Source organism: Dasypus novemcinctus, chromosome 3, assembly GCF_030445035.2.
Source record: "Dasypus novemcinctus isolate mDasNov1 chromosome 3, mDasNov1.1.hap2, whole genome shotgun sequence".
Lineage (NCBI taxonomy): Eukaryota > Metazoa > Chordata > Mammalia > Cingulata > Dasypodidae > Dasypus > Dasypus novemcinctus.
Window position 1 is genome coordinate 154,664,404 of NC_080675.1, and position 72,089 is coordinate 154,736,492.

Below are 72,089 nucleotides of genomic sequence, written 5' to 3' on the forward strand. Positions count from 1 at the left end.
TAATTGATGAATTCAAAAAAGAAATATTGGACTATGCTTGTAATCTCATCTGTACCTGGGCATGACTGAGTTATGATTAGGGCTTTGATTGGGTGACATCATTAGGGCATTGGGTCCCCACTCCTTGGTGGGTGGAGATTCACAGATAAAGGGCATGGCAAAGGACAGAGTTGGAGTTTTGATATGAGGGTGTCAGAGTCACGGACCTAAAGGGTATCGGGAATGAAAGACAAAGAGAGATTGGGATCAGGGGATCTGAGAGCATTGAAGACTCAAGCTCATCAGACAAGTTTATTAATCTCAGGGGCTTCTTTATATACCCCAAGCAATCATGAGAAACGGCAACTATCCTAAATAACTATTCCATTACCTCAACCTGTGTAACACAATGGATCAAATGTTATGATTATAATTCAAAGTACAAAATTTCAATGTTCTATTATATTGTTGAGAAAACATACCCATAAATCTTGTTGCCCAGGTTGTTCCATTCTACCTAGTCCTTGTTCCACCTGAATGTACACATCTCCTTGCTAGATTTATGACCTGCATGCATAGCTGTAGAGACAGCATGGCTCAGTGGTCAAGGAAGTAACTTGCTTCCATGGAAACAACATGCCTTTGTTTCCCACATTTCCCCCTTTTTGTTTTAGTCAGAATGGCTGTGCCTGTCTTAGGTTGCCCTCCTCTGAGAGGCTTACTCATCATTGACTACCAGCCAAGCACACTGACCATGGGGAACTCATTGCAAGGTTCTTCCCAGTACCAAATTATTGGCTTGTCCCATAGCATTCACATGGTGAAGTCTTCGGCAAACACCTCATCCCAGGCAGGCAACAACAATGAGCAACAAGATTAACACACAAAGTCCTATTCCTAATGCTGATAAAAAATGTTGAGACTTCCACCAATTTACTGGATTAAACTTACTGAAATGAGAAATCAAATCATTAAAGATATCCTTACATCAGCTACATAAATCTGATTATGAGATATTTCCAATATCTGTTTCTGTAATTCTTCTGTTTCTAATGACATATTACCCTTATGACCTATCAAATGATTTTTAATCTTTTCCCAGTCAAACATAAAATTATTATAAGCAAGTGGAGTAATACAAAAATTACTCTCATCCCAATCACATTTTAAACCTCTAAGTAAATTTAAGTTATATACTTGATCTCCAAGATGTAAAACTGCTGATTCTAGATCATTAACTCTATTGTTTGATTCTTCATCTATATGTTCTTGACTATGCCATAAGTCACTAGCATTCTTATGCCAATCATGCACATATTGCTGAGTCTGCACAGTTTCATGCAAGGCCATGGTAGCTGTAGCAGCAGCTGCAATAACACCAATCGGTCCCAATATGACAGCTATTAACAGTCCCACAAATCATATAAAACAGAGCATTCTTATAGTTTTCCAACCACAAACACATAAGGATCTCTTACACATGATTGAAAATGATGAGTTTGATCTAAATGCTAATATTGACCATTCTATTATTCCCAATCCATTCTATAGTAGGTGCTATTCCCAGAAAGCCTTTCCACAAATTCTTTTGACTATGCATAGATGTAATATTACACCATGGAGAAGGGATCCCTTTTCCTTTATATTTCCAAACACTATTATTTTTGGTAAAAATTATTTTTTCATCCAATTCAAGGGATTCATGAAAGGGATATTGCATATTACTAATTTGCTGTTCTTTACTATTTAGACCAAACCAAATAAATCTGCCATTATATTTGGTGGGACTCCCTATAGGGGCACTTTCCCACACTATTCCATAGGAATCATTAAAAATGACAGATCCTCTTCCTATATGACATTCTTGCCATCCTACTTTATCCCCAATATCACTTTGCAGACAGTTATAGGTAGGTTTTTTAGTCACCATATAATTATAAGAAGGAAATAACATCACTAAAGACTTAGTATTATTATTTCTGAAGATAATCATAGTCCAATTTTTAACATACATACATGGAGGATGGTTACCAATGCATAGGGGTCGAGAATCAAATGGTAATATGAGATTATAGATTCTTCATCCTTCCTCATGGGACTTAATTGGTAACCTATCATCAATTGGTCCAGGGAATATATGGGTCTTATTCAGATAAATAGGAAAGGATGGATCTTTCCAGGTTAACACTTTGAGTAATGGGGGGTTAGGTGTATAGGCCCAATAGATGTAATTATCCATGGCTTCCTCATTACTTATGATCACCATCATCAGAAGTTGTAGGAGACCCCATCTCTTCATTCCATGGTTTAATCCTCTTTGCAGGTAGCCAAATTTGCTCTCCATTTTATGAAATACAGGAGCATAGCCTCGCCCCCATACTTTAATCCTGCCTTTTTTCCCATTCATTGCTTAAAATATCTTTCCAGAATATTGGTTGATCTTCATTTCCAGTGTCCACTGTAGATGTTTGACATTTTCCAAAGTGACATTCTGCAGGTGTCAGTGAATTATAAACATTAAGAAAATTTAAAGTAAATAATGCTTTTGCCAATTGATCTTTTGATGTTATAATACCATCATCTCCCCCTTTTTGTTTTAAAAGCGTAGTTTTTAGAGTATGGTGGCTGTGTTCAACTATGGCTTGACCTGTAGGATTGTAAGGAATACTAGTAACATGTTCAACAGCATACATAGAACAAAAGGAAGCAAAAGGCTTACTCGTGTAAGAAGGGCCATTATCAGTTTTAATTTTCAAGGAGCATCCCATCACAGCAAAAGCAGACCACAAATGGGAATGAACGTGATGAAAACATTCACCACTTTGTGCAGTAGCCCAGAAAAAATGAGAGTAAGTGTCAATACAGACATGGGCATATTGTAATTTACCAAATGATGGTATGTGAGTAACATCCATCTGCCACAGTTGATTAGGAGCCAGGCCTCTGGGATTCGTTTCAGCCTGAAAAGGCACTGTGGCCAAGGGTCCACAGGTGGGATGGGTGTGAATAATCTCTTGACCTTGATGTTTAGTCAATTGAGGAAATTTATGTCTAAGTCCCTTAGTATTATTATTAATTAATGCATGATATTTAGTTGCATCCTGCAGACATCCCACTAACAGATCAGCTTGGGCAATTTGGGTAGCTAGAGGACCAGGAAGGGAAGAATGAGACCAGATATAAGTAATATATATGGGCTGACTTCTTTGTCAAATGAGGGCTTGAGGGTCAGCAAAAAGTTGAGACAATTCATCGGTAATAAAAATATGAGCTGTTTCAATATGAGCTACAGTTAAACACACATATTCAGAATCAGAGACAATATTCAGGGGCTCCTGAAACGTTTGTAAAACCTTAATGATGACTGAAAGCTCTGTGAGTTGAGCAGATGAATAAGGAGTTTGCCAAACCTGTACCTTTTGAGAGGTAACATATGCTGCTTTTCCATTACTACTATCATCAGTAAATACTGTACATGCATTTTCAATAGGAACAGTTTTCACATTTTTTGGCAAATCCAGGTGGTTCTTCATAAGAATGTTAACACCTTGGTAGTAGAATAATGATTATCAATAATGCCTTGAAAATTTCTAATAGCAGTTTGCCATTGAGGATTAGTTATATATAAGTGTTGAATTTCTTCATGAGAAAGATCACAAATAATCCTGTCTGGATCAGACCACTTTAATTGGAACAATCTAAAACAGCCTTTGGCTAGAATGGAAATAATTTTATTTGGATATGTCTGCAATCTCTTTTGTTTATTATTAGGTTAAAAAAAACCCAAAAATCCATTCCAGTATCCTTCTTGCCAAAATAAAGCTGTAGGAGGTTGAGGGGTTGAGAAAATAAATCAACAGATTTGTCAGGTTCTATTTGTGTTAATTGCCCTTGAGAGATTTGATCCTCTATCAATGCCAGTTCTTTTTCAGCCTCTACAGACAATGTTCTAGGGCTAGAAAGATCTACATTCTTTCTGATAGTGACTAGGCTTCCCACATTCAAACAATTCCCTTTCTTTCTCTCCTCCTCCAAGCTACCTTTAAAGGCTACGGCCAAGACCACCTTTTTACATTCACTGTTAGCCTGATCAAAAGCAAGTGTTAACAAAATTAACTCTCTTGCTTCTGGTATCTGAATTGTTTTAATCAAAATGTCAGTTAATCAGGCTACAAATACCACATATGGTTCATTAACTCCCTGGATCACTTTGGCAAAAGACTGAGTAGGTTTTCCAGGTACACAAATCCGTTTCCAAGCTGCCAAACATGAATTGTGCACTTGTGTTATGGCCTGATTATTGTATTGGAGCTGTCTTTGAATTCCAGACCAATCACCAATACCCAGTAATTGTTCAGCAGAAATAAGAACGGGAGGATTCTGTACTGCGTTACAGTGTGCAATCATATTGGCTTCATCTGTCCACCAGGTTTTAAATTGTAAAAACTCAGCCAAGCTTAAAACAGTTCTAGCCAGCACGTCCCAATCCCAGGGGATAAGTTGGTCAGCTTGAGCCAGCCCCTGCACTAAGCCAAAACTGTAAGGACTATTAGTTCCAAATTGTGCACAGGCTTGTTTAAGTTCTTTCAGAATTTTAAGTGGCAGGGGTTCATGATGAAAATTATATCCTCCTTGAGGGTTGTTCGCATCTGGGGAAACTTGTTGAATATTTACTGGGAAGGCTGTTAGTAATTGCACTCCTTCAGGATCCCCCTGTCGAGATCCTTGCAGCAAACAATGCATTAAGGGAGCGGTTGGAACCGGATTAGGTACAAATACGTTGTTAGTGTAGGGCCTGGTGTCAATGGCATCAGTAAATATTCCCGGGGCTGTCAGCATTGTTAACCGGTGGGACTGTAGGGGCTACATTACACAAATTAGGGTAAATGCTGGCTTTAGAAATATTCAATTTAGACATCTGCTTAGGCAGAAAGGGGTTAGTTTCTTTCTCATTGGGGGGCTCATCCTTGTCCTTGTCCTCTATTTCCTCCCTGTCCTCACTCTGATGGCCCATGTCATGGGACTCCCTGGAAAAGATGGTAATTTCTTCCTCCTCTGCTTCAGACTGCGGCGGATCTAAGGCTGCTGCAAGCTGTTGCCCTAAAGCCCACACCAACAGTGGTATAGTCTCTCCTTTTTGGTATGCTCTATGTAACACCTTCATTACCTGTTTCCACTGTTTAAGATTTAAAAGATTTTTTCCTCGTGGCTGAAACCAATAAGAGTGTTTTTGTATTAGAGCAAAAATTCAAGTAAATCAGCAGTTTTCACTGAGACTCCAACAGTATTTAAAAGAGTTTTTAGTATCTGTGAATATTGTTCCAGACATCCTGGTTGATTTCCCATACCCTGATGCTAGCAGAAAACAAAATTAATTTAAGATTCTCACCACTGTATTGTCAGACTCGAGTCACCTTTCAATGGATGCCTCAACCTTTCAGGAAGGTTTTCAGTTTCCATGTTCCCAATACTGCCATGGAAGACTCTCTGCTGCAGTCACTGCTTTGGGCTCCACGTTGGGTGCCAGATGTTGGAGTCACAGACCTGAAGGGTATTGGGAGTGAAAGACAGAGATTGGGATCAGGGGATCTAAGAGCATTGAAGCCTCAAGCTCATCAGACAAGTTTATTAATCTCAGGGGCTTCTTTATATACCCCAAGCAAACGTGAGAACCAGCAACTATTCTTGCTAACTATTCCCATTACCTCAACCTGTGTAACACAATGGATCAAATGCTATGATTATAATTCAAAGTACAAAATTTCAATGTTCTATTATATTGTTGAGAAAACATACCCATAAATCTTGTTGCCCAGGTTGTTCCATTCTACCTAGTCCTCCTTCCACCTGAATGTACACATCTCCTTGCTAGATTTATGACCTGCATGTATAGCTATGGAGACAGCATGACTCAGTGGTCAAGGAAGCAACTTGCTTCCATGGAAACAACATGCCTTTGTTTCCCTCGTGAGGGTTTTTAAGTTGGAGTTTGATGCTGAAGCCTTAAGCTGGAGCCCTGGGAAGTAAGCTCACAGAGGAAAGAGAAGCCAGCACAGGGAAGAGAGGAATGCTGAGCCCAGGAAGAAGCAAGTCCTTGGAAGAAAGGAACCTTGAACCCAGCGAGAAGCAAGACTCTGAAAGGGAGGAACCCAGGAAGCCTGAACCTTTGCAGCCATCAGCAGCTATCTTGCTCCAAATACACTTTGGTGATGGAATTAACTTATGCTTATGGCCTGGTATCTTCAAGCTCCTACCACAAATAAATACCTTTATAAGAGCCAACCAGTTTCTGGTATTTTGCATCAGTACCCCTTTGGCTGACTAATACACATGGTATGCAGGATATGGTTTTATAGAGACAAATAAAAGAATAGTTCTTTCTTAAAGCAAAATCATTGGCTATTGAAAATTTTTAAAAAGAGAAAAATACAGGATAAAACCTGAAAGAATAGGAAAGTTGCAAAGGATATGCAGAAAAAGAATTTTGTTTTTCATGGTTATTGCTGGATAAGACATAATGGGTTTTCCAATAAGATTTTTATAAACAGCATATACATGCAAATTTGAAATTTGTTTTTCCCATTAAAATGAAAGCATTTTCTGGGATTATTGTTCTGCTTTTAGTAGGTGATTGAAAGAAGGTTTATTTGCCTTATGAGTAATTGGCCTAGAAGGTATTTATTATGTTTCTTATCACAATTCACTGCCCTGCATGTAGTCTTTAATATAAATGCATTTTTTTAAAGAAAATCAAGTCATCTTCCTTTTTTAAAAAAATTTATTTATTTATTTAATCCTCTTCCTCTCCCACCACTCTGCTATTTTTGCTGTGTATGTCCATTTACTGTGTGATCTTCTGCATCTATTTCTCTTTTGGTTTTCTCTTCTCATTTTTTTCTCCCTAGGACTCAACAGTATTTGTTCCTGGGGACCACTGATGTGAAGAGAGGTTTGATGTCAATTGTGCCACCTCAGTTCCTGGTCTCCACTGCGCTTCACTTTGACTCTCCCCTTCATCATTCTTTTGTTGCATCATCATCTTGCTGTGGTACTCACTTCCATGGGCACTGGCTCACTCTACAGACACTGACTCACTGTGTCACTGGCTCATCATGTGGGGCACTTCCTCTTCTTCTTTTTCACCAAGAGGTCCCAGGGATCAAACCCAGGCCCTCCTATATGGTAGGTGAAAGCCCTATGACTTGAGGCACATCTGCTTCCCCTCATCTCCCTTTTAAAATATCTACTTTTGTAAAGGAGCATACTACCTCCAGAATATTGTTTTAATCTTTCATTTTCACTTTGGTTAAATAAGGAGCTGAGTCTTGTTCATGGTGACCTATGATCTTATTTCATATACATTACAAACCTCCTGGCAATTTTGACATCTTGCATTCCCTCAACCAAATCCTAAATATGTCTCCTTGATCGAAGATTTCTGCAGGGGTCCCAGAAAATAAAAAAATTGTGGGAAACAAAGGTATGTTGTTTCCATGGAAGCAAGTTACTTCCTTGACCACTGAGTCATGCTGTCTCTACAGCTATACATGCAGGTCATAAATCTAGCAAGGAGATGTGTACATTCAGGTGGAAGGAGGACTAGGTAGAATGGAACAACCTGGGCAACAAGATTTATGGGTATGTTTTCTCAACAATATAATAGAACATTGAAATTTTGTACTTTGATTTATAATCATAGCATTTGATCCATTGTGTTACACAGGTTGAGGTAATGGGAATAGTTAGGATAGTTGCTGGTTCTCACGATTTCTGAACACATTTCAGCAAGTGCTAAACTGCCCAGTGCTGCCCTAAGTTCATAGTACCTCAAAAATATTTAGACTTGGGCTGAGATTTGTGACAGATTACATACATTGCTATCATTACGGGGCAAAATAAATATTTTCTTTTAAAAAATGGTGCTTGAAAACAACCTTGTCTGATGTCTACATGATGCCTGTGGAATCAGTCCCTGACCCCCATGTTAGCACAAATCTGAAAAGAAGAACTTTCAGAGGGAAGTTCTTGACGAAGTTACATTGTTATAAATGATGACATATGCAGTCTATTATTTAGGTATCACATTGATAATGTATCATCTTATGTTGTGAACCTACATATATTGTGACTACCATGAGGGTCATATGAACAACTGAATGTACTCGATTTGGGAAAATTGTCAGTGTCACATAATTTAAACCCACAAGGTTGGTCAGCCAATTAGGGAAGTGGGCTGTTTTATCATGGACATGAGCTGGGAAGACACTGGTGTGCTGAGCCTGTACTGAGTCTGGCCATGGTATATTATACAGAACAGATGCAAGGCTGACTGAGCAAGAAAGAGAATTGTCATTTCAGCACAAAAACAAAACCCAAACAAAAAATACCATGCTAGAAAGGAAGAGAAAACTTTTGCTACATAGTAATAGTATTAAAAGAGCCACAAGATTCCTTTTTAGAATCTTTTAGAATGGAGAAGGGTGTTTCACATTGGTGCTGACCAGACAAGGACCTGGTGAAATATAAGTAGCACAGCCTTGGGCTGGGGAGGATGGCAGGGTGGAGGGCCACTGTCACCCTGAAGAGCTGGGTGGGAGCCCAGGGCTTCTCCAGGCTCTGGGCATTCATACAGGCCATATGCCAGCTTCAAGGGGACAGACACATCCTCTTACCAGTCTAACCACACAGTAGTAAAACTGAGAAGCATTTTATTATCTGTAAGTAACTGCTTCATTTCTGGCTACATACAGGAGAATAGACAAGATGTGTGTGTACATTTCCAAATGCTGCTTCTTTTGTTTAAAAAGATAAGAGCATCTAAGAGCTTAAGTAAAACAGAAGAGCTCTAATCTTCTTCCCTTTTAGTTAGCAGAGACAACAAGCATGTCTCTCAAGGCATCAAGGCAGAATGCTCTGATCCATATGGGCTCTCAGGAAGTTGGGGGGGCCTCCACATTTAGCTTCCCAGCCCCAGTGGCCTCCCGCTATCAAGAGGACAGATGGGAAGAGTGGGGAGCATGGCTATTAGCAACCTTTGTTCCTTTGGTTTGGGGCTTGCGTTGCCCTGTGTGACTGGAAGGGGGATGGAGCAAGAAGCTGAGCCTTTTTCTGGTCAGAACCTCTGACTCAGGTTCTCATGCTTTTGCCTCAAGGAATCTCCTACTCCCAACCTAATATGTTGGAATACAATAGTGGTGTGAAATTGACACGAAGGCTTCCATGTGCCCCATGAACAGAACTGGGGAGCCTCAAAAGATCCCACTGTAGGCATGAAAAAACCCTGCATGGCAAATGTGCAATACCAACAATTATCTATCTACTGATATGCTATGAGCACCTCACAGATTCCTGTTTCAGAACCAGAGACCCTGGTTAGAACAAAACAATCATTACTGAAGTTGCTAAAGTCTGCTGGTGCACAAAAACACACACAATGAAAGACATTATATTTTATCTTGGCCACTATATTATGACCAAATGATGAGAAACAACAATATATTGTATATTCAAATTATCTTCTAGGGGAGTTGTTTGTAGTGCCAAGCTCCTCTGTGAAAGAACATAGGAAAATGTCTACAGAAACTTGGTAGTAGTCAACCAGCAGGAACCATCAGATTCAGGTGCATCTCTACATGAAAACAGGTGTCACCTTCAAGATGGCAACCATCAGGAAGCAGACTTGGTCCAGTGGATAGGGTGTCCATCTACCACATGGGAGGTCTGCGGTTCAAACCCCGGGCCTCCTTAATTCATGTGGAGCTGGCCCATGTGCAGCACTGATGCGCACAAGGAGTGCTGCCCCCCGCATAGGGGAGCCCCATGTGCAAGGAGTGCACCCCATAAGGAGAGCCGCCCAGCATGAAAGAAAGTTCAGCCTGCCCAGTAATGGTGCCACATGCATGGAGAGCTGACACAACAAGATGATGCAACAAAAAAGAAACACAGATTCCCATGCTGCTGACAACAGCAGAAGCGGACCAAGAACACACAGCAAATGGACACAGAGAACAGACAACTGGGGTAGGGGAGGGGGAAGGGGAGAGAAATAAATAAAACAAATCTTAAAAAAAAAGACGGCAGCCATTAAAGGGACCCTGTGCAAGAGGTGTAGGAGGAGAAACCTTCATCCTCAATTTGATTTTTAGACCTTCATCTAAAAGGAGAGTAATTAGTGAGACAGAAAATTCAGAAGACTTAGCTGGTGGACAACAAAGAAAGCACCACAAATCTGCTAGCATTTACCTTTCCTCTGATGAAAGTCTTGCTCTATGTATAACAAGGAAGATACGGTGTGAAAGATTCTGTAGGAGTGAATCAATGGAGACTATCGAATCTGGATCTTGATACTGGTTTAAGTGAACATTCTGGTGATTGGTTGAATCAGGATTCAGTTTCAGATCAATTCAGTGTATAATATGAACTTGAATCTCTTGATTCAGAAGATTAGTGAAGAAGGACAAGAACTCTCATATGAAGATGAGCAGGTTTATCAAGTTACTGTATAGCAAGCAGGGGAGAGTGATACAGACTCATCTGAAGAAGATCCTGAAATTTCCTTAACTCTCTGTGAGAAATGTACTTCACGCAATGAAATGTAACCTCCCCTTGTGGAAATGCATTACAACAGATGTGAGAATTGGCTTCCTGAAGATAAAGGAAATGATAAGGGAAAATACCTGGGAAAGCCATACTAGAAAACTCAACACATGTAGAAGAGGGCTTTAATGTTCCTGATTTCAGAAAAAGGACATAGAGGAAAATAATAAAATCACAGAAGCCTCCCAATCCCAAGAAAATGAGGGCTATTGTCAGCCATCAACTTCTAGTAGGAACATTTATACCAGTCAAGAAGATGTCAGCCATCTGCCCATTGGGATTTAAGCCCCCTCTCAAGTAGTAGCAGAGTGGGATCACCATCCTGAAATCCTCAAGACTGGGGAGTGAACAGTGGACTAAAGTAGACTTAGTATTATTCTATTATAGACTTCATATTATTCTAGCAATGGAAGAACTTTTATCATTGATGTAAAGGTAGTGGCCACTAGAGGCTCTGAGGTGAGGGAGAGGGAAGAATAGATATAATATGGGGACATTTGGGGCATTGGAATTATCCTGCATGACACTGCAATGACAGGTATAGGCCATTACATTTGGTCATAACCTATAAAATTGGGTAAGGCAGAGTGTAAGCTATACTAGAAACTAGAGTACATTGTTAATAACAATGCTTCAATATGTGTTCAATTGTAGCAAATTTACCACATTAGTGAAAGATGTTGTGAATGTGGGAAAGTGTGGGAGGGTTAGGGTGAGGGGTTGGAGAATATGGGAATCCCCTATATTTTTTATTAAACATTTATATAATCTAAAGCTTCTTTAAAAATTAAAAAAATACATGGAATTTAGTTTCCATCTTTGTGCCATTGAACCTTGTAACCTAAAATTGAGTCTATCATCCATGACAAAAAAGGACCTCTTATGGCTTGTTTTACATGTTCAAAGAAGCTAAAAAAAACAAAACAAAAGAAAACAAAACAAAATAAGGTCTGCCCAATATGTAGGCAGCTAGTTCAAATGATTATGCTAACTTATTTCTCCTAGTTGACTTGTTTGTAAGAGTAGAATTATATATTTCTAACTATGTAACCCTAAAAACTCAGCCAGTTATTTTAGCAACATTAAATTTATTTCTATGTTTTTATACATATTGAAGTGTAAAAGTATCTCAGTCCATGTAGAATTCTTCTCCTTAATGTAATTTACCTACTTGGGGAGGGGATGTGGTTTAGTGAATATTCATTTCATTTTAGGAAAATTTCACTTCTGTTTATAGTTCATATTTGGGTTTTAATGTAATTTGAATTGGCTATATACCTAGTTATTTAATTCTATCCTTCATATTTTAATTCATTTCCACCTCCACTTAAATAAAAATATCTGATTTTTCAAAATATAAGTAGGGTATTCACATATATGCTATTTAGTACCTTTCTTTTAAGGAGATAAATTTTGTGAGAAAGATTTATTATTTAAATTTTAGATACTCTTAAATTTTTTCATCCTTAGTTACTCTGCTCTTTCAGAGTCTCTTAAAATATTCTTTACAGGGAAGCAGACTTGGCCCAGTGGTTAGGGTGTCTGTCTACCACATGGGAGGCCCACAGTTCAAACCCCAGACCTCCTTGACCTGTGTGGAGCTGGCCCATGTGCAGTGCTGATGTGCACAAGGAGTGCCATGCCACACAGGGGTGTCCCCTGTGTAGGGGAGCCCCACATGCAAGGAGTGTGCCCTGTAAGGAGAGCTGCCCAGCATGAAAGAAAATGCAGCCTGCCCAGGGATGGCACCACACACATGGAGAGCTGATGCAGCAAGATGATGCAACAAAAAGAGACACAGATTCCCATGCCGCTGACAACAGAAGCTGACAAAAACAAGACCACGCAGCAAATGGACACAGAGAACAAATGACTGGGGGCAGGGGGCAGAAAGGGGAGAGAAAAAAAATCTTTAAAAAATATTCTTTACAGATAAATAGAAACTGGTAGTTATATTCTCTGCTACTGAAGTAAAAAATGTACCACTTGTTCTCCAGGTATAGGTGGTGATGATGTCCATTGAGAGTCTTTCAGAAGAGCCAATACAACTTTTTTAAAGCCCTGTAGTAAAATGTGGAGTTGTCCTGGGAGGTCCAATGTGACATACATTTTCAGGGTTTGGTGGGAATTGTTTGTTTCTCTCAAGTGAAAAACAGTTTAATTCACTTTGAAGTGTCTTCTTAGACAGGGTTACACAGTCTCTATTAATTGCCTAGATATCAGACCTTTGCTTAAGACCAGTTTCAGAAACCAGTGAATTCAGAAAGATTAATTCATAAATTAGTTAAAAGGAAGAACTGTTCATTTTTTTAAAAATAGCTGGAAAGGTCAACATTTCTCTAAATTGTCCAGAAAATATACATCACTTCCTTCAAGAATTACAGAGTCATGGGATTCTAATACTGCTGTAAAACTGCACAGATTAACTTATTGATTTATATATACATATGAGTTCTTCAGCAAAATAGTATGAATAAACAAACCTTTAGATAAGTGGAGTTGACTTTTAATTTAAAGTTCCAGTGTTTTGCTTCTGGTTATGACAGGTTGAGGGCAATAAAATAAACTGGACTATGAGTTTAGAATAGAACTGAGGGGCAATTTTAAACAGCAACATAGTGTGTCTGTTACTAGCAGTAGATTGTTATAGATAGACTTCATAAAAACAATAAACACATCCACATATGACTTACCCATGTATACATATGCAAATATAAAACAAATGGCTGAAGGTATTGGTAATTAAGCCAAAGCTATTCTCAAAAACAGTAAAGCTTAATTAATTTTTAATTTATGATACCTCCAACTAGAGCTAAACAGAATACATCATTTCTAAGAAGAGTTAGTATAAATGAGATCATTTAATATACATTCAGAGTATATCCATGCAGTGATTATGCTGCTTACAATGCAAGACTCTGAGCAAGTGGAATCTCATTCTAAATGCCTATGGATTATTAATGTAGTCTTCATTATGTAAATTTTAAAGCATGGTGTAAAATATTATTGATTGATTTACAAAGAAACAACTTACTAAGTGATTTTAAAAATTTAAAAAGCAATGCTATTAATCACTGCTACTTCTCTAAGGTTAGATGTATCTCAACTCCAGTTATTTATAGGGTTTCTAGAATTACAAATTTAACTGATCACTGGGTTTGCCAATATCTAGATGATAAAGATGGACCTGGAATAATGTTCAATTCAGGCTAAAGTGATCATTGGTCAAAAAGAGAGGTAAATGTTTAATAAAAAGATTTGGTATCCTGTTAAAAATTAGTCAGCCCCTGTTACAGATCAATAAGTTAAATGTATTTGGCATTGGGACACTTTATTTGAAGCTTTAACTAGCTTTTCACAACTTATAATTTGGTGACTATAAACTCTTCTTTATGCAAGAAAACTGTAATAAGGCAGGGCCAAAACTGGATATATCCAAGACTGGTTGTATATATTGGTTGTATATTACCAATCAATCAGGTTAGATTCAGACAACAGAGATGGGACTCCCATCTTCAAAGACAGAGAGCTTAAAAGTGACTCCAATAATGATACTTCTACTGATGTAACAAAGAAAATCACTAAATTAGATATTAATTCAATGACAGTATCCCACTGGCATGTGTAATGCCTGCAATTATCTCTTTACCCAATACAATAAACTTACATAACATGATTTAGTCAATGTTCAGGTTATATTTAAAATGGAAACTCAACATACTTAATTGGGAGTAATATACATGAATTGTTATATCATTTAAATAGGAATGCTTTCTTCTTTCTCAGACTAATGGACTCTTGTAAAATGGCAATGTGCTGATGCTTATATGACCTCCTTAAAGGGTAAAAAAATACAAATAGAGAGACATTCAAGGTGGTTTTCTGGATCTAATCTTAACTTATCTTTAGATCATACTGGATTGCTTATTTTCCATGTGGGAAAATATATAAAACTTTTCTCCATGTTTGGCCAGGAAGATGTGTACTAGGTTATCTTATTCCATGTATACCAAAGATATTTACACTAGCAAGGGAATTGCCAGGAAGACAGCAGAGCAGGGAGATTCAGGACTCACTTCTCTTCCAAAAGAGCTAGTGAAGAGTCAGAAACGGTCTGTAACAACTGTTCTGGAGCTCAGGAGGCCAAAGGAGCATTAGACAGCATTCAGAGAATGGTGTATGGAAAAGGCTGAGAAATTGTGCTAAAAACTGTATGTACAACATTATGACTATAATAAAAGCCACTGTTATACACTTTGGATAGATCATAGTGTATGTGATTACATCTCAAAAAAACAACTTAATGAACTAGCCAGAAATAGCAACTATGTACAGTAGGGGAATCAGAGAGGTTGAGAGGTGAGAAATTTTCTTGTTTGTTTTTTATTATTACTGAAATAATAGAAATACTCCAATAATGATTGAAGTGATGAATGCACAACTATGTGATCATACTAAATTCCACTGTTTTTATACTTTGTGTGAATTGTAAGCTGTGTTAATATGTATAAATAAAATTGATTTGTTAAAAAAGAACACTACACAGTCTAATTACAATTTTTATCAAGTTTAAAAAATACTGAGTAGCTCACTCTGCAGTGACAGCTGGCACCCATCCCCCATTCATGATATGGGCTATCTTAGGATCTAGTCCCTGGCTGGTTGTTGTGGGTGGAGAGGAACATGGAAGTCTACCCCGAGAATGGTGGGGTTGAGCATATCTTTTGATCAGCAAGTTTTGATTACTGAGTTCCAGTTCTGAGCTGCTGTTTTCGCTAACCCAGACAAGGACAGCCATTGCCATTGACTCAACCCCACTGCTGACATGGAGGAAGGCAGTTAAAGCTTAAAGGCACAATGCCTCCTTAGGGTTGCAGGGAAGTTTTCGAAAGGGTGCCATATTTTTGGCAGGCCAGGAATTCAAGTTTCACCGAGTTGTGAAAAAGGCTTCTGTTGTCTTACCTGTACCTCTCTCCAGGGCTCATTGGGGCTGGTCTGAGCCCTTTTTGTGAGTCTCTGGTCCTCATTTGACTGGAAATACTGACTTCAGAAAGTCCTTTCTGAGGTGACCATCCTCCAAGGTTTTGCATATCATGTAAAACAGCTAGAGGCAATGAAAGGAGTGTGTAAAAACAGAAACAAAAACAAAAATAGAACAGGTCAATATTCTCAGAGAAGGAACTAGGAAAGAATCATTTTTTCTTAGGGTAAAACAATTACACAAATAGTACAATCTTAAAATTATACCAAATATCCAGGGCTAGAATGAGATGAAGAACTGGGAAAATTTGATCAAATAAATACAGCCAATTCTAAGTCTCAGAGAAGAGTTTTAATATAAAGCCAATCAACAATAAAATACTAGGCAAGAGAAAGAAAGTGACCTTCACTTTGGGGCACTTTGAAACTTTATGTGGAGCCCAGGAAAGATCACATATTCCTGGAGCTAATTCATTCCTGTGGGCTTAAGAACTTGAATTGGATTCGATTTGGGGTCTTTGATTGGATTGCTTCAGTGAGTCTAGGGTGGGTATTGGTCCTCATGCTGGAGTCCTTTATAAATGGAGGACTGAAAGCAGCAGATGTAATATAGCCGGTGCACAAATCCAAACTTATTTTATTTCCAAATATGCCTAGAAAGCCAATTGAGAAGTATAAATTCTGCAGGCTTTGGATATTCAGGGAGGATGTAAGCTGGAATGTGGGGGGTTAGTGCTAAACGCTGCCTTGGAATGTAGGGGCTATGCATTAATTCAAGCTTACCTGGGGGAAATAACCAATCCAATACTCAGATAAAACACTTGAAGAAACTAACAAAAATCTTTTTGCATACATACAAGCACAATTTTTCTTCCCACTCTTATTTCCTCTGTATAAAAGGGACCCAAAAAAAATTCTATTTGGGGCTTGGTTTTTATTAGGACAGGAGTTCACCAAGTCTGGCTGGTCAAAATAAATAAACTTCCAGGTGGTGGACTTGGCCCAGTGGTTAGGGTGTCTGCCTACCACATGGGAGGTCTGCGAATCAAACCCAGGGCCTCCTTGACCTGTGTGGAGCTGGCCCATGTGCAGTGCTGATGTGCACAAGGAGTGCCGTGCCATGCAGGGGTGGCCCCCGCATAGGGGAGCCCCACACAAAAGGAGTGTACCCTGTAAGGAGAGCCGCCTAGCACAAAAGGAAGTGCAGTCTGCCCAGGAATGGTGCTGCACAAACGGAGATCTGACACAACAAGATGACGCAATAAAAAGAAACACATATTCCCATGCCACTGACAACAACAGAAGCGGACAAAGAAGATGCAAGAAATAGACACAGAGAACAGACAACCGGGGTGGGGGAGAGGGGAGAGAAATAAATAAATAAATAAATAAATAAATAAATAAATAAATAAATAAATAAATCTTTAAAAAAATAATAAATCTACTTCCTTCTCAGAGTTCTCGTGTCCTGGCCTTCGACACCACATACACCTGACTTCTCTGCTACTACAACTCTGGGGGCTTGTCCAGGATTGCGCTGAGAAGGTCAGAGGTAGCAACAATTGTTTGCCCCTTTCGGATGTCTCTGAGGAGGCTGGGAGGGCCCAGGTGAAACCCAGCCCTGGGTGTCCCTGGACTCCCCTTTTAGTCCAGAAAGAGATTGTGGTCTTCACCAGAGCCCTCCTGGAAGAACCTGAGCACCAGTGGGTTTGAGAGACCCTGAGAATGAAGTAAGGAGCACCACACATCAGATGGGTAAGACCCCCAGGAGCATAGTGCAGGAAAAGCCTAATTCTAAAATAAGGAGGGAGACTGATCAGCTCTCTAAAAGGGGAGGCCCCAGTACTCCTGAGAATACAGGAGGAAGCTACCTCCTCTCCAGGTCCAAGAAAAGGAAAGGAGGGTGGTTGTGTGCATGTGATTGTGGCAACTGGGTGAGATGCAGAAAGTCACTTGTGTGTGGCAAGTGCAGAGTCCTGATCTGTGGTTCTGTGGTGACCTCATATGATCAAGGTCAGTCTGGTTGGTCCCTGCAAATGGACCCTCTTCCAAGCCAGGGGCTTATACAGACCCACTGAGGTTAAGAGGTGCTGAAAGTTCCCGTGAGGGTCGCAACTAGAGATGAACTAAGTGTATGGCTTGAGTGACTGTTGTGCACCATCAGCACAGGGTGGAAACATGGAAAACACACAAAGTAGGGCCCTGTTCAGTTGCATGCTGAAAAACTTCCCCCGTGCATTCCATGGAGATGTATAAAGCATAAGGTTCCATTCAGAAAAGCTTAGGATGCTTTGTGAATTAGAATGGCCAACTTTTGGCATGGGCTGGCCCCAGGATGGCATTTTAGATACCTGGATCATCCATAAAGTCCATGATGCAGTAACTGGAAACCCAGGACACTCAGATCAATTCCCCTACATTGATCCTTGGGAAAATGCTGTAAGCCAAAATCCACCTTGGTTAGGATAGCGCATGAATATGGAAGCTAGAATTTGCCTAATACAGAAACCAAGGAGTGCTGTCACAGGGACCAGACCAAACAATCACCATGCAAAGGGCCCAGAGAAAGTGTACCCCGAGTCCAGTGCCAATCTGCCCATTTTAGAAGGGCCATACAAACATGAATTTCTCCCGCCTTATGCGATGACTCCTGCCCCAGCAATACTAAGGAATGAAAATGAGCTAGTCTCCCTAAGCAGTGCCCCATTGTCATCATCCACACAGGGAAGTGTGACACTCATATCACCCCCACCACTGCTTTTATCACCATCTGAGAGGGCACCTATACCATCCCTGCAGTTGCCTTTATCGACATCTGCACCAGAGAGCCCTACGCCATCCCTGTAGCAGCTTTTACCATCTCCTCAGTGGCCTTTGATACCTTCTGCAATGGAAAATATAGATCTGCAGCTTTTACAGCCCATTGCCCCTGGCAATGCTGCTGCAGTGCTGCCAATCAGTCAGGGGGGAGATGCTGAGAGGTAGCAACTTAAACCACAGGAAGCCCTAGGGGCAGAGGAAGCAGACAGAAAGCCTGCCTACCAGCTACCTCAATGAAGGCTGAACCCCAATTTTTTACGATGCACATGGCTAGGTTTGGGGGGAAACTGGACATTCATCTATCAGCCCTTTACCACAATGGACCTTTTTAACTGGAAAAGCCACACCTCACCATTCTCAGAGAAGCCTCAAGCCATGATGGACATTTTCCAGTCCATCATACAGACCCACAAACCCACCTGGATTGATTGTAAACAATTTATGATGACTTTATTAAACTTTGAAGAAAGAATGCATGTCATGCAGGGAGCCCTAACCTGGCTTAGCACCCACCTGAGGAAAGTTTGGACAGTGACCAATATGCCCACTTGCAGTTCCCAGAGGAGGACCCCCTGTGGGATCCAAAGAGCACAACCAGGCTCAACTGACTAGAAACTTTCCATAGGGCCTTAGTTGAATGATTGAGGGTGGGGAGCCACAAGACAGTAAATATGGCAAAAACTACTCAAATTCTACAGGCTGAGAGTCCAGCTCAATTCTATGAGAGGCTGTGCAGTATGTTTTGTGTATGCACACCCTTCAAACCCAGGTGCTCCTGAGAGCCAAACAATGGTCAATGCAGCGTTCGTTTCCCAATCACAAGCTGACACCCAAAGAAAACTGCAGAAGTTGGATGGGTTTGCTGGAATGAATATCTCTCAGCTCATGGAAGTAGCTACTAAAGTCTATGTCAACCATGATGTAGAAACAAGGAGGGAAGAAAGTCAGAAGATGAAGAAGGCAGATCTTCTGACAATGGCAATCATGGAAAAATCCATTCCTGTGTCAAGGAGAGTAAACTGGGAATCCCCTGCCCCAAGGAGAGGGAAGGCCTATGCTAGGGAAAAATTAGTGTGTGTACTGCAAAGAGGATGGGCACTGGAAGCAAGAGTGTCCCAGCTGGTCACTCGACCCTGCCACTGCAGCCAAAACATTAGCCAGGAAAGCTAGTGGGGCATCACAAACGAAAACCTGGGTCCGAAAAAGTTCAGGAAAAAACCCTGCAAATCAGATCATTGGGCTGGCAGGAATAGAGGACTCTGATAGAGATTATTAGGACAGACTGGGCTCCTATTCTCCCAGCCCTGCAGAGCCTATGGTCAGAGTCCAAATTGGGGGCCGCACCATAAATATGATGGTTGACACTGGGGCTCAACATTCTGTAATGAACAAGCCAATTGGCCTCTCTAGAAAAGACAGGCCACTGTCATAGGTGCAACTGGCAAAAGTACCCAACGGCCCTTCCTGCAAGCCAGGACCTGCAATATTGGGAGAAAAGAGGCCACTCACAAATTCCTTTATCTTCCAGAGTACCCAGTCCCCCTCCTGGGTTGTGACCTGCTGTCTAAACTGCAGCTCAAATTACCTTTGATGTCATGGGGCAATCCACACTGACACTGGGGCCACAGGACCCTCTGAGAATGGTGCTAACCCTTCCTCTGCAGGAGGAATGGAGATTGTTTTGCCTCAGCGAAACTGGTCAGTCCATGCCCATGCAGCTCCCTTTTGAAGATGTGCCTGAAGTATGGGCAGAGGGTAACCCAATGGGGATGGCACATGACATTCCTCCAATTATTATTGAAATAAAGGACACAGCCAGTCCAATAAGCATAAAGCAATATCCAGTACCACGTGAAGCACAAGCAAATGTCCAGCTACTTATTCAGAGATTACTGAATGAAAGCATATTGAGGCCATGCCAGTCTCCGTGGAACACCCCACTCTTTCCAGTTAAAAAAGCTGACGGGGATTACCGCCCAGTCCAGGATTTACCAGCAGTTAATTCAGCAGTAATAACCCTTCATTCTGCAGTTTCTAATCCATATACTTTTCTCAGCTTAATACCCTCATTGGCAATCTACTTTTCATGCCTAGATCTTAAGGATGCCTTCTTCTGCATTTGGGTAGTGCCCCGCAGCCAGCCAATTTCCACCTTTAGGTGGGACAATCTGAACTCACATGAAAAGCAGAAGCTAACACGGACGCGATTGCCTCAGGGGTTTAAAAATGCCCCTACTATTTTTGGACAAGGTCTGGCTAGTGATCTCAAATCCTTTAAACCAGAAAGCCATAACTGTTTTCTCCTCTATTATGTAGATGACCTCATTCTCAGAAGTCCCACCTACCAAGACTGCGCTGGTGGAACCCATGCTCTTTTAAAGCATCTACAGCAAAAAGGCTATCGAGTGTCTAAGAAAAAAGCCCAAATGCGCTTACCTCAGGTCAAATATCTAGGTTATAAAAATAATGCAGGGGCACCGTGAATTGGGACTTGAAAGAAAGAAAGCAATCTGTAGTCTCCCTGAGCCCAACAGCCACCGGAAGCTGCCAGTTCCTCAGAGCGGCAGGATTCTGCCACAATTGGATCCCCAATTTTGGGGTCCTCACGTGCCCTCTATATGAAGCCACAAACAGGAAAGATCATGATTCCCTACTCTGGGAAAGCCCACAGAAAAATACTTTCATTGCTCTCAAACAAGCTCTAATGGAAGCACTGAGCCTCAGACTTCCAGATCTCAATAAGCCACTCTACCTCTATGTTCACAACCACCAAAGGATCGCAGTAGGGGCACTCACTCAATACCTCGGTTCCTGGCAAAGACCCATAGCCTATCTATTCAAACAACTGGACACTAGCCCAAAGACAGGCTCTCATGTCTGCAAACTGTAGCAGCTGCAGTCATTTTTACACTAGAAGCTATAAAATTAACTCTTGGGCAGCCTTTAATTGTCTGGGTTCTGCATGCAGTAATCACAGTCTTAGAAGCCAAAGGAACACACCGGCTAACTAACAGCTGCCTGGTTAAATATCAAACCCCATTATGTGAAAATCCATCCCTTCAACCGGAACTTGTAAAAACCCTAAATCCTGCTACTCTGCTACCTGTGGAGCTGGGGATTCTAGCCCATAACTGCCTGAAAACATCACAAGAAGTATATTCCAGCAGGCCAGACCTCCAAGACAAGCCACTGGCAAATTCTGACATGGAGTTCTTCACAGATCACAGATGGGAGTAGCTTTATGCAGGGCAGCAATCAGTGAGTGGGATATGCTGTGGTCTCAGGAGGCCCAGAGCCTCCTAGATAACACATCAGCACAGAAAGCCAAACTCATTGCCCTCATCCAAGCCCTACAACTTGCAGCTGGAGCAAAGGTTAACATCTACACAGACTCCAAATATGCCTTCTTTACCCTGCACATGCATTGAGCCTTATACAAACAAAAAGGACTCATTAACTCAGGAGGAAAGAGCATTAAGTATGGCACACAGATTCTGGAACTACTAGAAGCAGTTTGGGAACCTATCAAAGTGGCTGTAATGCACTGCAAGGGACACCAGACAAGCCACAGCCCTGTCACACAGGGAAATCAGAGGGCAGATGATGAAGCAAAAAGAGTGGCATGGGAAGGATCCCTATCTAAAAACCTGGCCACTGCTCTCATTCTTCAACCTTTTAATTATCAGAAACTCCAGTATACACTGCCTGCTCTTGTCTCACAGCCTCTGAATCACCAAGAGCTGCAATACACTCAAGCCAAGAGAGAGTGGATACTCTCTGAGGGTGGGATATAAGGAGAAAATGGATGGTGGACATTGCCCAATCACACAATAGTTGTGCCACAAATATTAGCCACAACTCTAGCTCAACACTACCAGGAGAAGACACACTTGGGAAAAACCCATCTTAAAGAAGTTTTATAAAGATTCTTCAGGTGGCAGGCTTGGCCCAGTGGTGAGGGCATCTGTCTACCACATGGAAGGTCCGCGGTTCAAACCCTGGGCCTCCTTGACCCGTGTACAACTGGCCGATGCGCAGTGCTGATGCACGCAAGGAGTGCCCTGCCATGCAGGGGTGTCCCCCACATAGGGGAGCCCCACACGCAAGGAATGCAACCAGTAAGGAGAGCTGCCCAGTGCGAAAGAAAGTGCAGCCTGCCTAAGAATGGTGCCACCCACACAGAGAGCTGACACAACAAGATGATGCAACCAAAAGAAACACAGATTCCTGTGCCACTGACAACAACAGAAGCGGACAAAGAAGATGCAGCAAATAGACACAGAGAACAGACAACCGGGTTGGGGAGGGGGAAATAAATAAATAATTAATCTTTTAAAGAAAGAAAGATTCTTCTACATCCCAAGTCTAGCTGCTATCACCCATGCCATCTGCCAGTGGTGCATCACAAGTGCAAAAATAAAACCTTTGGCAGGGGGCCTATGGGAGTCCCAGGAGTCCAAAGAATTGACAATATGCCTCTTGAAGATCTAGCAGTTGATTTCACTGAAATGCCACACTCTGGAAGTTATAAATATCTCCTAGTCCTTGTTTGCACCTTTTCTGGCAGAGTGGAAGCCTTTCCCACTTGAACAGAAAGAGCTGAAGAAGTAACCAAAGTTCTCCTCAGGGAAATCATTCCTAGATATGGGCTACCCCTCTCAATTGGCTCTGACAATGGACCCATCTTCGTCTCTGAAATCACTCAAAAATTGCCAAAGCACTGAGCATCTGATGGAAACTGCACACCTCTTCCCATCCTCAAAGCTCAGGAAAGTAGAGTGAATGAACCATACAATAAAGATGTATATTGCCAAGATTTGCCAAGAAACTGGGTCAAAATGGGTGCAAGTACTTCTGAGTCCTCTTCTCCAAGTTGGGGCAAGCCCAAGCTGAAAGTCAAGCCTAACCTCTTTTGAAATCCTCTTTCAGAAACCACCCCCTTAATCCAAAATATAGAAGGGGATCTCAGAGAAAGAGGAAACTTATCAATAGCTCAGCAAACGATCAGCTTATGAAAAACCTTACAAAACCTGCAACACTAGGTCCAAGAAAGGGCCCCCATTAGCTTAAGCAACTATATATGCCTGTACAAGCCAGGAGATGCAGTCTGTGTCAAAGACTGGAAATCAGCTCCACTAATCCCTCTATGGTGGGGATGCTATCTTGTCATTTTATCCACCCCCAGTGCAATTAAAGTAGCTGAAAGCACCCCATGGATACACCATAGCCAGGTCAAGTAAGCTGCCCCAGAGTCCTGGACCTGTATTGCAGATGCCCACAACTCAACCAAATTCATCTTGCAAAGGAACAAAACACCAAGCCCTGCTCCAGTCATACCCCAGAAGCTGTCTGGTCCATGCATGGCCGAAGGTTGAGGATGGGACACCGAGCTCTGCTCCAATCACACCCCAGAAACTGATAGGTCTATGTACAGCCAAAGAATATGAATCCAGTTTAATCCCAGTTACAATGCCCCTTTGGTTATTCTCCCTACTCCTAGCCCTGACCCTCCCCTGGTCCCAGGTTGGCATCACAGAGTGTGAGCCATTATCCAAAAGGTGCAAATGGGGGCCCATGTCAATACCACATTAATATATCATAACCATTATACCTGCAAGGACCATATAGCCACCTGCCAGTTTCAAGGACTCTCCTATAGTGTCTGTAACATACCTGGTCAAATAACCTGCTATGACCCCAAACCTCCAACAGTCTCCCATAAATGGGAAATAAGGGTGCTTAATCAAAATGGGGAGTTACTTAGCTCTACCCCAGTCACTAGCCAGAACCAATGAGTGTCCCTCCTATTTGATGCATGCCAAGTTATAGACTCTGGGATACCATGGAACACCAATTGTGGAGGGCTTAGCAGGGAGCAAAAATATACTCATAACAATAAGTATATGTGTGCTCCAGAAATGAAAAGTGCAGCCCAAGGGGGGCCTTCTGGTGCAAATACATAGGTGCATACTACTGCCCTAGTGGTCCTGTGTCACCTGGGCCACGTGGAACACAGATGCAACTAAACAGCCATCCTCACCAAAGGAATGGCCCTGGCTGTTTATGTTGTCATTGTAACCACTTAAATCTCACCATCCTTAAACCTGAATCCTGACAGACTCAGGGAGGCCAAACGAGTCTCTGCATTGATGGTAGAGGAATAGACCCAGGAGACTACATCTGGGTTGGGTATTGGGAATACCCACTCACAAGTAAAACCCATTCTGTGTTCCACTCCTTCTATGAAGAAATGGAAAAGCCCTTTACCATTCTACAAGGAGTGAGAAACTTCTTCATAAGCCTAGCTGAAGTAGTAGGGGCAGCTTAAATGTCTCCTTGTGCTATGTATGTGGAGGTACTAATATGGAAGACCGACGGCCCTGGGAAACTAGAGAACACAATTACAGCCAAACATACAATGAAACTGGCCTCTCAGCTGTCCCCTGAGATAGCACGTGGCCCTTGTAAACTTCTGTCATAGGAAAATATTGTGCTTCAAGGGCCTGCCTAAACTCTTCTATATCTGTTGGAAACCTAACATGTACAGGGGGAGAATTTCAAAATTATACCACCAATATAACAGAGCCTTGGGGAACATGGAATGAATCTGACCTCACTCTCATAAATTGTACTTTCCCCAAATTAATCACAGTGTGGAACTCCACTGCAAAAGGCCCTTTAATGCCCTAAATGGTCTGTACTGGATTTGTGGGAAAGTTGCATTCTGAGAACTTCCCCAAAACTGGTGTGGTACTTGTATGCTCAGTAGAATAAAACCCTCCTTCTTCCTCATTCGCTTAACAGAAGGGAAAGAGCTAAGCTAGCCAGTGTATCAAAATATAAGAAAGGGTTCTCGTTACCTGGAGAGGTGAAAAATGGCCCCCTGAATGTGTAATCCAGTACTATGTGGGCCAGCATCTCAGGCAGAGGATGACGTGTGAAGTTATCGAACCCTTATCTATATGCTAAACTGAATCATCCACTTGCAAGCCATGGTGGAGATAATAACTAATGAAACTGCCCATGCTCTAAACCTACTAGCCCAACAGCAAACTAAATTCAGAAATGCTATTTATCAAAACCATCTCACCCTAGACTATCTCCTGGCAGCTAAAGGGGGAGTTCGTGGAAAAGTCAACCTCCCTAACTACTACCTTGAACTAGACAGCACTGGAAAGGTTATTGATGAAATTACAAGCAAAATGGTAAAAATTGCTCATGTTCCAGTCCAGAGCTGGAATGGGTGGAATTTAAGTAATCCCATTGGAAGCTGGCAGCCAATAGTAAACAATTTCAAGTTTCTACTGGGAATAATTGCCTTCATCATAGGAGGATGCACCATACTTCCTTGCCTCCTCCTTTTCCTCATACACGGAATGTGCACCCTAATAAATTATATAGTAAAAAGGCAGACAGCTGCCCATCTCATGGCAGTATATACATACCAGTCAGTCCAGAGAGACTCTGACAATAGTGATGCCAAAGCTTAATAACCTTAAGCAGGCATCAAAGGAGAGAAATAATATTGCCTGTGCATAGATTGAAACTTATTTTATATATATAGAAAACCAATTGAGAAGTATAAACTCTATAAGCTTTGGATATTCAGAAAGGATGCAAGCCAAATGTGGCAAGCCTACCTGAATGTGGGGGATATGTGTTAAATCAAGATTACCTGGAGGAAATAATCTATCTAATACTCAGGTAAAACACTTGAAGAAACTAACAAAAAGTCCTTTTGCATACAACCACCATTAGACCCCCCACTCTTATTTCTTCTGTATAAAAGGGACCCAAAAATTCTATTAGGCACTCAGTTTTTATTAGCACAGGAGTCTGCCAAGTCCAGCTGGTTGAAATAAACCACCTTGCTTCCCAGAGTTCTCATGTCCTGGCCTTTGATACTGCATACACCTGACTTCTCTGCTACTACACCTTCTTGCTGAGGACCAGCTGAGCAGGTAAAACCACAGGTACTGGTACTCCTGAGTGCTAAGGAGACACACAGTCTACGTTCATATCTGATGACTCCAGATTTCAGTGCCCTGCCGGTGGGCCCTACTTTGGAATTTGTGCTCCTGAGTGTGATGGAGTTGGACTCAGATGTGACTTTCTACACATGCCTCTTCTGTCACTTTGACTGAAGCTGTGTTTGGCACTGGGGTTTGTGTATACTCAGGAGTCTTAAATCTCTGGACTGCCCATGTGCCAGCTGGGTCCTGAGCCTCAGCAGAGTTACAAAACCTACTCTCCAGTTCATTGGACTTACTCAGGTGAGCTAAGAGGAAGATGAAGGTGGTCACCCACCACACCAGGGAAGTGAGAGTATCTACACCTGCAAGCAGGAGAATGACATCCCCCAACCATGTGGGGTCAAAGCCCCCTCTTCACTGAGAGCTGGAGTGGACATAACCAACCCAGGGTCCACAGGATGGAGGAATAAATTATATGTCAGAGTGGACTTACTGGTATTCTACTATAGAACTACTGTGACTCTAGCAATGGAAGTTTCTGGTTTTCAGTTTTTGGTGTTTTAAAGGATGTTTACTGCTTTGTGCTTTTCATTGCTTTCCTTTTTTGTTTTTCATAAAGACATAGTTTATTTCCCCTTGAAATTCCAGATAAATTTTACTAAGTTGACACATGATATAGTAAAGGAACGATTCAGAATAGACTAAAGAAGAATTTTACAAGCTGGAGTGTCTAGAGCTTGCAACAGCCTTCATGATCAAATGACCATGGCGTACTCCCAGACCTGTATCTGCAGCACCGGCTCCTCCACGCACTCCAGCAGCTCACTGATGGAGTAGATGTTGGGCTGGGCCAACTCAAAGGGCAGGATCTTGGTTGGATGGGAGCCATGTTGGCCAGCTGCTGCTGGTCGTTCACAGCACCGGCGCCATGCCCAGACTCACTCTCGCAACCACCGCTGCCACAGCCCCATGCCCCGAGGCCTGCAGGCCTCTGAGCCTGGTGCTCTGCTGCCCCCAGGGAGTCAGCCCACTGGCAGTGGGCTTGAGAGGCGCCAGAAGAAAGGTGCAGACCAAGCAGGTGCAGGGCAGGTTCGCGGGCTCTGTTTATGGAGGTGCTGAGTGCCTGTCGAGGGAGCGGGCCTGGGCCAAAGAGAGCATGCCCCCATGGAGCATGGCTGTCCAGGAGGATCACGGGCTTCTTCCTCCACTGCCACCATACGGCCCTAGCACTGCCCTACAGAGCAGCCAGGACAGACTAGGAGGCCACCTGACCCCAGCATGGGGTCCGCGGCCCCAGGCACTGTGGCTACGCTCCCTCTGCTGCCTCTGTTCTGGGCGCCCAGCCAACACAGGAGTCCGCGTGGTGCATGCTGCTCCGCCCTAGCCCACCGTGAGACCCCGCGGAGCCGGGAACAAGCCGCCAGCGCCCAGCCAGCTGGGGATCCTGCACCCACCTCCTCCCTCACTTGCAGAGCCCCGCCCACGTCGGACCCACCCCAGATCCGCACCCTCCCGCCCTTGTCCCATGACATTGATGTGGGGAGACACTGGCCACAGGATTTGCTGAGGAGAGGGAGAAGAAATGTGTGATGTGGGGGCATTTTCTGGTCTTGGAGATGTCCTGAACCATATTGCTGGGATCGGTGGGGAACATTATATATCCTGCCCTAATCCACTGAAGGGACTGGGGTTGAGTCTAAACTACAATGGAAAATAATCCATGCAGGGTAGCAGGACTCTAAAATGTATTCACCAAGTGCAATGAATGTGCCACAGTGATGAAAGATGTCATTGATGTGGGAGGAGTATGTTGGGTGGGGGCTGGGGTAGAAGAGAACCTCTTATATTTTGTCATGTAAAATTTTTTGTGATCTATGTATCATGAAAATAAGACAGAAAAATAAAAAGGAAAAGGAAAGCAACTCCATTGCAGAAAGTAAGAGCAAAAAGCCACCACTAGGTGCAACTGTTGGATAAGAATTGTCCCTCACACTTCCTAGAGGGCAGGGGACTGGATTTGAAAGCAGGAGGAGGGGGCAGGGGCCCTTCAAATAGGGGCTGGTGGGCCCCTGGGCCTGATCTGTGACTGCTGTGAGAACCTCTCTCCAGCTGAGAGCTCACCTGGCTCAAGCCAAGAGTTTTGGTTCAGCCAGGCTGCCAGGTAACTCTTAAGAGAGGGAATCCTGGTAAACAAAATTTCCATGACTGCCACAACCTGGGCAGTTCAGTCACAGCCAAACATGTTCCATGCAGTCCTTACTAAGGGGAGGTGAGTGGGTCAAGAAATGAGACACAAAATAGCAAAGACCAGCTGGGCTTTGAGGAGACTGCAGTAGTGTGTCAGCTGCCTCAGGCACCCAGTTTAAGCAAGCATATTTTTTTTTTTTTTTTTTTTTATCTTTATTAGTCAGCTCTTTTTTTTTTTTTTTAATTTTTTTATTTTTTATTGACTTTGTAATAATATTACATTAAAAATATATATGTGAGGTCCCATTCAACCCCACCCCCCCACCCCCCCTCTCCCCCCCCCCCCAACAACTTATTTTATACCTTAAGTGACAACAGCACATTCAGCAGTTCTCAGGGGAAGCTCTTGTTTCTAGGTCACTACAAATACAATACTTATTCTTCTTTTCAATAGCCCTCTGATAACTGTTCTCCTGGAATTCTTATCCACACTTAGCATATTTTGTTCCACACATAACCTTGCCCAGGGGCACCTCCTTCTTTATCTACATTCTTCCTGTGAACTTTCAAGCCTGCTTTGCAGGTTTCTGCATGTATCCCCAATTCCTCTTATATAATGAGAAAAAGGCTGCCAGCTATGATTGTGCCTGTCTTAGACTGGCACCCTCTGAGGCTTTTACCCGTCACTGACTACCAGCCAGTGAGGACAGCATGTTTGTCCTAAGCAGCTCTTTTTCATGGGGGCTGTTCACATCTTATTATGCCACATGGCCTTTTGAGTTAAATGTATTTGGGTGCTTTCAGTTTGTATGCGGTTTATTTGATGTAGTAAATTTGCCCACGTTATGGGCAATAAGCACCAGAGAAGTAGCAAAAGGCAGGCCAGGGCTAAGAGATACCAAAAGCTGTGACAGAGGAGGGCCCAAGGATTGAAATTTTGCAAATTGCTTAACAGACTATTAGAAATAGCTTCAGGATTTAAGGTAGCAAGGTGAGTTAATTGGAGGGCCAGGCTCTCATCATGTAGGTTCCATAAATCTATACTAATATGTTCATGATTCCAAATCCCTTGTAAATGGAAATGGTCAGCAGTCCAATTCCATATTGTATCATTAAATAATATGGGGGTGACACAAACAAAAGCATATTGAGGATGACACTGTAGGTGCCTCCCATAATGTAAAGCATCAGGTGATTACCCAGGGAGATAACAGTTTCCTCTAAAGCATTTAGTCAAGGGTTGATTAAGTGTGCAGGAGCCATGACAAAAGTAGGCCTCCTTGACCCATGTGGAGCTGGCCCATGCGCAGTGCTGATGCGCGCAAGGAGTGCTGTGCCACACAGGGGTGTCCCCCGCGTAGGGGAGCCCCACGTGCAAGGAGTGCACCCATAAGGAGAACCGCCCAGCGCGGAGGGAGCAGCCTGCTGAGGAATGGCGCCACCCACACTTCCCAAGCCACTGACGACAACAGTAGCGGACAAAAGAAACAAGACGCAGCAAAAAGACACAGAAAACAGACAACCAGGGGAGGGGAGGGGAATTAAATAAAATAAAAATAAATCTTTAAAAAAAAAAAAAAGTAGGCTGATGAACTATCAAAAGATCATCATCCCAATTACCAGTAATAACACATTAGTTAAATTACAATGCAAACAGTATACATAAAAATACCCTTCTACCTTTGTAATTTTCAGGCCTCCCCTGCCCCAATACCAAACAGATAACAGATGACAACAAACACCCACTCCGTCCTTGATTTAACAGGAAATACTAGTACCTGTACAATCATAAATGAAACTTGTTGTTTTTACATTAACAGAACTGGTCAGGTAAAAGAAAACCTTAAAATCCTAAGAAAAATATAGAAATCATTCAGAAAACCTGAAATAAAAACTATGAAAATCAATCATGGCTATCCTCATTCCTTTTTTATTTTTCTTCACCCATAAAATCAACCCTTTTACCCATTATAACATCATTATTAACAGTATTGCTGCTGCTTCTTTTTGGTCCTTGTCTCTTACAGCTTCTTGTCCAATTCATACACCCAATCATACAGTCAATAACCCAGGAATATGTAAATGGTGTTTCTCTGCTATGTGAATAACAATACCAATGCCTACGGGACCTAAAACCACAGCCTACAATACAGGATGGATGAGAACTTCTTTTCTCTGCCCCTTGACAGCAGGAAGTAGCCAGACAGAAGCAACACCCCAAATCCCCTCATCCTCCGATCCTGCCCGGTACCATAAACCCCAATACCCAGTTCCCCTATATATATATATATATATATATATATATATATATATATATATATATAAACAAAGAATTAGGAATGTTAGAGATTTGCAATAATTAACAAGCTGTAGCTCAGTTTCCCCTGATATGCATTGGGAAAAGACAAACCCCCTCCCCTGGGTCTGAGGGCATAGCATGGCACTGTCCCACAGGTTAAAGAAACCTCATAGGGACAGGAATAAAGGGAGATAGAGATCTTCACCATCTGCATATCAGAGGTAGATGGAGATCTTTACTATCTCTACCTGCATATCAGAGGGAGAGGGAGATGGAAGCCTTCAATATTTACATATCTTTTAATCCCTACAGATGAAAACAAAAATCTGCTCCTGCAGCATTCCAAAAAGCCTTAAACTCCCTCAACCCCTTCCCACTACCTCACTCAGACCCTCAATCCCCCTCCCACTATCATTTCCCCTCCTAGGAAAGTTCGGTATAAATTCAAGCCCCCCCCTTTCCAGGAGTGCACTGAAGCCTCTCTTCAGACCCCCACCAACATGCTGAAGTCTGTTTTTCAGACCCCCTCCATTGGGAGAGCTTCTCAATAAATTATTTTTCTGCCTGTGGTCAATCAGACTCCATGTCCCAGTGAATGCCATTTTTCTCCAACAGCAATATTAACAGTTCCTTCTATAATAACATAAGGAGGCACACAGGCCTGAAGTCCATAAGTAGACTCAAACTGCTAGTTTGCAGTTCCAGGATCTGTAATGTGAATAATATGATGTGTGGCAGCTACCAATTGCCACAGTTCTCATTGAAGTATTTTAACCTCCAACCATATCTACATATTTCCCCCTCTTTGTTTTTGCAAAGTACTGAATATAGCTAGGGTGGTTTCTTGTTGTATTATTCCCCAGAAGGTTTGTAGCATGATTCTGAGGGCTCTTCCCTTTCAAGACCAGGAGGGAACGAATGTCATAGTCATTGAAGTGAGCATGAAGAACACTCATGGATGACGTTTATGAGTTGTTGGTAGGTAATAGGCAGCAGGAACTGCTGGGCTAGGCACCATAAGGTTTGGTACTCATGATGTTCACCTTTTTGGTGGAGCCACTTTGCCTCTTCTCAGGTTTTTGCCACCAGGCCAGGCCAGATGGTTGAGCTATGCACACAACCTTGGGGAGGCACTGCAAAAGTCCATTGTTGACTTTTCTACAGATAGGAGAATGTGGGCTGACTTGATTTCCCTAAGAAGATATTAGTAAGTTTTAAAAAAAAAGTGATAATAATATAACTGGATATTAATTTCTTGTAACAAACTAACACTATTTGGAGCTGTGGCATACAGCAGTGGTATTACTTTAATTTACAATAAGAGGTTTTTTGGTGACACATACTATTTTTAATAATTAAAATTATGATTAACCACATAATTTTATCTAATATGGTGAAACACTATTAACTTTTCAGGAATTTTATATACTCTTTAAATATTTACATGAACTTTTTGCTCATACTGATGTAGGGTATGGGTGGGGGGGTCTATTCATCTCTTCGTAGATAATCTGTGTTGTATGTGTTTTGAGCTGTGCATTTGGGACAGTGAGAACTGCAGCCCTGCCCTTGGTAACCATGAAAACTACAGTCCCAGAAAAACAATTTAGCAATGCAAACTCTACAAATTTTAAATATTCAGGGAAAATGCAAACCATATGTGCTAATGGCTTACCTAGAATGTATGAAGTCCATGCTAAAAGCTTACCTAAGATGTGGAAGATACATATTAATACAAGAGTATTGAGCACTGAAAGTAAGGACCATTTGGCCCTTCCTCTGTATAAAAAGAACTGAAAAATCTTTTTGGGGGCTCAGATTTTGAATGAGAAGCTCCAAGCCTGGCTGGTTGTAAATACATCTTTTTTCCTTCCCAAAATTATTCCTGAGTCCTGGCCTTTCTATATACAAATAACTGGACTTCTTGACTTCCACAACATTTTAGGGGGCTCTCCCAGGATTTGCAAATGAAGGCTAGAGGAGGTAGAATTTCACTACCCCTTCCAGATCCCTGAGGAAGCCAGGAGGACTCAGATGAACCCCAATCTGAGCAACCCTGGATTACATTTACTCTAGAAAAGATGTGGGCTCCACTGGAATCTTCCCAATGAAAATCAAGGGCAATGGAAGGTCTGAAAAAAAATTCTGAGAACAAAATGAGTGCAAACATGGAAGAAGGTAAGACCCCCAAGGAAGCATAGTCAGGAAAACCCTAGCTTTAATTGCTAGGGATGAGCATAATCACCTCCCAGGAGACCCCATTACCTCCAGAAATTCAGGGGGAAGCCATCTCCTCCAGGTCTGAAAGGAAAGAAAAAAGAGGTAAAAGTCTGGTGTTTTGGGTTTGTCTACAAGCATGTTAGGATCTGGTTTCTTGTTTTGTCTCCACTGAGATAGTGAACACTTGATTATAATAAGAAAGGACGTTTATAGGTTTGAGTCCTAATGTCCTGGAAATTGGTCTGAATTTGGAAAACCTTGGTTACAGGAAAATGAATTGGCTCTTAGTGAAGCTTGGTCTGGGTATAAAGTTAAACAGTGAAAAGGTCTAGCTGGAATCTTTTATTATGGCGCTGAATTGTGCAGGAATTTGCTTTATATCAGGTGTTAATGTTAAGTGTTCTCTCTTTCTAAAGTTTGTAATGGCTGTGGATTAAATCTAGCTGAAGAATATATACATAGAACTTCTAAGTAAGATTAATAAGTTTACCGGTTCTGTCAGTGTCAGCTCAGGATTAGTGTTAGAATTGTGTAATTATATAAAGTGGTAAAATTTGGTTAAGCTGGAACATTCTCTTGCCATTGCTAAAAGAGTGAACTGACTAGAGTTTATCTCAGCATTGTGAAGGCTAACCAAATGACAGAGTTGTGTGCTGTACTAGTCAGCCAAAGGGGTGCTGATGCACAATTCCACAAGCCTGCTAGTCTCCACAAGAGGTAGTGATTTCCGGTAGGAGCTTACAGATACCAGGCCGTAATGCCTAAGATACTTCCCTCGACAACGTCTATTTCCATGTGCTGGAGCAAGAGGACTGGCAACATCAGCCAGGGTGCAGGCTTACTGCCTTCCTCTCTTCCCAAGTCTTGCTTCTCTCTGGGCTAAGCTCCTCTGTTTGCTCCACAAGGGCAGCTGTAGGCTCTGAGGCGCTCTAGACATTGCCTCTCTGCACAAGGCCGGCTGGAGGCGATCATGAGAAGGGCTCTGTCAGCTGGAGACAATCAGGTGAAGGGCTCTGTCTCTCGCTCACTGTGGGGATTCTGCCACGTCGAAGGGGCTCTTTCTATTCCCCTGTGTTCTTCCCCTGCCTCAAGTCCTGTCTTCCTGAGGCTTGCTCCTCTTTCCTCTCTGAGCTTACTTCCCGGGATTCCAGCTAAGGCTTCAGCATCAAACTCCCACTTCAACTCTGTCCTTTACAATGCCTTTTCTCTGCCAGTCACCACTGCCCGCGGGATGGGGACTCCATGTCCTAGTCATGTGGCCCAATCAAAGCCCCCCTCATAGCGTAGACTTTCCCAGGTACAGATCAGATGACAAACACATCCCCATATCGATTTTTGGAATTCGTAGCAAACTTCTACGCATACTGAGAATTGGCTCAAATGGAGGGAAATGAAGGCAACGGATTATAAGGGGCGTGCTGCTGTTGAGGACAGACTGCTCAGTTGAGCTTATCAGAGAAGAGCTCGGGGCTTCCTGCCAAGGTCAAACTGGTGGAAAATCACCCTCTATGCATCGACTGCACAGAAGGTATTACAAAAGATTACTGCAAGGCAGGTAAGAATATATTGAAAGATATGGATAAAACACAAACTTGGGATAACCTTACGTGAAATCTGCTCACATGGCACACCACTGATGGTGGAAAAGTTTGTGACAGGCAGCAACAGGAGAGTCACATAATGCAGGTGGCTTTTGCAAATGTCAGTCATTTAACACCTACAGCTTTTTTAACCTTTTTTTCACAAGCCGGTATTGGAGCGAACTCTTTAAACCTCTCATGTATGAAAGAAGGATAGGGTCCCATGAACATTCCTCTGCTCTGAGTCTCACTGTCAGCATTAGGGGATGCACATTTGCAAGCAAATTGCAGATAAAGAACACTGACTTGGATCTCACTTAAAGGAACTGGGCCTATTAATTCCTCTCATTCCCACTATCCCTCCCTCTGGTGCCTGCCAAGGCTGGACCAAGCCACCAGTGCCCCGCCAGCTGTGGTGGCTGCACCCACCTCCTCCCTGGCCTGCAGGCACCCATCCACCTGCACACATCAGGGTTGCCCCGCCCCTATATCACCTCCTTGCTTTGGAGTTGGTGGCCACCGGAGTTGCCAAGACAGTTGCGATGTGGGGGCTTTTTCTCGACTTGGACTTGTCCCCAATGATAGTTCCGGGATAGATGTGGCCATTATACATCCTGCTGAAACCCACTGAATGGACTGGGGGAGCGTGTCGAGTGCCATGGAAACTAATGCATTGTGGGAGAGCAGTGTTCCAAAATGCACTCACCACATGCCACGAGTAGGCCCCACGGTGATGAAAGAGATCACTGACGTGGAAGGAGTCTGCTGAATGGGGCCTGGGGTTGAAGAGAACCTCTTCTATTGTGTCCTGTACAGTTGTCCTCTAATCTATGTATCATGGAAACAAAAGAGACAGAAGAAGAAACATGAACAAGAAAGCAACTCCATTGCGGAAAGCCAGAGCCAAATGCCACCACTAGGTGCCACGTTGGATAAGAACTGTTCCTTCCTCACACTTCCTGGAGGGCAGGGGGCTGGATTTGAAGGCAGGAGGAGGGGCAGGGACCCTTGCAGAAGGGGCACTAGGGGACCCCTGGGCCAGATCTGTGACTGATGTGAGAACCTCTCTCCATCCGATAGCTCACCTGGTCCAGGCCAAGAGTCTGGGTTGGGCCAGGCTGCCAGGTCACTCTTCAGAGGGGGATTCCTCACCAACCAAAGTTCCAAGGCCTGGTCAAATGGGCCTACCTAGGGCTGGCATTGCACTGCAGGTCTCTCCCATGGCAATGGTCACAGACATGCTGTCTCCAATTGCATCACCTCCATCTTTTTTAACTGAAAACCTGGCCTTTTCCACTGGTTGCCTGAGGGTTCCTGTCTTGGCTCCCTGCCAGCCAACCCCTCCTCATGCCCAGAGGCCTGTCTCCCAGAGAGGAGAGGCTCAGAGACTTTCCTGTTCCCTGTCAATTCCCTCTCTTTCTCAGTGTTTCTTTTCTGGGATGAGAGGGGCCCCTGAGGACCCATCTGACTCTTCTTAGAAATGAGCCTGCCCTTTCTCCTCTCACCCTGCTTTTTGGTACAGTATTAATGAACATTTTTCTTTTCTCCAGGTTTGGGGGACCCAAAACGAAGCTGCTTACATATCTGGTTGTGAGACTTTTCAGTGGAAATAATTTCTGCTCACTTGAGGCACTACGGTCAAGTGGGATTACAGGTCCTTCTGTTCCGTGTATGAGGTACATTATAAGAAGCCATCGTGACCGTCAAAAGTGGTTGTATGGGTTGTTTTGGCATTGGCTCAAGTAATAATGATCAATTTCTGAAAAAAATAAAAATAAAAACTGGAAGCACATTTTGCTCGCCCAGAGCACGCAATGCAACCAGGTGATTTTCCTACTGATTGTCATTCAAAGCCACCATAGCAGGTGACTCAACACGTATATTGACAAGATTTCCAAACTAAAGCAGACGACCTTCTCGCCGAGGAGCAGCTGAGTAGATAAAGCCCCGGTTACTGATGCTTCTGAGGGCTGCGGGGACACACAGGTCTACATTGATGGCAGGTGGTTCTGAGCTTCAGTGCCCTGCCAGTGGGCCCTACTTTGGAATATGTGCTCCTGAAGGTGCTGGAGTTGGATTCAGGTGGGACCTCCCTACACATGCCTCTTCTTGCACTTTGGGTGAAAATGAGTCTGCAGATTGCCACCTGAAGTGATGTAAGTCATAGAGGACTTCCCAAAAGGCCAGGCCTTCTGCCCAAAGGGTCCAGTGTTCCCAGGAGGGGAAGAGCTCTATGAGTGAGGGCACTTTGGGGGAGCACTTCATCCTGAGCAAGACATCCAAGCTCTCCCCAGCAACAGGACATGGACAAGTCTGCAATCCTGCTCTTCCCCAGCAGCCCTGCCACTCCTTCATTTTCACCTCCTCTCGCCACCTTGACCCTCTTAGGCAAGCTCGTGGGGACCACAGAGAGAGGAGGTGGCTTGAACCTGAAATGTAAGCACTGGACCAGTAAAAGGACTTAATCCTGAATCGTGAACCCTCATCTCTACTTAATGACACATTACTACTACACTACTTCTCAAATAAAGTAAAAAAGAAAACCAAAAATGGAAAGAAAATATTTGGAATACCTATTTCTGCTAATAGTGTAATGTACAGAACATAAGGACAATTACTGTAACTCTACCAAAGCACAAAGAGCCGCAGCAATAAATGGGAAAAGGGCCTGAATAGGCAAATCTGCCTAGAATACATACAATTGACTGAAAAGCACATAAACAGATGCTCAACATCACTAGCCATTAGAGAAATACAAATAAGATACCAAAGATAAAAACGAGGCACTACTTTCTACACACACTCTCAAAAGCTCTTGTTAGGGGAAAAAATGGTTGAAAAGATGTGGGAAAGTGGACCCCTTAAACACTATGGATGGGAATTTAAAATGCTGATGCTCAAAAGTTAAACACAGAATTACCATGGCAGCTGGCAATTCCACTCCTAAATATACACACCAAAGGAATGAAAGTAGGGTCTCAACCAAATACCTCTATGCTTTTATTCATAACAGCCTCATTCAGAAGAGGAGTTGTAAAGGAAGGGAGTTGGGAGTTACTGCTAAAGGGGCATGAAGTCTGGTTGGGATGATGGAAAGGGTTTGAATATAGTGGTCAAAGCTACAAAATATTATCGATGAACTCTATCAATGTCACCATGTGTCCCACTTACAATGATTAAAATGATTTTTATGCTAAGAATGTTTTTCCACAATTAAAAGGAAAAAGTCAAGTATGGCACTGACCACATTTATAGAATGAAAGATCCAAGCCACATGATCCCCTCAATTGACTCAGAAAGCACTTTTGAAAAATTCCCACACCCGTTCATATTAAGGAAACATTCAGAAAGGTAGGAGGAGATGGCATCTTGTCCATATGATAAAGGATATTGATGAAAAACCAGCTGTTAAGATGAAAAGACCTGCTCAAAAAGGAAAGACTTTTCCCTAAATCAGAAGAAAAGACTTAAAATCAGATTTAAAAACTTTTCTGCATGAAAGTTCATTATCAAGAAAGGAAAAGGAAAATGTCCTGAAGTAGGGACAAAACACTTGAACATCATGTGTGTGATGGGAGTTTAATATGCCAAGCCTATAAGCTACTGAAAGTCAAAAGTAAAAGGAGAAATACCACCATTAAAATAGGGGCAGGTGACTGGACCTTTTCCAAAGAAGATATACTAATGAGAAATAAGCATATGAGAAGGTGCTAAACATCACGAGACAACAGGGAAATACAAATAACAAAGGAAGTGCTATGGCTTCTTTAAAAATGTTGGATAACTACTGAAGTAGATGCAGTGTAATCAAAACCCTCACACATTGCAGAGAGAAAGTTAAAATGGCGAAGCCACCTTGGATTCCAGTTTGTTGATGCCTCAATTAGTTAACCATAGAATTTCCATACGACCTAGAAGTTGCACTCCTACTTTTATACTGAAAGGTCAAAATAGGTATTCAAACAAAACATTATCCAGGAATGATTTTAGTGTCTTTATTTGCCATATACAAAAGTGAAAGTAACTTCAATGTCCATCAATGAATGAATAAACTAAATGATATATATAGGCAACAGAGAACTGTACAGCTATAAAAAGGAATGCAGTTCTCAAAAGAGCTGAAATATGGACGAACCATGAAAGCACTGTGCTAACTGAAGTCAGTGCAAGGAATAGAACTGCAGAAGTGCACTGAAATCAGTTCAGTAAATGGTCAACTCCACAGGGACAAATTATCGATTAGCACACGGACTCGGGGCAGGCATCAACAGTAAAAGATTTCAGTATTGCGTGATGGAACATGCCTGGTAATGGTGGGAAGGGAAAATAGCACAGCATTGTGAATGTTAACAAGATGACAGAGTTGTGTGCTGTACTAGTCATCCAAAGGGGTGCTGATGCACAATTCCACAAGCCTGCTAGGCTCCACCAAAGGTATTTCTTTCTCGTAGGAGCTTACAGATACCAGGCTGTAATGCCTAAGTTATTTCCCTTGACAAAGTCTATTTGCACGTCTTGGAGCAAAATGACTGGCATCATCAGCCAGGGTGCAGGCATCCTGGCTTCCTCTCTTCCCAAGTCTTGCTTTTCTATGGGCTAAGCTCCTCTGTTTGGTCCACAAGGGCAGCTGTAGACTATGACTCTCTCTAGGCTTTGCCTTTCTCCACAAGGTCAGCTGGAGACAATCAGGTGAAGGACTGTTTCTCTCACTCACCCTGGGTATTCAGCCATGTCTAAGGAGCAGCTTCTATTCCTCTGTGTTCTTCCCTTGCCTCAAGGAATGTCTTGATGGGTTTGCTTCTCTTTCCTCTCTGAGCTTACTTCCCGGGATTCCAGCTAAGGCTTCAGCATCAAGCTCCAACTTCAAGAACTCCTCAACTCTGTCCTTTGCCATGCCTTTTCTCTGCCAGTCACCACTGCCCGTGGGATGGGGGCTCCATGTCCTAGTGACATGGCCCAACCAAAGCCCCCCTCATTGCTTATTCTATCCCCAGTATAGACCCGATGACGAACACACTCCAATAACAGTTTTTGGAATTCATAACCATAGCGAACTGCTACGTATACTGAAAATTGTTTCAAATGCTGGGAAATGAAGGCAAAGATTATAAGGGGCTTGCTCCTGTTGAGAACAGACTGCTCAATTGAGCTTATAAAAGAAGAGCTCATTGTTTCCTGCCAAGGTCAAGCTGGTGGAAAATCACCCTCTATGCATAGATCACACAAAATGTATTACAAAAGATTACTGCAAGACAGGTAAGAATATATTCAAAGAATTGGATAAAATACTCACTTGGGATAACCTGAAGTGGAATCTGCTCACATGGGACACCACTGATGGTGGAAAAGTATGTGACAGGTGGCAATAAGAGTCAGACAACTGCAGGTGGCTGCTGGAAATATGTCATTTAACACTTACAGCTTTTTTATTCTATCATTCACCAGCTGGTATTTGAGGGAACTCTTTAAACCTCTCATGTATTAAAGAAGGGGAGGATCCCATGAACCTTCCTCTGCTCAGAGGCACACTGCCAGCATTAGGAGATGCACATTTGCAAGCAATTTGCAGGTAAAGAACAATGACTCAGAAGCTGGCTTAAGTTAAATGCGGGTATCTCTTCCTCTCATTATAGACCTGTCATACAAAGGAATATACTCAGCTATTATGTTTAGATTTGAGTTTCTGTCAATAGAAAATTGTGGTTCATGTTTTAATTTTATATAGGACATGCTGGCAATATAATATTTTTTGAAAATGCAGAAATGTGAATACTCAGCACCATATACAACTCATTCAAATGATGGGATAACCTAAAAAGAACAGAGGCTTGAACCCAGTTGGACACGGCAGGATCCTGATTATATTCAAAGGTAGGAAAAGTAGCCAGAGAGAAAGCACAGAGGGGCTGAAGATGAGGTGTCAGGGATGGAGCTCTGACTGACAAAGCAGGGAGGCCAGAAGGACCCACCTTGCATTAAGTTATGCATGCTCAGGTGGCCACTGCGAGTGCAAGAAGGGGAGCTCTGTCTCTCCCCATCAGCCGAGTCCCTCAGCTTCGGTGGATGAGCCACACGTTGGTAGCTGCCAGGGTGGTGCTTCAGCCCCCCCCTTCCTAATAGCCACCAAGTTCAATTGGCACCACTGCCCACCTGCCTCCAAGTCCCAGTGTTCCTGGCACCTGCCTCCTCAGGGCACTAAAACTCCAACTCCATCCCTCAGATGGGCCATAGCAGCCTGGGGCTTGGAAGTACATTAAGGACAAGGATAGGTGTGGAGGATACACCCTGTGAGGCAGGAGGCCTGGGGACACACCTTGGGCTCACCTGCACCTCAGGGCAGATACTGCAGGAGAAATGGGGGCAGTTCTGTTCCAATCAGCCCTGAACCACTCAGGGTGGTAAGGGAGCATGACAGGGGCTTCACGTAGTTCCCTGCAGCCACAAGAACCACCAGCACCTGCAGCCACTGGGCACTAAAGCTCTCACTCACATTGGCACAGCAGTCATCCCCATCCCTCAGCCCACCAACAGATTCCATGGTTAGAAACTCCCAGCAGGTCAGCGGCTGGATGACCTGTGCTCCTCCCTGTTCAGCCCTTCTGCCCCAAGTCCCAGCACTTCTGATGGGCTCCATCCAATCCCATGCATGCTGTGACTACTTCAGGCTGGCTATACTTTCCAACAGCCCTAGAACAGGGGAGGCCTGGACAGATGGAGGGGAAGTAGTGAGGAGAGGTCGAGGAAGAGTCACTGCCTGCAAAGTGTTGGAAGCAGTCCAGGAGGGCCTTGCCAACACAATGCAGGACCATCTGTCCTAGATTTACCCATCCAGGGGTGTGCTGGTGAGGAGGAACCTCCTCCAAGCCTGGACAGCCAAAGGGGCAAGGCCTCCTCACCAGTTTCTGCACGGTCTGCTGCAGCCCAGAGGCCTGGAAAAAGTCCACTGAGCACTGTCACCCTGCTGACAACTTCCTACATGCAGCGTGTATGTGCACCCGGCCCATTCCCCTTTGACAGTAGCTTCATCGAAATGCCCAGTGGCTGAAGTGAGCCATTTCATGTACTTCCAGAAGGGAAACTGTGAGGCCACCATTTTCTGTGTCAGTAGCACCTGACAACAAGAAGACCCTCCTAGCTAAGCCTCCCTGCCTGCCAAGGGCTGGTGCCAGTTCCTGAGGGCACGCTGAAAACCTAGCACAGGCTGGTGCCAGGAAAGGCCTCCATCTGCCTCTTCTGATCCCTGCACTTCATCCAGGTGACTGGATTGGGACTTCAACAACTTTCAAAAGGCAATCCACCTAGCAATCCCAGGAATTCCCCATAAGCAAACTTGAGTGACTTTCCCTGGACTCTGGGCATATTGGTAGAAGCCTGATGCACTGAGAAGATTTGAAATTTTTCCAAGATGTTCATAAAACCAAGGAGTAGCAACCAGAATCCATACAAGACCTGCGGTACATCTTGGGGAAGAACACACCAGACTCGAGCATTTTCCATCAGTCAACGTGAACATTAGAAAATGCTAGGAGGTATTATATGCCCTCAGCTGAGGGCCACAGAAAAGGGGATTGGGCTACATCACATAGGAAATTCCACCTGGCTGGAAGGTCATGGCTTTCAAAGTGTGACAGAAGTTACCTGGAGCCACATCTGCAGATTGTCAGCTGAAGCAATGTAAGTCCTAGAGAACTTCCCAAAATGCCAGGCCTTCTGCCAGAAGGGTCCAGTGTTCCCAGGAGGGGAAGAGTTATCTGATTGAAACCACTGTATGGGACCACTCCATCCTGAGCAAGGTATACAAGCTGTGCCTATCAACAGGACATGGACAAGTCTGCAACCCTGCTCTTCCCCAGTAGCCCCGCCAACCCTTCATTTTTGGCTCCTCTTGCAACCTGAACCTCTTAGGCAAGCTTGTGGGGACCCCAGAGTGAGAAGGTGGCTCTAACCTGAAACGTAGACCCTGGCCCAGAAAATGTACCTATTCCCGAATTGGGAACCCTTATCTCTACTTAACTGCATGTTACTACTACACTGCTTTTCCAATAAAGTAAAAAAAGAACACCAAAAAAGGAAAGAATATATTTGGAAACCCTATTTCTGCTAGTAGTGTAATGTACAGAACATAAAGAGAATTACTGTAACTCCACCAAAGCACAAAGAGCCACAGCAATAAATGGGAAAAGGGCTTGAATAGACATATCTGCCAAGAATACATACAAATGACTGAAAAGCACATAAAGAGATGCTCAACATCATTACCACTAGAGAAATACAAATAAGATACCAAAGATAAAAATGAGGCGCTACTTACTACGTACACACTTGAAAGCTGTTATGGAAAAAAATGGTTGAGAAGATGTGGAAAAATGGACCCCTTAGAAAATATGGGTGGGAAATTAAAATGCTGTAGCCAGAAAGTTAAACACAGAATTACCATGGGAGCTGGCAATTCCACTCTGAGGAAAACACACCAGAGGACTGAAAGCAGGGACTCAACCAGATAGATCTATGCCAATATTCATGACAGCATCATTCAGAAGAGGAGCTGTGAAAGGAGGGAGTTGGGAGTTATTGCTAAAGGGGCATGAGGTCTGGGTGGGATGATGGAAAGAGTCCAAATAGAGCGGTCAAAGTGACCCAATATTATCAATGAACTCAATCAATGTCACCACGTGTCCCACTTACAATGATTAAAATTATTTTTATGCTAGGAATATTTTTCCACAATTAAAGGAAAAAATCAAGTATGGTAATGACCACATTTATAGAGTGAAAGATACAAGCCATATGATCCCCTCGATTGACTCAGAAAACGCTTTTGAAAAATTCCTACACCCGTTCATATTAAGGAATCATTCAGAAAGGTAGGAGGAGATGGCAACTTCCTCCATATGATAAAGGATATTGATGAAAAACCAGTTGCTAAGATGAAAATACTTGCTCAAGAAGGAAAGATCATTCCCTAAGATCACAAGAACAGACTCATCAGAATTAAAAACTTTTCTGCATGAAAGTCCATTATCAAGAAAGGAAAAGGAAAATGTCCTGAAGTAGGGACAAAACACTTGAACATCATGTGTGTGATGGGAGTTTAATATGCCAAGCCTACAGGCTACTGAAAGTCAAGAATAAAAGGAGAAATACTGCACTTAAAATACGGGCACGTGCCTGGACCTTTTCCAAATAAGATATACTAATGAGAAATAAGCACACGAGAAGGTGCTAAACATCCTGAGACATTAGGGTAATACAAATAACAAAGGAAGTGCTACCACTTCTTTAAAAATGTTGGATAACTACTAAAGTAGATGTTGCATAATCAAAACCCTCACACATTGCAGAGAGAAAGTTCAAAGGGTGAAGACACTTTGCATTCCAGTTTGGTGATGCCTCAGTTAAGCATAGAATTTCCATATGACTTAGCAGTTGCACACCTACATTCCTACTGAAAGGTCAAAACAGGTGTTCAAAGAAAATGTTATCCAGGAATGATTTCAGTGTCTTTATTTGCAATAGCCAAATGTGGAAGCAACTACAATGTCCACCAATGAATGCGTAAACTAAATGGTACATAAAAGCAACAGAGAACTGTACAGCTATGAAAAGGAATACTGTTCTGCAAAGAGCTGAAATATGGATGAACCATGAAACACTGTGCTAACTGCAGTCAGCGCAAGGAAAAGCACCACAGAACTGCACTGAAATCAGCTGGGTAAATAATGAACTGCACAGAGACAAAATATCGATGACCACATTGACTCGAGGCAGGCATCAGGAGTAAAGGATTTCAGTTTTGCATGATGGAAAATGTCTGGTAATAGTGGAAGGGGAAAATAGCACAGCATTGTTACTGTTAACAAGATGACAGAGTTGTGTGCTGGACTAGTCAGCCAAAGGGGTGCTGAGGCACAATTCCACAAGCCTGCTAGGCTCCACCAAAGCTATTTCTTTCCGGTAGGAGCTTACAGATACCAGGCCACAATGCCTAAGTTACTTCCCTCGACAAAGTCTATTTGAACATCTTGGAGCAAGATGACTGGCAACATCAGCCATGGTGCAGGATTCCTGGCTTCCTCTCTTCCCAAGTCTTGCTTCTTTCTGGGCTAAGCTCCTCTGATTGTTCCACAAGGGCAGCTGTAGACTATGAGGCTCTCTAGGCTTTGCCTCTCTCCACAAGGTCAGCTGGAGACAATCAGGTGAAGGGCTCTGTCTCTCACTCACCCCGGGTATTCTGCCATGTCTAAGGAGCTGTTTCTATTCCTCTGTGTTCCTGCCCTGCCTCAAGTCCTGTCTTCCTGAGGCTTGCTTCTCTTTCCTCTCTGAGCTTACTTCCCTGGATTCCAGCTAAGGCTTCAGCATCAAACTCCAACTTCAAGAATCCTCAACTGTTTCCTTCACCATGCCTTTTCTCTGCCAGTCACCACTGCCCATGTGTCCTACCTAGTGAATGTCCTACCTAGTGAAGTGTCCCAATCCAAGCTCTTCTCATAGCTTAGTCTTTCCCAGGTACAGATCAGATGACAAACACACTTTAACAACAATTTTTGGAATTCATAACCATAGCAAACTGCTACGTATACTGAAAATTGTTTCAAATGCCGGGAAATGAAGGCAAAGGATTATAAGGGCCTTGGTCCTGTTGAGAACAGACTGCTCAGTTGAGGTTATCAAAGAAGAGCTCGGTGTTTCCTGCCAAGGTCAAGCTGGTGGAAAATCACCCTCGATGCATAGATCATACAGAATGTATTACAAAAGATTACTGCAAGATAGGGAAGAATATGTTCAAAGATACAGATAAAACACTAACTTGGGATAACCTGAAGTGGAATCTGCTCACATGGCACACGACTGATGGTGGAAAAGTATGTGACAGGCAGCAACAGGAGAGTCACGCAATGCAGGTGGCTGTGGGAAATGTAAGTCATTTAACACTTACAGCTTTTTTATTCTATCATTCACCAGCCGGTATTTGAGGGAACTCTTTAAGCCTCTCATGTATTAAAGAAGGGCAGGGTCCCAGGCACCTTCCTCTGCTCTGAAGCATACAGCCAGCATTAGGCAATGCACATTTGCAAGCAATTTGCAGATAAAGAACACTGACTGGGGCAGCAGACTTGGCCCAGTGGTTAGGGCATCTGTCCACGACATGGGAGGCCCACGGTTCAAAGCCCGGGCCTCCTTGACCTATGTGGAGCTGGCCCATGGGCAGTGCTAATGCATGCACAAGGAGTGCCGTGCCACAAAGGGGTGCCACCCCGCATACGGGAGCCCCATGCGCAAGGAGTGCACCCCATAAGGAGAGCTGCCCAGCAAGAAAGAAAGTGCAGCCTGCCCAGGAATGGTAACGCACACACCGAGAGCTGATACAACAAGATGATGCGACCAAAAGAAACACAGATTCCCATGCCGCTGACAACAACAGAAGTGGACAAAGAAGATGCAGCAAATAGACACAGAGAACAGACAACCAGGCTGGGGGGGCTAAAGGGAGAGAGAGAAATAAATAAATAAATAAATAAATAAATAAATAAATAAATAAATAAATAAATCTTTAAAAAAAAATAAAAAGAACACTGACTCCGAAGCTGGCTTAAGCGAAATGCAGGTATCTATTCCTCGCATGATAAGACCTGTCATACAAAGGATTATACTCAGCTATTGTTTTTAGATTTGAGTTTCTGTCAATAAAAAGTTGTGGTTCATGTTTTAATTTTATGTAGTACATGCTGGCAAAATAATATTTTTTGAAAATGCAGAAATTTGAATACTTGCGGCACCATATACGACCTATTCAAATGATGGGATAACCTAAAAAGAGCTGAGGCTTGAACCCAGTTTGATGCAGCAGGATTCTGAGTATATTGGAAGGTAGGAAAGTAGCCAGAGAGAAAGCACAGAGGTGATCAATGTGAGGTGTCAGGGATGGAGCTCTGACTGACAAAGCAGGGAGGCTGGAGGGACCCACCTTGCATTAAGTATGCATGCTCAGGTGGCCATTGCCAGTGAAACAAGGGGAGCTCTGTCTCTCCCCATCAGCCAAGTCCCTCAGCCTTGGTGGGTGCCTGCCAGGGTGGTGCTGCAGCCCTACCTTCCCAACATCCACATTGTTCACTTGTCACCACTGCCCACCTGCCTCCAAGTCCCATGTTCCTGGAACCTGCCTCCTCAGGGCATCACACCTCCAACTCTCTCCCTCAGACTGGCTGGAGCCCCCTGGGACTAAGAATACAATAGGACAAGGAGAAGTATGGAGGATCCACCCCATGAGGCAGGAGGCCTTGGGACACACCTTGGGCTAACCTCACATCAGAGCAGATACTGGAGCAGCCATTGGGGCAGCTCTGTCCCAATCAGCCCTTTAGCACTCAGGGGCAGTAGGGCAGCAAGACAGTGGCTTTCCATAATTCCCTGTGGCCAGAAGACCCACCAGCACCTGCAGGCACTGGGCACTAAACCTCTCTCATGTTGGCACAGCAGTCTTCCCTGTCCCCCAGACCACCAATAGACACCATGGTTATGAACTCCCATTAGGTCAGTGGCAGAATGACTTGTGCTCCTCACTGCTCACACTTTCTGCTCCAAGCCTCAGGCCTTCCAATGGGCTCCATCCAGGCCCATTCATGCTTTGACTACTTCACCCTGGCTATCCTTCCCAATGGCCCTAGAACAAGGGAGGCCTCAGCAGATGGATGGGAAGTTGTGGGAAGAGGTTGAAGGAGAGTCATTGCCTCTGAAGTGGTAGATGCAGCCCAGGAGGGCCTTGCCAACATTGTGTAGGACCACCTCCCCTCAATTTACCCATCCAGGTGTGTGCTGGTGAGGAGGAATCTCCTCCAGTCCTGGATATCCAGGGCAGCATGGCCTCCTCACCTGTTTCTACAGGGTCTACCTGAAGCCCAGAGACCTGAAAAAGGTGCACTGAGCACTGTCACCATGCTGAAAACCTCCTACATGCAGAGTTTACGTGCACCTGGCCCAATCCTCATTCACAGAAGTTTCACTGAGCTCCACAGAGCTGAAGTGAGCCATTTCATGTACTCTAGAAGGGCACTGAGACCACAACTTTCTGTCAGGAACAGCTAACAATCAGGATACATTCCCAGCTAATCCTCCCCACCTGCCAAGGGTTGGTGACAGTTCCTGAGAGCACATTGAAAATCTACTGCAGGCTAGTGTCAGAAAAGGCCTCCACCTGCATTGCCTACTCCCTGTGTCTTGTCCAGGTGACTGGATCAGGACTTGAACAGCTTTCAAAAATTAATCCACCTAGCAATCCCAGGAAGTCCCCATAAGCAAACCTGGATGACCTGCCCTGGGCTCCTGGTGTGTTGGCATGGGAATGACACACCGAGAGGATTTGAAAAATTTCCAAGGTGTTCATAAAACCAAGGAGCAACAACCAGTACCTGTATAAGATCTGTGGTTCATCTCAGGGAAGAAAAAGCCAGACTCAAGCATTTTCCATCAGTCAACGTGAACATTAGAAAATGTTCGGTGGCATCATATGCCCTCAGGTGAGTGCCACAGAAAAGGGGTTTGGGTTGCACTCTAATAGGAAATTCCATCTAACTGGAAGGTCATGACTTTAGAACTGTGACAGAATTTTCCTGGAACCTCATCTGCAGATTGCCAGTTGAATTGATATAAGTCGTAGAGAACTTCCCAAAAGGCCAGACCTTCCATCAAAAGGGTCCAGTGGTTCAGTTGGCCATTTTAGGTGGTCCGCAGTGGCGCCATTAAAGTGAAGAGGCGGCAAGAGGGGCCACCACTACTTCTTTTTCTTTTAAGTGCAGCCAAAAAGAGCAGGAGTGCATGCCACGTGAGAGTGGGAGGCGAGGGAACAGGTCAGGGAGAGGCGCAGGAGCTTTAACAGCCACGCGTGCTCCCTCTCTGTCTTGTGTGTCTCGCGAGGTAGAGCAGGGTGCACGGCACCAGTGGGGATTACTTTGCTGCTAGTTTCAGTTCAGGGCAGCGGCGGGTGTAGTCTAGGCGGCAGGGGTGGAGGCAGTAGCACGACGTCGGAGGAACAGTTCGGTGGGGACGGGGCGGTGGCGGTGGTAATGGCGGCGGTAGGTGCCTGGGCGGGTGAGCAGGAGGGAGCCATGGTGGCGGTGGAGCAGGGGGCAGCGGCAGTGGCAGGTAGCGAAGCTGGGACTGGGGGCAGACCCACAGCCAGAGGCACCGAAGGGGGCAGCGCCGAGTCAGAGGGGGCAAAGATGGATGCCAGTAAGAACGAGGAGGATGAAGGGAAAATGTTTACAGGAGGTCTTAGCTGGGACACTACAAAGAAAGATCTGAAGGACTACTTCTCCAAATTTGGTGAAGTTGTAGACTGTACTCTCAAGTTAGATCCTATCACAGGGTGATCAAGGGGCTTTGGCTTTGTGCTATTTTAAGAGTCTGAAAGAACATAAATTGAATGGGAAGGTGATTGATCCTAAAGGGGTCAAAGCCATGAAAACAAAAGAGCCTGTTAGAAAAAAAATTTTGGGTGGCCTTTCTCCAGATACACCTGAAGAGAAAATAAGGGAGTACTTTGGTGGTTTTGGTAAGGTGGAAATCATAGAGCTCCCCATGGACAACAAGACCAATAAGAGGTGTGGATTCTGCTTTATTACCTTTAAAGAAGAGGAACCAGTGAAGAAGATAATGGAAAAGAAATACCATAATGTTGGTCTTAGTAAATGTGAAATAAAAGTAACCATGTCAAAGGAACAGTATCAGCAACAGCAACAGTGGGGATCTAGAGGAGGATTTGCAGGAAGAGCTCATGGAAGAGGTAGTGATCAGGAAAGTGGTTATGGGAAAGTATCCAGGCGAGGGTCATCAAAATAGCTACAAATCATACTAAATTATTCCATTTGCAACTTATCCCCAACAGGTGGTGAAGCAGTATTTTCCAATTTGAAGATTCATTTGAGAGTGGCTCCTGCCACCTTGCTAATAGCAGTTCAAATTAAATTTTTTCTACCAAGCCCCTGAATGGAAGTATGACCTTGGGTCCCTCTGAAGTTTAATTCTGAGTTCTCATTAAAAGAAATTTGCTTTCATTGATTCATTTCTTAATTGCTATGCTTCAGAATCAATTTATTTTATGCCCCTTCCCCAGTATTGTAGAGCAAGTCTTGTGTTAAAAGCCCAGTGTGACAGTATCATGATGTAGTAGTGTCTTACTGGTTTTTTAATAAATCCTTTTGTATAAAAAACAAACAAACAAAAACACAAAAGGGTCCAGTGTTCCCAGGATGGGAAGAGCTCTCTGATGAAAAGCACTGTGTGTGAGCACACCCTCCTGAGCAAGGCATCCAAGCTCTCCCCAGGGACAGGACATGGGCAAGTCTGCAACCATGCTCTTCCCCAACAGCCCAACCACATATTCATTTTCTGCTCCCCTTGCACCCTTGACCCTCTTAGGCAAGCTCATGGAGACCACAGAGCAAGAAGGTGGCTCTAACCTTAAATGTATGCCCACTTATTGTATGAGTCTCCAGAAGTCAGAAAGAGGACCTAATCCCAAAATTTGAACCCTGATCTCTATTTAACTACTTTACTACTATACTACTTTTCCAAAAACTAAAAAAGTAAACCTAAACAGGGAAAGAAAATATTTGGAAACTGTTTCCACTAATAGCATAATACACAAAACATAAAGAGAATTACTATAACTCAACAAAGGACAAACAGCCCCATTAAAAAATGGGAAAATGGCTTGAATAGACATATCTGCCAAGAATAAATACAAATGCCCAAAAAGCATGTAAACAGATGCTCAACATCATTAGCCATTAGAGAAATGCACATAAGATACCAAAAATAAAAATGAGCTGCTACTACACACATGCTTTAATGCTGGTTTTAGGGGAAAAAAAATGGTTTTGAAGATGTGGAAAAATGGAGCCCTTGTAAATTATGGGTTCAAAATAAAACGAAAGTCACACAATCCACTTAAAAAATGGTCAAGAAATTTGAACTGACACTTTCTCAAAGAAGCAATTCAAATGGCCAAAAGGCACATGAAAAGATGCTCAAAATCACTAGCTATTAGGGAAATGTAAATCAAAATTTCTAGGAGATACCATGTTATTCCCATCAGACTGGCAGCTATCAAAAAATAGAAGACTACACGTGTTTGAGGGGATGAGGAGGAATGGGAACACTAATCCAGTGCTATTGGGAATGCAGTAGAATCCAGCCATTCTGGAGCACAGTTTGGCAGTTTCTCAAAAAACTACCTGTAGATTTGCCACATGACCCAGCCTTCACTCTACTGGGTATATATGCAGAAGAACTGAAAACAAGGACACAAACCTATGCACACCAATGTTCATAGTGCCAATGTTTCATTATTGCTAAAATTTGGATTCAACCCAAAACCCATTGACAGAGGAATGGATAAACAAAATGTTGTCTATACATACAATGGAATACTACTCAGTTATAAGAAGAAATACAGTACAAACAAATGGGAAAACATGGATGAATCTTGAGGACCTTATCTATAGTGAAGCAAGTCATGCATTGAAGTACAAATACTACATGACCTTTCTGATATGAAATAATCAAACCAAGCTGTCTCAGAGAGCTAGAAACTGGATGATAGGCTTACAGGAAATTGTGGGGAGAGGAAGGTTGTGCACTGATATCTACATGAGTGAAATCTACGATAAAGTGGAGGTTAAGCAGTTGTACAGGGAAGGGATAAGATGGGGGCATAGGGATAATATTGGGTGGGTCTTTGCAGGTCTGAGGGGGTCTAGGGTGGGAGGATGGGTCAGATGGCCTAAGGAATCAGGGGGAGGGCTGGGGGAACAATTGAACATGGGAGATAGTTGGGTATGTGTGGGTAGAGCTGCTGAGACCTTCAGTGTCGCTGTGCTGCGCACCGCCGGATGAGAAAACTCTCAGGCGTACACACTTTAGGGCACACCCTAAAGATGGCGCACCGGCAGAGAGCAGAAGCGATCAAGCGCCACCCTTCTGCCTCCGTCTGTTGGCATACAGTCCAATTTAAAAATTACAGAAAGAGTAACACTGCGCTAGCGCCAATAGCTAACTAACATCCTGCCACTTATTCTATATAAGCCGCTGATGCTGCGCAATAAAGTAGATTCGTGTCTTGAACCAGTCTCCGGAGTGTGTTTATCTCCGTCGCCCTCACCCCAGCGAGTAACCAAGTTCAACAAATGGCACCCGGAACAGGGACCCGCTGCATCAAAGCGGTGTGTCCAAATTGGGTGAGTGACCCTCGCCATGAGTAATCTGCCTTCCTCCGCATGGGCCCCCCAAGCTAGGGCTCTCCATACTCTCCTGGCGAGCAGGCGCATAAAAATATCAGAAAAAGAACTTAACCAGTACTGGGATATAATAGTCCGCTTTAATCTCTGGCTCTCCACCGTGTCTCTATGGAACCCTCAGACCTGGGCTAAATTGTTAAAGCGCACGCGCACTGCAAAAGTTCATGGAAACAAAACATTCCCTCTCGGCCTTATCCCTGCACTCCTAACTATTCATGCTTGCCTTGCAGGGGCTCCAGTAAACGAACCAGCCCCTATCCCTGATATAATGTCTGCAAACTGCTTCCCGGCAGCGCCCCCCTCCCCTCCCTGGGGTTGCAGGCGGGGCAGCCAGCGGCAGCGGCCCGGCCGGGGACCCCCGGTGGGCCGGGGTCCGGGGAGCAGAGTCCCGCGGGCCCAATGGGGGCCCGAAAACCCGGCAAGCCAGCGGCGGCAGCAACTATGGATGCGCGCCCAGCCCTTCCGGTAAACCGCCCCGATTGCGGCGGGCGTCTCACCCGTTCCAAGAGAGCTCGGCGGGCGCCGGCTCGGAGGGGGCATGCGCGCGGGATTGCAGGGAAACCCTCCCTCCCCGCCCCCAGCCTCGCCCCTCCCTCCGTTCCCCTCCTGGGTAGCAGCGCAGGCCCCCCGCCAAGTCCGCCCGGGGACCGCGGTTCCGCACAGCGCCTCGCCTCAGAGGGCACCTAGTAGCCAACTTAAAACTAGTACAAACCAAAAAAAAAATCCAACTGTTTGATTAAAACAAAGCATCACAAAAGCCCGCAGCAAGTGTTAACGCAGTGTAACTTCTGCCCAATGCTCTAAATATCAAAGTGAAAAAAATCCTTGTCCAACAAGAGCTAAACCTTAGCCACTTAAAGCCCACTGCTAGCCCCCATAGTACCCCTGTACAAAAAAAAAAACACACACACAAGGAACAAATGGCGCTTTCTTAATGACTTACAAGCCATCAACTCTCATATAGAAAAAATGAGCTTACCACAACCGAGTCTCCCTCATCCCTGAGCTATACACAAAAATAATTATATTTTTATAATAAACATAAAAAAGATTTGTTTCTTTTCCATCCCATTGCATAAACATGACTGCCCATATTTCACCTTCACAGATCCGGCAATTAACCATGCTGTGCCAGCTGAACAATACCAATGAAAAGTCCTCCCTCAAGGCATAAAAAACAGTCCCACTATATGTCAAAATTTCATAAGCAATGCCACATTACCATTGCAAACTTACTGCCAAATCGTCCACTACATGAATAACATTCTCATAACACACCCTGATCAAAATCATCAAACAAACTATTTTAAAGTATTACTCCATAATCTAAAACAGTTAAGACTGTAAATCACCCCCCAAAAAAGTGCAAACTAAATCGCTCTTCAGCTTTCTAAAATATCGTATCAATACAGGCGTCGAGCCCTTGTCACCATCTCTAACAATACCACAAAACTGCACATTAAATGAACTACAAAAAATCTGCAGGGACATAAACTAAATCAAACCACATCTATCCCTATCATCACATAAATTAGCCCCCCTCTTTTCCCTTTTAAAGGGAGACCCCAATCCCCTGAGTCGTCGTGTCCTCACTTCTGAAGCTGAAAACGTCATAATATATATCAATTCCCAAATGCAAAACACAAAACTAGCCAAACTTAATCCTCATAAGCCTCTCATTGCCATAGTATTAGCAACCCCAGAAACACCCACTAGAGTTCTGTGTCAAAACGAGCCCCTATATTAGGTTCACCTTTCCTTCAACAGTCTAAACAAAATCACACCCCAAGTAACAGCCATCTGCCTACTGAGAAAAAAGCTACGCGTCACACAGCAAAACTCATTTATGGCCAGCAGCCTAACAAACTAATGCTGCCCTTTTCTAGAAAGCATATTACCCATCTCCTCCAATCCAACCTCAAAACGCAAATGCTTATAGCTAAATTTCCTGAACAACTAATCATCTGCCTGCTCACAAACTTCTCTCCACCCTTGAGCAATTGCCGTGCAGTTTCCATAAAAACACTTACCCGTGGTCCAAGCCACTCCCAAATAAACCCTTGTCTTTACAAACACCAATAAATCATTCAGTATAGTACTCATAAAACAACAAAAACAAATGAATCAAATTATAATATGCCCCCATAATAGCTCAGTACAGTTTAAAACACTATATGCACTCCTCCTTGAGCTATATCATTGTCAAAATATCCCTATAAATATCTTCTCCGACAGTGTTTATGCAGTACAAACCATTCATAGCCTTCCACATGCAGTCTTCCGCTCAAGAAAAACCCAAATAGATAACCTGTTAATCCAAACCAAAACTATCCTTAAAAAATAGAACACAACCATGGTACATACAGCACATTGAAGCACATACTGGTTTGTCTGGCCCTCTAGCATGAGAGAACCAACACGCAAATGAATCCATTCAATTAATCCTCACTACATCTACAATCAACCAAGCACGTACCCTTACACGCCAAATTCCACATGTCTGCACACACACTCAAGCAGCTTTACCCCTCACTCTCTCATCAACAATGTAAACATCTAACTCGCACCTGCATGCATTGTAGTCCCCTGTTACCTCTAGAACCACTACAACCCCAAAGAATCAACCTAAGGGAGTTACGTCCTAACAGCTTATAGCATATAGATGTCACCCACATCCCCTCTTTTGGAACTCTAAAATATGTCCATATAATTAATAACACATATTCTAAATTTATGTTTGCCACTGTCTCTCTAATAAGCATACCTGTCATGCTACTTCTGCCTTGTTACAAGCCATTCTACAAATAGGAATGTCATAGGCCTTAAAAACATACAACAAGCCCTGTTATACCTCCCAATCCTTCCAATCCTTCTGTTCTAAATAGCGAGTCAAACACTTTACAAACATCCCACACAACCCACAAAATCAAACCATTGTCAAATGCGTCCATGCCACCCTGAAACAACAAATATTAAAACAAAAGAGAAAGAACCCTAAAGATATACCCAAAAACATCATAACAAAAGCTCTGACTACACTAAATTACTTTTCTTTCAATTCTGAAAGTCTCTCTCCCACCAGCAAGCACTGGGGAGGACATTCTATACCCACACCGGTGCCCTTAGTGCGCTGGAAGGACCCCTTAACACAACAATGGAATGGGCCCCATCCCCTACTAACGCAGGGGTGAGGGTTTGCTTATGCCTTTCCAGAAAATGCAGACCAGCCCATCTGGGTCCCCAGCAAATTGATACAGCCTGCCGTGCCCACTGAAAAACAAGACGGCCAATCCTCTGCTGCCGAAGATGACACCCCAAACAATCACTCAACTCGCAGGTGACATAAATAACCTGTCCCTGGAAGAAAGGCATGAAAGAGGCAGCCCTGTGAGACAACGCCATCAATGCCATACTCCTGCCCATTCCACGCGTTGCATCACATGAGAGACATCAAATCATTATGCACAGAAGTCCAACATATGGCACCTGCCCCTGCAACACCAGAAACCCTCTTCCTCCTCATCTGCTAGATCCTCACAGCGAACTCTGCTCATGAACAGCACCTTCGGACTGCAGTACAACACCCGCCTCTTCTTATGTCTGTGGACACGAACGCTCCACAGTTCCTGGCCGCATTTGCCACTGACTGTACCCTTGACTTGCCATATCTCAATGAACCTATGATCACTGAACAGCTCTTTAAAACATGTAAAAAACATACATGCTTTAGCAACTTACTCATACCCATTTTAACCAGTGGCTCCCATCCATATGCGTTACCCTAATTCCTGTTGCTAATGTTTTGCTTGCTCAGCAGCAACTCAAAACACATCTACTTGGCCCCTGGAACCAACAATTCCTCAACCTCACCCAATTATTAACATCCCAAATCTTATCTATTAACAACACCCGAGCCTCTGGTATAGACACATCTTTACTAGCTGCAATGTTAGAACACCTTCGGTCCCTCCTATCACTTCCCAACCTTCTAATATGGCTTATAATAGGAATCTTTATAGTCATTATATGTATTATCTATCAATATATCAACAAAAAACTTCATGCTTTATCCCAAAGAACAAAAGAACTAAAACTAGTACAATTGGCTTTAATAAATAACAGAGGGGGATATGTGGGTAGAGCTGCTGAGACCTTCAGTCTCGCTGTGCTGCACACCGCCAGATGAGAAAACTCTCAGGCATACACGCTTTAGGGCACACCCTAAAGATGGCACACCGGCAGAGAGCGGAAGCGATGAAGCGCCACCCTCCTGCCTCCGTCTGTTGGCATACAGCCCAATTAAAAAATTACAGAAAGAGCAACACTGCACTAGTGCCAATAGCTGACTAACACCCCGCCATTTATTCTATAGAAGCCGCTGATGCTGTGCAATAAAGTAGATTCGTGTCTTGAACCGGTCTCCGGAGTGTGTTTATCTCCATCGTCCTCACCCCAGCGGGTAACCGAGTTCTACAGGTATGTGGTTTAAACTATAATGTTGAGAAAACTCTTTAGAAAATTTAATAAAGGATTACCTGGTTAAGGTCCTTAAGTTGGGGGCATCTGGTACAGGGGCAGGCTTCTAGGGAGTGTGTGAATGCTCATCTTCTCATAGTGTTATAGTGTGTTATATCATTGGGTGGAGACTCATACAATAAGTGGGAAGGTGTGCCCACATCCTGGGGAGGCCTGATGTTCTGAAATAGATGGAATTGTGTCTCTCAAGAGAATTGGTGGCTCCCAATGGGGGAGGACAGTCTAGTATATCAAGCCCTCAGCATTGTTGTAAGTATCTGTGAATCTGGTCCTTCAAACAGTGAATATTGGTTGTCACTGTGGGTCCTGAGGGGAGGGAGAGAGAGGACTAGACTAGATGGAAGCAGGGTAACTGGGGATCAATGGACGTGTTCCATAAGCTCATGCGATGATGGATATAAGACACGTTAAATTACACCAAAAATGTATAAAAGTCTATAGGCTAAAATGTAAACCATAATTTAAAACATAAGGTAACTAAAATTTTAGAAAATGTGGGAAGTGGATTTTGGCTCACCTGATAGAGCATCCATCTACCACATGGGATGTCCAGGGTTCAAATCCTGCACCTCCTGACCCATGTGGTGAGATGGCCCACATGCACCACTGATGCGCACAAGGAGTGCCACACCACACAGGGGTGTCCCTCATGTAGGGAAGCCCCATGCACAAGGAGTGCACCCCGTAAGAAGAGCTGTCCCTCATGAAAGAAAGTGCAGCCTGCCCATGAGTGGTACAGCAACATGGAGAGCTGATGCAGCAAGACGATGCAAGAAAAAGAGACACAGATTCCCAGTGCCGGTGACAAGAACACAAGCAGACACAGAAGAACACACAGCAAATGGACACAGAGCAGACAACTTGGGGAGAGGAGGAGAGAAATAAATAAAAATTTTGAAAAAATGAAAATAAAAAATAAAAGATTAGAAAAATTGTGCTGTCTAAAATATAAACCATAAGTTAATCCAAAATGAAACCGTGTTTGATAGCTATGTTTCAATACCTTTACATCAGCTGCAGCAACCATAACATGAACATGTAAAAAGATCATTGCTGGGGAAGGGTGGAAAGGGTTTGATGTTGGATATATGGGAGTCCCCTGTATTTTATATGTGACTTTAACATGATCTAAAACTTTTCTGAAGACAAAATTAAAAATTAGGGAAAAAAAGAAAGGATGTAGACACTGAGGAAGAAATGAAAGGAACTGCCTTGCCACTGTACATACATGGCAACACCTATTAGAGTGATGAAAGGCAAAATGTCAAAACAAAGTTTGATGATATTTTGCACTTTTTAATACCCCAATTTATTTTTATTCTATTTTAGTGTTTCTAAAATAGTATGCATTCTACTACTAATCTTTAAACCTATCACTACTACTTCATTTTCATATTAATTGAATTTGGCAATATATTAGGGTTCATTTTTGAAGAAGTTTTGGACCACAGAGGGGTCCAGCTATGGCAAAGGAGGAACTCTGGTGTGGGGTGTTATTGGTGGGGGACACAAGGTTGGGAGGGAGTTCTCCAGGGCATGTATATAGGGTACATAAAATGGATATATTTTGGGCATAGTCATAGTAGTTACTGTTACAAATGACAACTGAGGGAGTGCTGAGTTCCTAGCCAGGGAAATGTGTCACATTCCCCAATGAAACAGCAACAACCTCCATGTGCAAGGGCAAAGACCAGTGAAGAAGAATGCTCCAATGATGAGCCCTTGATACTGAAGACTATGCTAATGAACGTGTGCGCCTGAAATTTGAACCAGGCCCAGAGCAGCAGGGTGCCTAAGAGTTACCTCCTGAGAACCTCCATGTTGCTGAAATGTGACCACTGTCTAAGCCAAACTCAGCATGTAAACATATTACCTTCCCCCTCCCCTCCATGGGACATGACTCCCAGTGATGAGCATCCCTTGCACTGAAGGATTATTACCAGTCACTAACTGGTGATGCAACTAGAAAAAGACCTTGAATAAAAGGGGGAAATGGTAAAGACAAATGAGTTTAGATGGTAAAGAGTCTTCAATAAAAGTCAGAAGGTCATCAGAGGGGTTGTGCTTATGCATGCCTTAGCAGGATCCCAGAGATAGCCAAAGCAGATACAACCCCAGGTACTGGTTCTCCTGAGGGCTGTGGAGACACACAGGTTCTATGGTTTAGGCCGTTGGCTCTGGAGTTCAGTGCCTTGTCAGTGGGCCCTACTTTGGAATTTGTGTTCCTGAGTGCGATGGAGTTGGACTTAGGTGAGACCTTTCTACACATGCCACTTCTGTCACTTTTACTGAACCTGTAGTTGGCACTGGGGTTGTGTATACCCAGGAGATTTGAATCTCTGGACTTGCCATGTGCCAGCTGGGCCCCGAGCCTCAGCAGAGTTGCAATTCCTACTCTCCATTTTGTTGGACTTACACAGGTCAGCTAATAGGGAAATGAAGATTGTCAACCACCATACCAGGGAACCAAGAGTGCCTACAACTCTAAGCAGGAGATTCACATCCATCAACCATGTGGGATCTAAACCCTCTCTCAACATAGAGGTCGAGTGGACATCACCAACCCAGGGTACACAGGATGGATAAATAAAATATGGATTAGAGTGAACTTACTGGTATTCTACTATAGAACAATTGTGACTAGTAATGGAAGAAACTATAGCATTTATCTGGAGAAAGTGGCCACAGGAGCCTGGAAGACTGATGGGCAGACCTATAGGATGGAAAAGCAGGGCTGAAAAGAGGACAAAGAGGAGATGCTGCCTCTGAGGCAGTGGATGTATCCCAGGAGGACCTTGCCAAGGTGGTGCATGACCACCTGCCCTGAATTTAACCATCCAGGTGTGTGCAGGTGTATAGGGGACAGTTCCCATCCTGGACAGCCAGGGTGCATGGCCTCCACACCTGATGCAGAAGAGACCACTGCAGCCCAGTGGCCTGAGGAAGGTACCTTGGGACAATATCTCCAACCTGAAAACCCCTTACACACAAAGTTTAGGTGCGTTCCTCTTTAGGACAAGTTCCTTGAGACCCCAGGAGCTGAAGGGAGACTTTGAATGTTTTTTCAGAAGCGCCCTAAAGCCACTAATTTCTGTCAGGAACAGCTAATTATCAGGAGACACTCCCAACAAAGGCCTCCCTGCCCAGCAAGGGCTGTTGCCAGCTCCCTAAGGGGTCTTTGACAAACTTAGAGAGGATGGCTGCAGAAAAGACCTCCACCAGCCTCTTCTGTTACCTGTGTTTTGTCTAGGTGACTGGAGTGGGACTTTCAGGATGCTAATCCACCTAGTTATGCCACAGATTACCCTCAAGCAAAACTGGATCACTCTTGGGGATTCCATGAGTGCTGGCATGAGAATGACACCATAAGAGGATTGAGCATTTTTCAGAATGGCCATACAACCAAGGAGCATCAACCAATATCCAGGCCAGACCTGCGGTGCCATCTCTGAGCCCAGAAGTCAGAGTCCAGCAGTTTCCATCACAAAATGTGAATATTAGAAATGTTAAAAAAAAAAAAAATGTTATGAGCAATCACATGCCCTCAGATAACAAAAGAGCACTGAAAAGGACTTTGGATTATCCTATCACAAGAAATTCCACCTCTCTGGAAGGAAATGGCATTTGAAGTGTGACTGAAAATTCCTGGCTGCTCCACTGTGGATTTCCAAGTGAAATGATATGTTGTATAGACCTTGCCCAAAGCCCACAGACCTGTACCAGTGTCACAGGAACAATTTCAAGACACAGGTTCATATCTGAACAGGTACCTCCAGAGATTTTGAGAAAAACTGTTTCTAACCATCACCCTTACCACAACTTTGTCCTTACCTCTCTAACTATAAACTTAAACCTCAATGTCTCTCAAAGCTTAACCCTCAATCTAACTCTGTAGATGCACACTGGAATCTCCTGAGTAGTCCTCAACCTTGACAATATAAATGCTCAGCTACTGCCACCCAGACATCTATGGGGAAACATCATTTAGAATGTCCTATTGACTTCCAAGACAATAAGCAATCTGACAGTTGGAACTGGAAAATAGGCCTGAACTGCTGTAAGGGCACATGAACTATGAGACGACTTTTCTTGGCCAGGGCATAGAGAGACAGCTGTTTTTCCCCAGGCCATATCAGCCTGAAGGGTCCAGCAGGGCAACATTCCAGCCATTGAAGAGGGCCTGGGAGAAAATTTTTCATGTTACCCTTGGAATCCCTGTCCCACCACTGACAGCTGCTGCTCAGGGCAAAGACCCTGGGAACTTCCTGGCAAGCTGACTTGGTTCTGGCTGTGGGACCATCTTCCAGAAACTTAGACCATCTGGGGGCTGCCTCATGGGGCCTCCAAACAGATGGCTGGTCCTGGCAGATGCTGGCTGGGTGGTGTGGATGTGCACCTTGGACCACTGTCTGAAGCCTCAGCAAAGGTTAGAAAGGAGGCTCCTGTGTCAGGTAAAGTGAATCTACTGCTCAGAGCCCTGAAGCAAGCTGGCTCTGATCTGTCCTCTGCAGTGAACTTGGAGAATTTGGTTGATGTTCACCCAAAAAGGCATCAAAGGGTACACTGGGTGGGACAACAAGCCTCCCCCCATGACCCTGCAGGCCATCACCAGCAATTTCTGGTCTCCAAATGGAGACTTAACTTAGTTTTGGGGGAGGCATAAACTGCCAGGTACAAGTGTGAGCAAGGTCTTGCATGGATGGCTGGAGGCTCCTGACATGAAATGACATTGAGCATGGCTTTGGGAGACCATGAAAAGGCTGTATGTGTGGGGAGGAAACTCTGACATCATTGTTAATAAAGGGTAAAAATGTCACAGACACAGAAACTCAACAGTGTTTAATAACACTGACCACAAATGAAGAGCAATAATAATGCATGATACCAGGAAGTGGACTTGGCCCAATGGATAGGGCATCTGCCTCCCACATGGGAGATCTGTGGTTCAAACCCCAGGCCTACTTGGCCCATGTGGAGCTGGCCCATGCGCAGCGCTGATGCACGCAAGGAGTGCTGTGCCACGCAGGAGTGTCCCCTGTGGGGGGGGGGGGGCCCATGCACAAGGAGTGCACCCTGCAAGGAGAGCCACCCAGTGCGAAAGAAAGTACAGCCTGCCCAGGAATGTCACCACACACACAGAGGGCTGACACAACAAGATGATGCAACAAAAAGAAACACAGATTCCCGGTGCTGCTGATAAGGCTAGAAGCGGTCACAGAAGAACACACAGTGAGTGGACACAGAAAGCAGAGAACGAGGGGGTTGGGGAGGAAGGGGAGATAAATAAAATTTTAAAATATCTACTAAAAAATGCATGATACCATTACTAAGACAATCCTCGTAAGATTTCTTACAGAGATGAGACTGTGACCCAGGTTTGAGATTGAATTCACTGGTGTCAGGATGCACATTAAGAAACAATTCTTTCTAAGTAAGCTAGCACATGGTCTGATTGCTACTCACTGCTTTTGAGACCACTGAGGCACCAGAACTAAGGGCAGCCATTGTTCCATGCCCCTCAGGTGAAACTGGCAGAGGTGTCTTGAAACAGGGCTTTTTATTCCTGTTATCTTTTTACATCCAGGAATCAACAAAAAGTTACAAGACAAACAAAAAGGGAAACTATAACCCATTCACAGAAAAAAAATGTTTGCAAGAAAACATTCCTGAAGAAGCTCATAAAATAGAGCAATTAGTGTAAAACGTTAAAATGACTTATCTTAAAAATATACATAACCTAAATGAATCCATATGGAAAGAAATAAAGGAAAGCAGGAAAACAGAAAACTCACAGAATAAACTGGAGATAGAAATTATAAAAGAAGAGAAATTTGGAGCTGCAAAAGTACAGTAATTGAATTTACTCAAGCAAAGAATGTAGTGAAAGGATGCAAAAATATTTCCACACAGTTGTTAGCCACATGAGAACACAAGTGGATATAACGATATTGGACAAAATTGACTAATTCAAATGTCTTACAAAACAGAATACACACATACATAGATCTACACTACACTGTTAATACTAACTTAAACCATGGACTACAGTTAATAGTACAATTATACAAATATGATATCATCAATTGTAACAAATATTTCATACTAATGCAAGGTGATAATAACAGAGGTACATGGGAATCCTTTATTTTTTGGATGAGTATGCTCTAAACCATCAACTTCTCCAAAAAACAATTAAAAACCAAAATCAGTTACAAGACTAAACAGGAGGCTATCTACTAATGAAAGGCACAGTAAAACAGGATGAAATAAACATTTATGCATTTAAAAATAGTGCCCCAAAATACATAACTTAGAGATATAAACATTGTTTAAAATCTTTGTTAACAGGCATTCAACATACAAAGATGTAATCTAAGACAGTAAGAACACACAAAAAAAGAGGTGGAGTATTGTGGGGATAGACTGTTTATTATTGAGATGAGGTTGGTACTAGTCTAACTAGGTTTTTTATTTTAAGCAGTTATTGTTAAATACAAAGGTAACCAATAATAACATAAAAATATGAAGAAGGAAAGGGAAGGAAATCCAAATAGTACAGAGCAGAAAGCCACAAAAAGGAAAAAAAATAGCATTACAGCAGTCACTGAGGAACAATAAACATACATGACACGCAGAAATCAAATAGCAAAATTGAAGATATATTTTCTTCCTTCTTCTATTGTCTTAACTGTCAAAGGATTAAACTCCCCTATTAAAAGAAAGAGATTGATAGACTGGATGAAAAACCTGATCCTGCTAAATGTGGTCTACAAAAGACTCACTTTAGGTACAATCTCAAAAAGATGTAAATGAAAAACAAGGAGAAAAATTATTTCCATGGGAATGGTAATCACAAGAAGCCCCAGAGGCTATATTATTTTCAGAAATAGAGTCTTCAGGTATAAAAATTTTTACATTAATAAAAGGTCCAATCAACAAAGATATAATGGTGATAAGTAATCTGCCATATATACAACCAATAACATCAGAGTACATGTGTATAATACATATGGAAATTTTTCCAGGTTACACCATATATTAGACCATTTATAAAATGAAAATAATATTTAAAATATTGGAATCATACAAAGGAATCATACAAAGGAATCATACAAAGGATGCAGGGGAAAACTGGAAAATTTACTAACATGTAGAGATCAAACAGTATATTACTAAACATCCAAGGAGTTGAAGAAGAAATCTCAAGGGACTAATTAAGTATCTTGAGATATTGAAATACAAAGCATTGTTGAAAGAAATTATTAAAGACCTAAACAAATTGGGTATACATCCAGTGTTCATGAATTGAAAGACAACACTATTAATATATCAATATTGTCAAAAGAATCTACAAGTTCAATGCAATCCCTATCAAAATTCCAGTAGCATTTGCAAAAATGCTAAAGCTGATTGTCAAATTCATAGGCACTCTAAGAGGTATTGCATAAGCAAAACAAACTTAAAATAAGGAAAAATCTAAAGGAATCAGACTTCCTGATTACAAAGCTTGCTATGAAGCTACAGAAATAAACACTGTGTGGTACTGGCATATGAACAAATATACCAATGGACTAGAATTTAAAGTTCAGCCTAAAATCCACACATCTATGGGCAGTTAATTTTTGACAAATGCCCAAGTTTGTTCAATGGGGAAACAATAAATAATCTCTTCAAAATATGGTACTGGGACTACAAGAAATCCATATGAAAAGAATGAATGTGAATACCCCCTTAGCATTATATGGAAAAATTAATTCAAAATAGATCAAAGATCTAAATATAAGAGCTAATACCATACAACTCCTAAAATAAAAGAGGTAACTAACTTTAGCACCTTGAAGTATGCGCTGATTTTGTATTTTACAACAATGCATACGAACAGAAAATGAAAAAAATAGCTAAACTGGACTTGATTAAATATACCTTCTTCTTTTTTTAAAGGCTTAATGAATTTTACTACTTACTGAATACTGGTAAGCATTCATAATGGTATATCTCACTTCTTTTTTTTTTTTAAGATTTATTTATTTATTTATTTCTCTCCCCTTCTCCCCCAACCCTGGTTGTCTGTTCTCCGTGTCTATTTGCTTCATCTTCTTTGTCCACCTCTGTTGTCAGTGGCACGGGAATCTGTGCTTCTTTTGGCCGCGTCGTCTTGTTGTGTCATCTCTCCGTGTGGGTGGCACCATTCTTAGGCAGGGTGCACTCTCTTTGGCAGTGGGCGGCTCTCCTTACAGGGCACACTGCTTGCGTGTGGGCGTCCCCTATGTGGGGACACCCCTGCGTGGCATGGCACTCCTTGCACGCATCAACACTGTGCATGGGCCAGCTCCACACGGGTCAAGGAGGCCTAGGGTTTGAACCGCAGACCTCCCATGTGGTAGACAGACACCCTAACTGCTGGGCCAGGTCTGCTTCCCTATATCTCACTTCTGTCACTGCAATACTATTTCGTAGGTGTGTCCTTTGTCACAGATGAAGCTGAAGAGCAGACTGACCATCTGTGCAAGACCAAAAGGCAGCAAGGGAAGGGTGGGGATCCACAGGCTGAAGCCCAGCTCCAGACACTGCCTTCCCTTCGTCACAGTTTAACTCAAACAATCCCAAACAATCCACAGCCATTCAATTTTTTTCCCTCTAGGAGTACTCAGAAAAAAAAAAAAAAGTATTGAGAGTAGGGTAATAGGATGTAGGTAATAGGTATTGAGAATGGGATACTGAGGAGAGAATGGTGAAAATAGGGAGTGATGGCCTTCTCCAAACCCCAGCTTCACCAAGGGGAAGTGTCTCTGCTGCTGTTGGATGATCACACAGCCCTCACTGCCTACCTGTCCTCCCAGTCCTGCCCGAGTGCTCTCAAATGGCAGGTGCGCTGTCACCCAGCCGGAGATTCCCTCCCTGCCCCAGCCACATCTCCAGCCTGACACCACCACACTGCCACTGCCCAGGGCCTGGTCGCTCTTCCCCTTGTACCTGTCCTTGTGCATCTTGTCATGGTGCTTCTTGATATCCATAGCTTGTGCTGCTTGGCCACCTGGCTCTGGTCTTGCCACAGCCCTCAAAGGTACACATCTTGCTGACCACACTGCTGCTGCCACTGCTTCCCCCCGCTGGGGCCTCCTGCTCCTTCAAGATGGCCATGCCACCTCTGCTGCCACCCCCACGCCCACCAGGGCCTCCTACTTCTCCTGCTGGGGCTGGCTCTTCCTCCTGCTCCTCCAAGATGGCCATGCCCTCTCTGCCCAGTGGGCCCAGATGGCCAGTGACTCTGCCTCATCCTCACCACCCATGCCATGCATGGGGCCCCCACCATGGCCTTGCAGGACTGCATCAGGAACAGGGTGAGTGGTGGGTGGCACCCTGGTGGCCCCTGTGCCTGTGTGCTGCTGTGTCCTTGACACTACCTCTCCCGCACCTGCAGCCCAAAGTCACATGTGCATTGAGGCTCTGAACCTGAGTGTAAGGCTGCTGGGGGTGCGCAGGCCTCTGGTGTGCCTGCATGGTGCCACCTCATGCAAGAGCATCTGTGCAGCTGCTGGGGACCCATGAAACACAACTTCTGAGAGTCAAAGGACATTATCAATAAAATGAAAATAAAATGTACAGAATGGAAGAAAATATTTGGAATGTATTTCTGTTAAGAGTATGATGTACAGAATATTTAAGGTATTAGTAAATCTCAACAAAAAGCCAAACATCCTTACTTAAAAACTGTAAGAAATTACATTAATTATATTTTTCACGTGCATCACTCTATTCTTAGCATCATGTAATAGTGACATTATTTGTGGTAGTTCATAGAAGAGCATTCTTACATTTGTATTATTAACCACTATTCTCATTAACCTCTGGGTTCACTACATATTCAGGCCCTAGATTACTCTCTAGCTTTCTTTCAATCAACATTTCCATGACTAGACACCCCTTTCAGTCACAGTAACTATGGACTACAGTTAAAAGCAATTTTATGATACTCTTGGATCAATGTCAAAGAAGGTACTATATCAATGCTAAGGGTCAAAATATGGTATTTTTTTCTTTGGGACTAAAGAAAATGTTAGATTTATTGAGGGAATGACTGTACAATTCTGTGATGAAAGTGAGAGTCGCTGAGTATACACTTTGGATAGAATGTGTTATACATGGAACTGTATAACACAGTGAACCATGTGGTTAACAGTACAAATAGGACAGTGTTCTCTCATGTACCAGAACAAATGCACAATACTAATACATAGCATTAATAGAGAATGCATGGAAAAATATACCAAGTGTACACTATGGACTATAGTTAGTTGTCATAGTCTGATCGTGTCCTTTCATAATCTGTAACAAATATAAGGTGCCAGTTGAGAGGTGATATATGGGAATTCTGTACATTATGCATATTGTTTTATAAGCTCACAAGCTCTCTGATAAAACAAACAAAAAAGTAATGTACCTTGGATGGAATTCTGAGATAGGAAAAGTTTATTAAGATGAAGGGAATGCAAATAAAGTATGGAATTTGGTTCAAAATAGCATGGCAATATTTGTTCACTATAGTACTGTTTAAATGTAAGATGTTAAAAATCTATTAAACTAGGGGAATTCTATGGATTATCCTTGCAACTTTCTGTAATTCTGAAACTGTTCTAAAACAAAATACTTAATGAAAACAAAAAAATAATATGTGTGGTGGTAGCAGGAAAGAGAAGAGACCAGCTCAAGAAGAAGACTGAAACTTTGTGTAGTTGGAGATACAAGAGGAGAACCAGAATCAAGAACAAAATAATATTTCCATCTACATTAAGCCCCACATTCAATCACAAACTAAATGTTTGAATTTATATCAATTTAAATGAAGTCATAGAAGGATTAATAGAATTTTAGCTAGTATGTACTTTTCATTTTCTGCTTTCCAGTAAGATCTTTCCTTTCATTTTAATCTAAAGAAAAAATATATAGCAAAACAGGACTCATCTTCTACTCCACCCCTATTCTGTCTCCAACACAGCCTCCTCTTTCTCTGCTCCCCATCTTAGGGAGGACAAGAAACTGAAGTCATCCATGACTCTGCCTAATTCCTCACTTCCTGCCCAGGCATCTGGACCTGGAGGCTCCACCTCGATTTACATTTACATTTATAGGTTTATTCACATTTCCCTCCCTCTCCCATTTCCACTATTCAGGCATCATCACTTCTGAGTTAATCTCTCACCATAAAATCTCCTAAGAGAAAAGAGTGCACCAAGAGTGTAGGGATTCTGTTTGGGGGGAATTACTAATGGAATTGAGTAAGGATATTGAAATATCGTGAATGTGATTAATCCCATTGAATTGCATGCTTGGGAGTGGTTGGGATAGAAAGTTTATGATGACATGTTCTCACAGTTAAAAGAATAAAAAGTACAAATAAAGAGAAAATGACAATTAAATATAATACATGATCTTGGATGTTGGATGGGGTCTAGCAAGGGAGGAAAAAGAATCAAAGGAACATTATTGGTACATAAGGAAAAATAGAATATAAACTGTGAACTTTATATCAGTGTTCAATTTATGAACTTAACTATTATTTAAGGTGGTTGCATAAGTGAATATCCTTCTTCCTAAGAAATGTACACTGAAGTATTTGCGGTGGCTTGCTCGGTCGGTAGAGGTGGGGTCTGGCTGCGGACGAGGGGTCGGTCCAGCTTTGGACGAGGGGTCGGTCCCGCTTGGGACGAGGGGTCGGTCCGGCAGCAGATGAGGGGTCAGTCTCACAGGGGTTGCGTGGTTCGGCTGACGGGGTTGCCCGGCGAAGCCGGCAACGAGGGGGTCACCCGGAGAAGCAGGCGACGAACTGGGGACAAGGGAGGCCAGGCCCTTGTCAGGAGCTCTCAGGACTGGAGGGTGCACGGCAGAAGAACTACCGCGGAGACAAGGTAAACACGCAAGTCCACTTTATTGAGGGAGAGGCAACAGTTTTATAGGGGCTGGGGAAGACTGATTGGTCGAAGCCACGCCCTGTTCTGATTGGTTGCAGGAGAAAGATCAGTGGGTGGTACTGGATGGGGGAGGGGTGGTGATTAGGGATTGGCTGTTGCTGTTGCTGGGGGAAGTGGCAGGGTTTAGTGATTGGTGGCTGCTGTTGCTGGGGTGGAGGGCAGACTTGAGTTTCCCGCCCACGCCTGGCTGTTGCTGTTGTCGTGGGGGAGGGGAAAAGGCAGACTGGAATTTTTCGCCCTGCGCCTGCGCAGGGAGAAAGAAGAAGAAGGCATCGTGTGGCGCTATCCGGGAGGAGGGGCGGCCACGGAAGCATGGCTGCCGAGAAGGGGAGACCCGAGGGCACTCTGCGCCCATGCCAAGCTTCCTTCAGGGGTGGCGGTGAGTCCAACCAGCCACCCTAGTATGGGGGCAGCGGCTTGGAATTAGACCTACTGCGGCTGCTCCCCCGTCAGGCCAGCAAACCACACTTCAGCCAGAGGGGTGACCGCAGTATTGAGTGCTCAAGGAGCATGGTATATATACCCTTCAGTTAAGTGACCATAAAATGGATGGATGGATATAATGGGTAGATAGATAGAAGATAGGTAGGTAGGTAGATAGATAGATGATAGATAGATAGATAATGAAGTGCAAAATGTGGCAAAGTTGGATAGGGCTATGTCGGATTCTCTGTATGGGTTTTGTACTATTTTTGTAAATATCCTCTACCTTTTTTGTTAGTGATATATGGCTTATTTATTAATTTAATAAAGCTTATGTCTGAAAACATTTCAGAAATGTTATCACAAGCATATTATTAAGGTTGAAAAACTGTTACAGGAAGTGACCCAAGATTTCTCCTACAAGGCTAAACAAACTCTAAACTCCCTCCAACAAGGACATTAATAGTCCCATAATTTTTAATACTGTGTGAAATATTTTAAAGATTTGCTAAAATTGGTGTGAGCAGATGTATTAGAGATTTTGTTATCACAATGACATCACAATGACAAAATCATACAACAGAAAGTTATCTACCATACAAAATTGCTGGAAATATCATGACAGTTTATTTTAGGACAATGGCATTAATTACTCATTAAAATACAAACTGTTCATTTATCTCAAAACATCTTGTGTTTTATGTGATTTTTTTCTATTTAATGTTGCAGATAACACCATTTAGAACATTGGTCTGTTGTAGACACCAAATATTTGACTGACAAACTCATATTCTTAATATGCAATAAAATAGGCATATATAGACATCCATTTTGTTTTTTGTGCTCTCTACCATAACTGTGTCATGTATTCCATAATCATTTCCATAAATGTGTTTATACAGTGAGAAGCTAATCTTGTCCAGGAATGTTTTTAGCATCACTAAATAGTGATGCACAAGCCAAAGGTGGAGGCAACTCAAATGCCCATAACCTGATGAATAAACAAAATGGTATATAGATATAATAGAATAATATGCAGCTGTAAAAAAGTAGTTCCAATGAGAAATGAAACATGAGTGAACCATGAAACGTTATGCTAATAGTATTAAGAATTAAATATATTTTGTAAACTTATGTAGTTAATAATTAGAATATAAGTCTCCATAAAAAAGACTGAGGTTGGGAAACGGACTTTGGCCCAGTGGTTAGGGTGTCCGTCTACCACATGGGAGGTCTGCGGTTCAAACCCTTGACCCGTGTGGAGCTGGCCCATGTGCAGTGCTGATGCATGCAAGGAGTGCCGTGCCACACAGGGGTGTCCCCTGCGTAGGGGAGCCCCACGCGCAAGGAGTGCACCCATAAGGAGAGCCGCCCAGCGCGAAGGAGGGAGCAGCCTGCCAAGGAATGGCGCCGCCCACACTTCCTGTGCCGCTGACAACAACAGAAGCGGACAAAGAAACAAGACGCAGCAAAAAGACACAGAAAACAGACAACCAGGGGAGGGGAGGGGAATTAAATAAATAAAAATAAATCTTTAAAAAAAAAAAAAGACTGAGGTTAGAGAATGGAAAGCTGAGGTTTAACCTGTGCATAATTGGTAAAAAGCTTTTTTGTAAATCTTTGGTAATGAATAGAGATGGGGAAAGGACATCATGGTCCTAGTTTGAAACTAGTAGTGCTATTGTATGGGTAGGACAGTGGCGGAAAGGGAATGTCTAAGGTCATGGATATCAGTAAAAGGAAAGCTAGAAACTGTAACATGGGACTGCACATGACAGTAAAGTTTCATGTCAAACACAAATATGAGTGACATTGCCTATATAAGACAGTTTTTACAAAATATAAATACAAATATACTGTATTATTCTCCACCTGTATAACTGATTTTTAAAATGATATGGACAGAGAAAAATGTTACAGAATAATTCTTTGTTTGCATGAAAAAGCCATTATGCTAAGTGAAATAATCAAGATTCAAAAATATTAGGGAATTGCTCTTATAGGAGATGTGTAGAATAATGAAGTTCACTGAGGAAAAAGTAGATTACAAGTTACCAGAGGCTTAGGGGTGGATGATGGGAAGTAAGGAGCTTCTATTTTGTGTGATGAAAAATCTTTGGTAATGGAGGGAGGTGGTAACAGCACAACAAGGAATTATACACTTACAAATGGTTGAAACAGAAGAGAAAAAAAGACAGGGCAAAGGATTGTAATGTATTTCCCTTGGCTCCTGTGGAGCCCAGGCTGTTCAGCTGTGGTTTTAAAGCAAGGATTCAGGGTCTCATTGCTGAGTTGGAAGTGATGGAAAACCACCTTCTATGCATACTCTGCAAAGATTTACTTAAATACAGGTAAGAATATTTTCAAAGTTATGGATAAAAAGCTAACTTGGTAAAACCTGAAGTGGAATCTGCTTACCCGGGTTACCACTTATGGTGGTAAAAATGTGTGTGGAGCAAGAAAAGGCTTATGTAGAAAAATTCATGTAGCTAGTGGAAATATAAGCCCTTTAATACCCACAGCTTTTTAAAAATGTGTCATTCATCAGCTGGTATTTGATGCAAATATTGGAAGCTCACATGTGTTAAAGAATGATAGTGCCACATGAACTTTTATTGCTCTCATGCACACAATCAGTATTCACAGATATAGATTATCAATCAATTTTGAAGATAGGGAACACTTACCCATAAGCTCAGTGAAGCAAAATGGTGGTATTCATTCTTCTCATTATGAGAACTGTATCACAAAACATTGCACTCATTATTATTGTGCTTTGAGTTTTGTAATAAAAACTGGTGTTTCTTCATTTGAATTTTATGCAGTACATATGTTAACAGAATAAAACAAATTTAAATTTTTAAAAAATTGACAAAGGACTAATGAAAACATTCAAAGGTTTAGTTGACAAGGACTGCACAACTCTGTGAAGAAAGTGAGAGCCACTGAGTATACACTTTGAATAGAATGTAAAAAGCATGGGACTCTATAACACAGTGAGCCATGTGGTGGAAGATGGATTGTGGTTAACAGTACAAATAGAAGACTGTTCTCTCATGAAGTATCACAGATGTACAATACTCATACATGGTATTAATAATAGGGGGGCATATGGAAAAAATACACCAAATATATGCAGTGGACCATGGTGGTAATACTATAATGTCTTTTCATAATCTGTAACAAATATTCCACAACAATGTAAGATTTTGGTTGAGAAGTGATATATGGGA

The 72,089-nt window shown here is 43.1% G+C and overlaps 1 long non-coding RNA gene and 1 pseudogene across 1 annotated transcript; one reads left to right on the plus strand and one right to left on the minus strand.

Moving 5' to 3' along the window:
• Positions 1–246: 246 nt before the first annotated feature.
• LOC139438725 (uncharacterized) lies at positions 247–52,449 on the minus strand. The gene is made up of 5 exons (XR_011648469.1): positions 52,426–52,449; positions 35,341–35,462; positions 33,100–33,135; positions 15,538–15,679; positions 247–5,523 (listed from the first exon to the last, which is right to left on the minus strand). It is a non-coding gene; the product is annotated as an uncharacterized lncRNA (long non-coding RNA).
• Positions 48,139–49,550, plus strand: LOC101420111 (heterogeneous nuclear ribonucleoprotein D0 pseudogene; annotated as a pseudogene).
• Positions 52,450–72,089: the final 19,640 nt, after the last annotated feature.